This window comes from Helianthus annuus, chromosome 13 (assembly GCF_002127325.2).
Source record: "Helianthus annuus cultivar XRQ/B chromosome 13, HanXRQr2.0-SUNRISE, whole genome shotgun sequence".
In the NCBI taxonomy this organism is placed as follows: Eukaryota; Viridiplantae; Streptophyta; class Magnoliopsida; order Asterales; family Asteraceae; genus Helianthus; species Helianthus annuus.
The window spans coordinates 2,271,358-2,343,446 of NC_035445.2; the positions used below are offsets into that span (position 1 = coordinate 2,271,358).

The 72,089-nt window shown below is 38.5% G+C and overlaps 2 protein-coding genes across 4 annotated transcripts; both read left to right on the forward strand.

The window, feature by feature from the left end:
• Window positions 1-28,186: 28,186 nt before the first annotated feature.
• Window positions 28,187-31,581, forward strand: LOC110916829 (RNA polymerase II C-terminal domain phosphatase-like 1). 3 transcript variants are annotated; one of them, XM_022161483.2, is made up of 6 exons: window positions 28,192-29,149; window positions 29,477-29,532; window positions 29,846-29,932; window positions 30,022-30,087; window positions 30,363-30,436; window positions 30,507-31,581. In XM_022161483.2, exons 2-6 carry the CDS (start codon window positions 29,521-29,523, stop codon window positions 30,664-30,666), a joined length of 399 nt encoding a protein of 132 aa, XP_022017175.1. In that variant the 5' UTR covers window positions 28,192-29,149; window positions 29,477-29,520; the 3' UTR covers window positions 30,667-31,581. The 3 variants fall into 3 exon arrangements, with proteins under 3 accessions (XP_022017176.1, XP_022017175.1, XP_022017179.1); XM_022161484.2 differs by having other exon boundaries at window positions 28,187-29,532; XM_022161487.2 differs by lacking the exon at window positions 30,022-30,087 and having other exon boundaries at window positions 28,209-29,149.
• Window positions 30,896-31,420, forward strand: LOC110917339. Its single transcript, XM_022161914.1, has one exon. It carries the CDS (start codon window positions 30,896-30,898, stop codon window positions 31,418-31,420), a length of 525 nt encoding a protein of 174 aa, XP_022017606.1.
• Window positions 31,582-72,089: the final 40,508 nt, after the last annotated feature.

Consider the following 72,089-nt stretch of genomic DNA (forward strand, 5'->3'; position numbering starts at 1 on the left):
ATAACAGAATACCCCATTATTTTCTAAATATCCAGCCCTCTCTAATATCATACCATAATAGCAAAACACTCTAACCTTCATCTCTTAACAGTAAACTTAATAATCCCCTTATCATGCAAACCATCCCAACCCATACTCTACGACACACCCCTCCAGTTGTTACCACAGACCCTAACGGCCAACTTTCCTGAACAAAACCCCATATTCCATCCTTAAGTAACCCCAAAAAACTCCCCACATTCCCACTGATCCCCAATATCAAACCACACCCACTTTTCCCAAAGAGCTCCAACCCATAAACATCTGATAACCCCAGCCCAAACTGCAACCAGTATTCACCCACCCAAACACAAAAACACAACTGACTCCAAAGAAAACCACGAAACGGCTTAGAAAAAATCCAACATAACCATAATAACCGGGATTGGTTGCCACTGCAATGAACTAAAAATATCCAAAAAATATTAGGGGTGGAAAAAATTGTCCTATAACCAGTGGCAACCACCTTCCTTATACCTCCCAGGCAAGTGCATCCCCTCAGCACATTAAAACCTATTCTCCCATCAAAAAACGCAGATGTGGCCAGAATGGTTGATGTACCCTTTAGACTAGCCCAAAAAAAAAAAACGGGATCAAATTTCCTAAAAATAGTAGCTCAAATAAGAATGAAAAATAACAACAGATGTACATCGCAAGGTGTTTAGAAAGATGACTACCCACAAGGCTTTTAGACCCCTTAATTTCAGCTGATACCCACACAGAACCCACCCCCTGATCCCAAAGGATCTGATCCAAGTGGATCTAAAGGACACTACACACACAGTAAAGAGAGAAAAAAGTTCCTAAACACAAAGACTTGCTCCATCCTTATATCTCCCAGGTTAAGACTCATCCCAAGTCTCAAAAGACCTACAACCCAAACATCAAAAGCAGACTTAATCCTAAGTTCAAGAAAGAACTTACAGATTAAGGGAACCCACACACACAGAACCCAGCTCAAAGGAAAAAACAGAAAAATGAGAAGATAAGGAAACCAACCAGGCCAGAGTACTACCCACATTTTATAGAGTCTCCTTATTTCTACAATTCCCCAACCATCATTTCCCCAAACCCAACCCATAACCCATAGATAACCCCAAGACCAAACCCAACCCAGCTACAACCCCTGCTCCACATACTAATAACCTTCAAAATTCTATCCATTCCATACCTTAAACCCCCACAAATCAGCAGCTTCCTTTACATTTCTGTTTTCTCTAAACTTCAAACCCATAAGTCTCGTTCTAGCTTCTTCAAAGATCCTTTCCACTAACTGCTTTGGAGATCTGTTAGTATCTCTAAACAGCCTCCTATTCCTTTCTTGCCAAATGAAATACACCGAAGTAGCAACCACCAGCCTTTGGATTATTTCCCAAATCGACTTACCTTTCCTTTTCTGCTCCATATACATCACAATATCTTGCCAAGAGACTGGAGCATCAATCATTCTAGCTTGGACTCTAACTTTCTTCCATATGGCGTTAGTGTACTCACAATTAAAAAATAGATGATCATGACTATCCAGACACCTCTTACAAAAAGCACACTTTAATTCACCCACCCAACCCCACCTTAACAATTTGTCTTGGGTAAGTAATTTGCATCTGAAAGCCAGCCAAATAATAAATGCATGCTTAGGAAGTTAAATTGTAAAATGTTTCTTCAATACTATCTGCATACATATAAGATTTAGTATCAAGAAAGTAAAATAATACATGAGTTAAGATTATAGTATACAAGTAGAAAAGTATAAGACGATATACATATTCTTTTGGGAAACTTACCAAAATGGTCAAAGACCAAAATGACTTGCGAAAATGGCCAGCTCATGTCCTCTTGGAACGGGGTATCATGCATGAGATGAGTTTTTGGAAATCCCTTCCTTGATACTGTTAAAATACCAGTATAAATGTGCTTTTATTTATATTTCCTATATTATATCTTTTTCTAATTATTTCCTTTTTCCCTTTTTACGAGATGTTTCTGGGCTGCTTATTCCTTTTTGATCCTGGGCTTGTAGCTGCTTACAGGCTGGACTCCTTACAGCTGGGTCATAGCTGTCTAGGGTTTGCGGTGTATATCTAAGAGAAAGGTCCCGAGACAAAGCATCACTCGAACCTTCTCATTCTCCAGCAACCGAGTTCCCCTTTGTTCATCTCTCTCCTTCATCCTCACAAGTACATTCGTGAGAGTTGTAGGTCTTTGTTCTTGTTTAAATCTCTGTGTTGATAATCATCTAATTCAACAGTGATGACTGGTTCATCAGTCATTTTGTATTTGATCTAAGAATAAGCAATAAATCATCATTCTGTTTGTTTAATCTCTGAGTTTTGACAGATACCCAATAAAAAATGGACACGTGGTCATCTCATGAGTCCGTGGAGCGACTCATCATGCATGGGATGAGTCTTTGGTCCCTTCCTTGCAAGAGGGATCCCGGACGCATGAGGTCCCAGACGCATCAGGTCCCGGAAACTTTCTTAGTTGTGCGCCTTTCATCGCCTTTTGTTTCGGTTTCCATCCCGAATGAATCATCCCGCTCTGATACCACTTGTCACGGAGTAAACTTTTGACTCACGTGTAGTGACTTAGACTTGATCTAAGTTAAGCTATGTGCCCCAACTATGTAGTGTTTTGAGTGAATCGAGTGATGGTTGCAAGTATTGTTTACAAAGAAATAACTTACTACTGATCACAAGAAGGTTTACAAGAGCGTGTTTAAAAGTACAAGTATGCTAGCTTGTTATGATGTTGGTGATCTCCAAATGAGACCCCTTTCACCTATTTATACTAGCTAACTACTAGTCAATGTTTTAAATACCGGTATGAATCGGCCGGTTATACCGGTTAAACCGGATACCGGACACGTGTCCGGTACGATAAAGGCCGGTAAAACCCAAATACGGTATGCCTTATGTACCGCCGGTAAATCCGGTTCTACCGGTTCAAACCATTGATCCGGTTTGCATTATCTTAAAATTTGATTTTTTTTAATTATAAAAAATATGATATTAAGGTAATACCGACGTTTCATTGTTGGTAATTAACCTAGTGCCTTCCATTACAATATTTCATCGCTATTGAAACTATTACTCACATCATCCAATATAATATTGTTTATAAGTAATAAAAATGCTCTTAAAAATGTATAACATTTTACAAGAAAACAATTGTTTTTAGATAAAACCATAATCAGTTATATAAATCTTAATTGAGATTGGATTGCTTTTTTAGATTAATTTGTATTTTATGGAATTATAGTGTTAACTAGTGACCCGGTTGAACCGCCCGGTACAACCCGGTTGAACTATTTCAGAGCCTAACCCGGTATGAATAAAAAACCGGTTTTTAAAACATTGCTACTAGTTCTAGAAAATTCTGAAATTCTATACAAAATATCTTGGATTTTTTCAGCTGAATTTTAGAGTGTTCCTTCAAAATATACATGCTTTCCAAGTGATTTCATGGTCTTTCTAGAGGATTCTTGGCTGCAGAAATATCAACCCTTTCTAGGCACTTTCTAGATCTTTGATGGCTGATCTAGAACCTTCCGATGGTGCCAAATCATTCCAGCAACTTGTAGGTTGTTCCGGAGACTTCCAGGTAGCCCTAGGCGTTTCTTTAGCATTCCAGAATCTTCCGGAACTAGCGAAAATTTTTTTGTATTTAGACGGATCGTGACAATGAGTTGGCATTATAATATACAAGTAATGTATTGTCGTTTATACGAATCAAAATAAAGAGATAATTCAACACATAAATGAATGTTGAAACACCGGTTTAAAATTGTAGAATCTGATAAAATATTTTATTTGCATGGATATCAATTTCGAATGTATAACTTGCATTTTAATAAATCTTATTTTTTCGGGTTTATGTTGTAACTTGTTAAAGTCATCAAACTCTTGAAATATAATAATGTAATAATATATTTTTAAAAGTTTGGCGATTACAAATGTTTTGAGCATCGAGAAATCATTCTTGGATATGAAAACATTTAGAAATCACAATTTTGTGGTCCCTCAAGAAAATCTTTTAAAGATCTATTTCTAAACATAAGTTTTACCATTATCAGCACAAGTTTTCAATAAATCACTAAGGCTAAAGGGTATGGGGGTCATGGTTGGGACATGATTTGCCATGTAGGAACATAAATAGAATACTACACCACCCCCTTGCTTGATCCATCATGGTTCCCATGGATTAAACCATGGCAACCATGGTCCTAGTTTCCATTTTTCATGATTTCCTTTCCTTTTTCTTTAGATAAAAATTAACTAAAATAAATAAGGGGATAGTGCTTGAGTCATGACCACACCCTAGGATAGTGGTTTTAAATAGTGGATTAAAGATGGGTGACATGGTGATGATGTGGAGGGTCATGATGGTCATATGGGTCATGACCACACCCTATAGCCTAATCAGCCTAACCGTATAACCTCGATTTTATATAAATACCATAAAACATCAACTCCTTTTTGTTTTGTAATTGATCAGTTTAATTAAGGAATTCGATTCGGGTCAAAATAATATTATCATTGTCTGTAGTAAACTTTTTAGTGGGACGTTTGATGCACTCTTTTTTTATAAACGATTCATTTAGCATATCTTTTATACAAAAATACTTTAATCAAAATCAAGTTGGGTAAGGTTATTGTAAAAATGGTCTTAACATAGTATACAAGAAAAGTTAAACATATTATTTATTTATTTTATTATTATTAATTTTTTTAAAATTGATTTTCCATCTTTTAGTCCTATAAAATAAAAAAGTACACTAGTAAAATAATTATATAATAGCACGAGAGTAATTGCATATGATTACATCATTACACTATTATTATTAATTTTTATTTCAACTAACATCATGCTTAAGTGGCTAGAATTTTTTTTTAAATTTTTCTTTAGTTTTTACATTTAGCATGTTAAGAATGATCTTTATCCAAATCAAGTTATAACATAAATGCCTCCACCACAATCTAAAGTGTTTATAATCTATACTATATAATAAAAGAAACCACTTTTGGGACATTTGTTATCATATTAGACCATCTCTTATAGATAATTATAATTTTAATTTAATTTCTTCTAATTAATTATAGATAACCCTTCTACTAAATATTATTTAGTTTAATATCTTATATTATAGATAATCCTCCTATTAAATATTATTAGTTTAATATCTTATGGATAATTATTAGAGTTAATTGCCAAAATCGTCCATGAGGTTTGGGCATGTTTGCCATTTTCGTCCAAAATTACTTTTTTGTACCAAATAGCCCTTCATGTTTGTAACTTTTTGTCATTTTCATCCAAATGCCTAACTGGGTTAGAAACAATCGTTTGATGAGGGTTTTTTTTTTTTTTGAAATTTCACAAGTACAGTGCCTGAAATGTAATTTCTTTTTAAACCTAAAACCATCACCCTCTGCTTTCTCTGTCCACAACCTTCAAAACAAACCATCAACTACCACTCACACCGTTACTCACCTCCACCGTGTAATGCTCTACAACCTTCAAAACAAACCATCAACTACCACTCACACCGTTACTCACCTCCACCGTGTAATGCTCATAAATAGATATAAAACTAAGATGTATTGGCCAGTACCCATCACTATATGCCATTCAACGAAACCTTTTATGTATCGACCTATACGTAATGAAATAAATTAAACTGAACATATTAGCTGAACTCATATTACAGTTGGGTAGATCATAAACAAAAAAAAAGCTAAATAGGTTTAAACTGTCATCACACTACAGCTAAATAAAGTGGTTACCGGTTTCAGCCTTTCACGTTTTTGGGATACACGCATACCTCAGACAGAAAATAAACAAGGAAATTCGAAGTAACTAACAGAAACCATGAATCAAATGGAAGTTCCAATAATACTAAGACTACCTAGGACAAGATTATATTCGGTTTTATAAATTTGTAAAATTAGCACATGATGATATTTTGTTTACAAAATATAATGGAGAGGGATAAGAGGAAACAGAGGAAGTAAACATGAAACTAAGAACACTTGGAAGGTGATGTTCACATGTTTCTTATCAATAAGCAAAAAGGATAAATATGTTAAAAATAGGCATATGCCTGTAATACTCTAGAGCATATAACTATAATTCGTCAAAACGGAAGTTAAAGATACCATAATAGGCCTATATATAATTCTACAATTATTTAGTTTAATCTCCTTCAAATTTATAATATTATTTATTTGAATTATATATATTTGAACGTTTTGTTTAGTTTGGTATCAAATAGATTTTACGAAACTTTTTATTATTTAGTACAGATATAAAATTAGATTTACTCAATTCGTACAACACACGGGGTTTTTTAAGGATATATATTTTTTATTATTTAGTAAAGAAACTTGCATTTATTCAAACCGTGTAATGCGCATATTTTTAAAGATGTAATTTTTTATTATTTGGTAAATAAAATTACATTTATTCAACCCGTGTTATAAATGAGGTTTTTTAAAGATGTATTATCTTATTATTTGGTAAACAATTGTACATTTTTTCAACCCATGCAATACACGTGGTTTAAAGATATAACTTTTTTATTGGTATATACAATTACATTTATTCAACCCATACAATATAGTTCTTATAGATATAACTTTTTATTATTTAATATATAAAATTATATTTATTCAACCCGTATAATAAATGAGGTTTTTAAAGATATATTGTTTTATTATTTAGTATATAAATTTTATTTATTCAACCCCGTGTAATACACGGGGTTATAACCTAGTATTACGAATAAATCATTCATCCTATTTTGTTAAATAACATGCTAAATTGTAAACCAAAAATTATACTAAAACATAACTTTTGTGTTACATTTGTTTTTTTTTTTTTTTCTCATTTTCATCGTTAAAGTTTTAGTTTTTTTCTGTTTTTTGCCTACTCTAAAATGAATGAAAGAATGATGACGTTTGAGCATCTTTTAATATTTTAAACTTTTAATTTGTATTTTTTTACGTCAAATTATTTTATTATTATAATCACTTTAAAACTTTTAATTTAAATTATTTTATTATTATAATTGTTTTAAGCATCATTTGTTTTTTTATAACTTTTAAGATATAGCATTTTATAAAATTTTAAATATGTTGTTGCTACGTTTTTTTTTAAATTTTTTATGTACGTCTATATATAACTTTTAATTACAATCAAGATGTGAACACGTAATGAACAAGTGGTCGAAACACAAATGTGCATGTTTCAGAGCTACCTCAAGGTTTTGCTTTTTATATAATTTGAATTTACCTTTTTAGTTATTTTAATAAAAGAATTCCGCGTTCACCGTTGCGACATGTTTATTTTTATTTGTGATTTGATAAAAAATTTATTCGAACATATCAAATTTTGTTTTCTTTCAGTGAGGAACCAAACCACCGTCTAAACAAAGTACCCGTACTGTGGAGTAACAAATTGAACCAACACCAACCAAAACCCCATTACGAACCTCAACTAATTCCACTAGTTGTGTTTAAATAACAATATATAAACTGAATTATTATTTTACTAACACTTAGAATCGTAAGGGTGTGTTGTGAAAGCATGGAAAAAACCTCCATATGATTCGTATTCTCTGCCAACGACCTCTTAAAAAACTTTGTTTGACCAAGTTCAGATTTTTATAATTCCAATCGATATATGCTCAGTTAACCATTTAAAGAAATCGATTAGTATTTACATATTAAACAAAAAAAACTCATGTTTGGTTAACTATTTTAAAATTAGTTTTAATCAGTGGCAAAGTTTGATTAAAAATTCGGGAGGGAGGGTTGGGAGGGGGGGGGGGGGGTGCATTCCCCAGTTTCCACTAAACTCCTCCCCTGATTTTAATTATTTATATAATAGATAAGTTTATCTAGTTAGATTAGTTAATTATTTAAATAGAGTTCGGGTAAGTTTAGGATTAATTTATGTTTAGTATAAATATAAGGTTATGTATTCAGTTTTATTTATCGAGTTGAGTTTAATAATAAAGAGTATGAGACGTGTCAATCTCCAAATCGTTTGTGTAACACCCCGTGTTTCGAAAGTCAAAGTCAAAGTCAAGATTGAAGTCAAAGAAAGAAAAGATTGCTAATTGCGATCTGTCACTCCTTGCTCAATTGCTGTTTTGACTTCTTTGACTTGTAGATAGTCTTTTACGATTTTACGTTAGTTGCATTATGTGGAGTACTTGTTAATAATCGAGGTTTAATCGCTGTTTATCGCATGTTTATCGCTTATCGCATCTCAATCGCAGCTCGAAATATGTGTTCTGGACATTGTTTTACGTGTGTGTGTTACCTTATGTGTTACTTGTGCATGTTTATTTATGTTTATGTTGTGGTGATTAATCGAAACGCTATCGCAATCGAATCGCAAACGCTAAACGCAAGATAATTAGGATGATTGTATGTTAGATATAGTAGATGGGATTAAAAGTAGTTTGAATGAGAAACTCTATCGCATCGCAACGCTCAACACGCGAATTGAAATAGAGTGGGGGGGTGCATTCCCCGGTTTCCACTAAACTCCTCCCCTGGTTTTAATTATTTATATAATAGATAAGTTTATCTAGTTAGATTAGTTATTATTTAAATAGAGTTCGGGTAGGTTTAGGATTAATTTATGTTTAGTATAAATATAAGGTTATGTATTCAGTTTTATTTATCGAGTTGAGTTTAATAATAAAAGAGTATGAGACGTGTCAATCTCCAAATCGTTTGTGTAACACCCCGTGTTTCAAAGTCAAAGTCAAAGTCAAGATTGAAGTCAAAGGAAAAAAAGATTGCTAATTGCGATCTGTCACTCCTTGCTCAATTGCTGTTTTGACTTCTTTGACTTGTAGATAGTCTTTTACGATTTTACGTTAGTTGCATTATGTGGAGTACTTGTTAATAATCGAGCTTTAATCGCTATTTATCGCTTGTTTTATCGCTTATCGCATCGCAATCGCAATCGCAGCTCGAAATATTTGTTCTGGATATTGTTTTACGTGTGTGATGCGTGTGTAGTGTAATATATTTTAGATGTATATTTAAGCCCCTTTTTACACTTTTAGCCAAGTTTTAAATTTATAAAACACGATATTTACTAACACTAAACACACATACGGGCAAGTGCACCCATCGTGGACGTAGTATAGTGTTGGTAAGATACCGAGGTCGTCCAAGGACACAAGAGCTTTTAATACCGGTTTATCCTCAACGTCTAATCAAATCAAAAAGTGAGAAAAATGTTTTAAACTAAGAAAAATAAAAACTAACTAAATGCTGAAAAATAAAATAAAATAAAAACAGATAGACAAGATGAATCACTTGGATCCGACACGTGTGTTAGTATAACCTTTGATTATTTTCGCACTTTTGCACTTGTTTAAGAGATTATCTTAGTTATTGTAGTAGGCCCCTCTTTTGAAGGCGACGTTACCCTCAACCCAGTAGTTTGAGTCAGCAAGGATACAATCCTAAAGGGTCGGATTATTGAAAGATAATGAATTAAGTTATTAATGCAAATTGTGGTAGGCCCCGCTTTCGGCGGTGACGTTACCCTCGGCTAAGTAGTCTGAGTCAGCAGGGATACAGTCCTAAATAGCCGGGTTATAGTATTAATAGTAGTTAACTTATGAGGGGGTCAAAGAGTTTGGATCCCCGCCATCCAATACCTATGGGCATTGAAGGAGATCCTACTAAATTTGACCCAGGTCCCAAGCAGGACCTCTAAACGCTGAACAAGGGCAAGACCCTTACCAAACCGTTCCCTTAACCCCCGACCAGGTAGCCAACATACCTCCATATAGACCGTGGAGATATGAATGGTGAAAATCTTTTATTTTATATAGACAGTAAAATAATGCCAAGACACCACGGACAAACGATAAGGAAAGATCACCTTCAACATAAGTAACTAGTTATTAAAGTCATTAATACAAAACCAAATAAAAAGTGCAAAAGATTAAAAATAAAAAGTATTATACTAAACACTTGTCTTCACCAAGTGATGTAAGAGACTTAGGCAAACATGGCCTTGATTGTCAAGAACTCTTACGATCAATCTTGGATCCCGAGACGACTCACACACTCTATGATGGACAATGGATGATGGTGGTGGATGATGGTGTTATGGTGGTGGTGGGTGGTGGATGAAGTGTGAGAGAGGTGGTGTGCCAAGGGATGAGATGGAATGAAACCAAGCACCCCTATTTATAGGCTGAACAGAAGGCTGGGCACGGCCCCGTGTCCGCTGGACACGCCCCCGTGCCCGTCTGACATTCTCTCTCTTCATTAATTGTAATTCGCAATTACAATTAATGCGCCTGTTGTACTTTCACCACGCCCCCGTGCCCGCTGGACACGGCCCCGTGGTGGGCAATGGAAGCTTCTACTGGTTTGTCTTTTCTGCTGCTTCTTGGGCACGGCCCCGTGTTCACTGAACATGGGGCGTGTTCAGTCTTCTGTTTTCTCTTCTTTGCCTTGGGAGGTGCCGTTGAGGGTCCGGGCGGTCTACTTTTATTCCTTTTCTTGTATTTATGCTAGAATTAGTTGTCTTTTTGCTTCTTTTGTGATTTTGAGCTCATTTCATCCTGAAAATACAAAAGAAAGACAAAAACACTCTTTTTCCAACATTATTACTTAAAAAGGGTTAGTTTTATGCCTTAATTGATGTGATTTATATGTTGCATTTTACACACATCAAATACCCCCACACTTGAACTTTTGCTTGTCCTCAAGCAAAACTCTTTTAAATGTGGCTTACACTCCCAAATGGAATAGGTAGAAGAGAAAGTTTTTAGCTTGTCCTAGAGTGTCAGGAATCCAAGGTCTTTGTAAGTTTTATTTTTATTTATTTACAATCCTATTCGTTATGATTTATTTTGAACGTTTCATAAGATAAATTACTTATTTGGGCATAGCATGCCTTATTAAAATTCCATTTATATACAAGTTCACATACCTCGCGGGGGATCACTCAACACTCGGCCGAAGGTGTAATTTTTAGTAAATCACTCGAGAGCGGCATGGAACTTACGCCTTCCATAGGCTTGTCAAGCAATCAATCCTCCTCCTTTTTAACTTTTTACCTTTGTAAATATCAAGAGGACTTTTTTGGGGTGAAGGGTTAGGCTTTGGTTAAAGGTGATTGGTTGGGTTAGTTAGAAAAAAAAGAGCGAAAATCGTAAAAAGCGTCGGTTTTCGTGACATACCTTGTTTTTAGTGACTTTTTATTTTGAAGTATTTCTCCAAACAAGCTTTTATATAGCTTTTGTTTGTTTTTGACTTCATCATTGTTTGTTTGTTTTTTTTTTTTTTTTTTTTTTTGATCACATAAAAAAAAGGCGAGTTTACAAAAAACCGAGCTTGTTACTAAAATAAAGGGTGAAAAATAAAAGGTGTTTTTTGTGGGTAAAAAGGGTTTTGGGGTAATGAAATGAAAGGTTTAGGCTCAAAGGGGCTATCTAGGGGGATTTTGGGTAGGTGGTAAAAAAAATGAAAAATAATGGTTTAGAAAGAAAAATATGGTTAGTCCTAATGCCTCCATCACTTACTTACTTGGGTTTATGTTGGTAAGGACCGGGAATGTATTGTCGTGGCAAGTTCTAGAGTTGTAAGAACCAAGCGGCTATTCACACAAGAAACGAAAAATGAGCATTTAGTCTAAATATGTATATCTTTATGCTCAATAAAGGCTCAAAACTCACTTTTGTGGGAATGGGTTTTTAATGTGATCAAGTATATATAATCGAATTTTTAACTAGACTTATTATGCCGTTTCGTAATTTTCTTATGTTGGTTCTTTGTTATCACGACGCTATCGGTTGTAAATTTGTAAAAATATAACCTTTTTAGAACTTGTTATTCCCAACTTAATCTAAGACAAGTAAATGATAAAAAAAAAAAATGAAAAAGTTTTTGAAAAAATTTGGGGTGTTTAGCGGTTCCAATAGAGTTTTGTGTAAGGCTTGTATTTAGGATTTGCAAAATTCAAGGTTTTAGCATTCCCCCCATACTTAAATTACACATTGTCCTCAATGTGTCCAAAAATAAGGTTTTTGGTTGATTAGAATGTGTAAAAGTAGGTTAAAAAGCAAAGATTTATGTTACTGGCATCCTGGACACGGCCCCGTGTTGACCGGGCACGGCCCCGTGGTCAGGTGCCAGTAACGAAAATTAAAGAATTAAAACAGAAGCCTGGACACGGGGGCGTGTCCGCTGAACACGGCCCGTGTCCAGTTACCTGAACTGGGTGTTTTTCTGCAGGTGGCTCAGCACGGGGTCGTGTTGGTTGGGCACGACCCGTGTTGAGCCTTCTGTGATGGAGATTTGTGTCGGGTTGCTCTGTTCTTCGTGCATGGGTCCATTTTTCTCGTTCCCCTTTTCATCCATTACCACCATGAGTGTGTTTTATTCGCTAAACAACCATCAATCTTAAAAACCATCATAACATTGCAAACATAGAGAGATATTACATAAAGTTAAAGATGAAAGTACATAAATATTAAACCATGGAGTTCTAGCCCTATGTTTTATTCTAATATAGCAAAATTTCCAAGAAGCTACTAATCTTGGTTAGATAAGGCTTTTTAGAACTCCTTTTTCCGGGCGTGGTCCTCCTCATATATCGGCGAGCCACTCCTCTACCTCCCTTGGAAGGAGAAAAGAGGGCTCATTTGCATTAGTTTGAGGAGTTTCGACTTCCGCTGGAATTTCTTGTGGGTGTTCCATGGGAGGTTCTGCGGGAAAGTCGTCCCAACCGGTAGGGTTGTTAACCCCGAGTGCCAAGTTCCAGTCCTGTTGTGGAAGGACTGGCTCCATAGGAGGTGCTACAAGAATGTTTAACCTTTGGTGCAAAAGGTTAATTTCTTGGAAGCTACTTTCAAGTCCCATTGTAAGATCGTTAATACGGTCAATAAGGACCTCCTCTACTGACGTCATTTCGTCGAGAGCTTCCCTCAATGCTATCACATAGTGCACAAGTGTAACTTCAACGGAGGGCCTTCTTCCCCTTCTGCTGTTTGAGGAATGAACGGATGATGTTTCGCTGTTTTCACTCGCCATTCTACGAAAAATAAACCAAAAGTAGTTTATATGACGAAACAGTTTCTGGACACGGCCCCGTGCTCATTGAGCACGGCCCCGTGTTCATCTTTCTGCAGAATTTTGAAGCAAGGAATCTTGGGTTTCTAAGTTATTTTCTGAATTTATGTAGACTTTTTGGTCATAAATAACTTTAAACAATGTTACACAACATGTTTTCACCAAGATTCCATGATCAAAACTCCTTGTTTCCTACCACAAAGGTTGAAAAATTCAAACTTTTCATGGTAGTTCTTGAAGAAAGATGAAAAGAAGGAAATGTCTAGAAGAGGAAAGGACAAGATGGGTTGTTGGAACCATCTTTTAGACTTACCTAGGATTGTTTGAGAGAAGATTCCTTCAAATCTCTGTCCCAAGTTGGTCCAAATGTGCAGGATTTTTGGCTGCATTTATAGAAAACGACAGCCTCCTGGACACGGCCCCGTGTTCGCTGGACACGGCCCCGTGTGCAGATAAAATTCTGACACAGTTTGTCCGTATTCTGACGTTCTGATCAGAAGGGAATCTTTTGGTGGACACGGGGGCGTGTTGGCCGGGCACGGCCCCGTGTCGGGTAGCTGTTTTATGAAGTTTGTCGCTACTAAGGAGTTTATTTATATCGGGTGGTTCTTGATTTGTGGGAACAACCCCAAAGTGCCTAAGATACCTTAATTGTCCTATACTAAGGCGAGAACGCAAGAGGTTATCGGTGAGGGTAATTCCTATTTTCATTCTAGGTGGACAAGTCCAACCCTTTTCCGGGCTCTCGTTAAAGAAGGTGTATGCCGAATCGCTCAGGTCTATGTATGCACCGAACGAAGTCGATGGGGAGTCCTTCACGGCACAATCGACACAGGGACGACTATCGTCCAAGTCCTTTCTAGGTATGAAGGTATTTTCGGGAGCAACGAGGTTGTCGGAATGCGGTTCCAACATTTCCTTATGGTCATCATCTTGGGATGGATCTATAAAATCCTTCCTAAGTTCTTTTGACCAATTGAGAATTAGCTCTTCTAGTTGAAATAACTCGTCAAGGAGCATTTCTCCTAGAATATCTGGTTGGGCGCTTTCGAGGGAGAGATAGTGCTTATTTTTACTTTCGCCCCTCTTAAGGTTACAAGGAATCGGTGGGTCTATATAGTGGGGCCTATAATTGAGAAAATAACATTTTAATTCCTCATGTTCGCCTCCACATAATCGACACCACATACCATAAGAGTGCCGAAAGTAAAAAGAATTACTATCACTCATGTTTGTGTTAGAAATTACCAACCGCCGGGATCTAACGGTTCTGTTTTCAGTAAGAGAATCTTGGGCACGGGGACGTGTTGAGTGGACACGGCCCCGTGTTCAGCTTACTGTCTGACTTAAAACAGGATTGTCAGTTCCAATGATTGAGCACGGGGGGCGTGTTCAGCAGGCACGACCCTGTGTTGAGCTCTGCAGAAGCTGAAAATCTAAGAAAAATCCTAAAAATAAAAAAAAAATAATAAAAATATGATTAGGCCGTTGATTCCTAACTTTCTTAAAATCCTTGTGTCCCCGGCAACGGCGCCAAAAACTTGATGCGTGTGTAGTGTAATATATTTTAGATGTATATTTAAGCCCCTTTTTACACTTTTAGCCAAGTTTTAAATTTATAAAACACGATATTTACTAACACTAAACACACATATGGGCAAGTGCACCCATCGTGGACGTAGTATAGTGTTGGTAAGATACCGAGGTCGTCCAAGGACACAAGAGCTTTTAATACCGGTTTATCCTCAACGTCTAATCAAATCAAAAAGTGAGAAAAATGTTTTAAACTAAGAAAAATAAAAACTAACTAAATGCTGAAAAATAAAATAAAATAAAAACAGATAGACAAGATGAATCACTTGGATCCGACACGTGTGTTAGTATAACCTTTGATTATTTTCGCACTTTTGCACTTGTTTAAGAGATTATCTTAGTTATTGTAGTAGGCCCCTCTTTTGAAGGCGACGTTACCCTCAACCCAGTAGTTTGAGTCAGCAAGGATACAATCCTAAAGGGTCGGATTATTGAAAGATAATGAATTAAGTTATTAATGCAAATTGTGGTAGGCCCCGCTTTCGGCGGTGACGTTACCCTCGGCTAAGTAGTCTGAGTCAGCAGGGATACAGTCCTAAATAGCCGGGTTATAGTATTAATAGTAGTTAACTTATGAGGGGGTCAAAGAGTTTGGATCCCCGCCATCCAATACCTATGGGCATTGAAGGAGATCCTACTAAATTTGACCCAGGTCCCAAGCAGGACCTCTAAACGCTGAACAAGGGCAAGACCCTTACCAAACCGTTCCCTTAACCCCCGACCAGGTAGCCAACATACCTCCATATAGACCGTGGAGATATGAATGGTGAAAATCTTTTATTTTATATAGACAGTAAAATAATGCCAAGACACCACGGACAAACGATAAGGAAAGATCACCTTCAACATAAGTAACTAGTTATTAAAGTCATTAATACAAAACCAAATAAAAAGTGCAAAAGATTAAAAATAAAAAGTATTATACTAAACACTTGTCTTCACCAAGTGATGTAAGAGACTTAGGCAAACATGGCCTTGATTGTCAAGAACTCTTACGATCAATCTTGGATCCCGAGACGACTCACACACTCTATGATGGACAATGGATGATGGTGGTGGATGATGGTGTTATGGTGGTGGTGGGTGGTGGATGAAGTGTGAGAGAGGTGGTGTGCCAAGGGATGAGATGGAATGAAACCAAGCACCCCTATTTATAGGCTGAACAGAAGGCTGGGCACGGCCCCGTGTCCGCTGGACACGCCCCCGTGCCCGTCTGACATTCTCTCTCTTCATTAATTGTAATTCGCAATTACAATTAATGCGCCTGTTGTACTTTCACCACGCCCCCGTGCCCGCTGGACACGGCCCCGTGGTGGGCAATGGAAGCTTCTACTGGTTTGTCTTTTCTGCTGCTTCTTGGGCACGGCCCCGTGTTCACTGAACATGGGGCGTGTTCAGTCTTCTGTTTTCTCTTCTTTGCCTTGGGAGGTGCCGTTGAGGGTCCGGGCGGTCTACTTTTATTCCTTTTCTTGTATTTATGCTAGAATTAGTTGTCTTTTTGCTTCTTTTGTGATTTTGAGCTCATTTCATCCTGAAAATACAAAAGAAAGACAAAAACACTCTTTTTCCAACATTAGTACTTAAAAAAGGTTAGTTTCATGCCTTAATTGATGTGATTTATATGTTGCATTTTACACACATCAGTGTGTGTGTTACCTTATGTGTTACTTGTGCATGTTTATTTATGTTTATGTTGTGGTGATTAATCGAAACGCAATCGCAACGCTATCGCAATCGAATCATAAACGCTAAACGCAAGATAATTAGGATGATTGTATGTTAGATATAGTAGTTGGGATTAAAAGTAATTTGAATGAGAAACTCTATCGCATCGCAACGCTCAACACGCGAATCGAAACATCAAAACTAATCGCGCCGAACACTCGAATCGAGTGGCCAACCGACCGAGTTACCACCCGATCAGCCAGCCACTTCCCCACTTTCCTTTTATGGAAACCCTATAAATGCCCCTCATATGTCAACATCCCTTGAATCTTGTAAGTTTTCCACCTAAATCTTGTACTTTCTTGATCTACACGCACTCCTACACCTTTCTATCTTTTGAATCTTAACTTTTAACCGTGAAATCACTAGATTCAAGGTGTTCTAGGATGATGTCATCATGGTGTTCTTAGGAGCTTCATGTTTTGGCCTCAATCCACCAAGAACAACTTAGATCTGAACGATTTCCACATGAATAAACAGAGATCTTGCATAGATCTGAACATAATCATGGTGAAAAGGATTGAAAGATGGTTTTCTAACTTTCTTTCAACTCTTTTACACTCAATGCACTCAAAACCGATAAAATCGGAGCTTGTTTTAATCTTCTACTCATTCTTAGTGTTGTGTTGGCTCAAGATCTGAATCCTATCCACGAGAATACTGATTTTGGGTTAAACATGAAACACCGTCTCGAACGGTTAACTGGTCGGACTAGGGTGGTTCCAGCCCGATCGGGTCACTAAGTCTTGACGAGGTTTCTGTTGTTTGACACGTTATCATACAGTCTCAAGAAAACGCAAGAATAGCTAAGTATGAAGACGATCAGGTCATCTGGGACGGATTGCCGTCCGATCGGATTGCCACCTAACCGGACAGCCACCTGATCGGCTTGCACCTTGGGTTCCACACTTAACTATTATTTCAACTTTTGAGGTTAGAACATCGAACGGATTGCCGTCCGATCGGATTGCCACCCGATCGGATTACCACTCGACCATGTGATGTTTTGACTTCAACACTTAAACAATTTTCAACATGTTCAGTACGGATTGCCACCTGATCGGATTGCAATCCGATCGAGTGACAAACTGCTGTGAACTTGTTCTCACTAAGTGTCCAACCTATCGGATTGTTGCCTGATCGAACGGTCGTTCGATCGATCGACCTGAAGGGTAGAGATACTTCTTTTTTTTTTTTAAAATGTTACAACGAAAACTTCAAAAGCAAACCATCCTACACAAACACATCCATCCCAAACGAGATGACAATCCAATCGAGTGGCCACCCGATCGGGCGACCACCCGAACGGATTATCATCCGATCGACCAGCCACCCGATCGGATTACCGTCCGATCCATTGACACTTTTACTGTTTTTCGCGCCGCTTATAGTTATGCTATTGTTCTGATCAGGCTAATCTCGCTCTAAGCGCTCCCTTCAATCTATCATCGCTGTGAGTATACTCGAACCCTTTTTGTTTTACGCACTTTTGGGTGTTACATACGTTACTTATTCTAAATCACATCGAACACACTACGCAATACTTTAAAGCTAACCGTTACCGCATGTTATACGTGACTTAATGAATGCTTGTTTGTTATGTTTACACATGGATTGCTGTCTACCTGCCTTAGCAACGATAGTACTATAGTTTGGACTCAGCACCTGTTCACTCAGGGGTTGTTAAGGACAATTAATTACATGCTCACAGTGGTGAGTGTGTATTACGAACTGCCTCAGGCAGTGAACCCGCAGTCATTGGTATTGATAGGATCATGTCGATAACTTACGTGCTTCATTTCACACTGTGTACGTGCTGGTTATGTGTAAACGATTTCGAACTCTATTATATCTATTAAACTTGTATGCTCACCTTTACACTATGTGTATTGACTTTTACTTTAACGTATGTGGCAGGTGCTTAAGATGTTAAGATGCTATGCTTGCTGTGAAATCGAGGCTAGGAAAGAGTCTAGAAATAAAGACACTTTATTTTATTTATTTAAATCTGAGTTGTCGGAACATGTTTTTGTTTGAAGAATATCTATATCTGTAATAACTGTATTATCTTATGGGTCATGGAATGGGACATGATATTTTAAGTATTCGGTAATTTAGTCGTTATGGAATTTCTTTGAACAATCTGTTTCGCTCAGTGCCGCGCCCCGATGATTCCGCCATCGGTTGGGGTGTGACAGATTGGTATCAGAGCCATAACTATAGGGAATTAGGCAAGACTTGACCTAGTCCGGGTCGATGTCTTATAAACGACCTAGTCTATAGTTAGGTACCAACAAACCGACTTGTGCATACCCTTAGGGGTTTTGTGCGAGCTTACTTGCTATTTCTCGCTTACGCTACACTATCACTGCACTCTAATTTTTGAAAATGAACGATTTATTTGGTCGAGATTAGGTGTGAAAACCGCAAACTCTCGACTAAATTGCTTGTTCGACCCGCATTTTACTTATAAAAACGAGAATTGCATTGAACCAGGAGTGGAATCCATACTTTGACGCATGATTCTCCCATGTTTTTATTAAAACAGGAACGAAGTTGTTAAGTCAGGGGTGAAACCCGAACCTTGATGACTTGTTCCGATCTCCATTTTTTTCACAAAACTCTCACCAAAGTCTCGACGGACTCCAACGACTTGAAGTCACGCTGAAACTGGAAGGATGCGTGCCATTCGCCCAAATTCGAGGCGAGAGCACAGTCCCGAAGGTCAAAGTGTGTACTAAAAAGTCCTTGTGAATAGTCGAATCACTTTGGGTAGTCAATGTCTATCGAGCCTGAGATAATCTGTTTCTCGATTTTATGTGTTTCGATTCTGAGCTCGCTACTGCCGACTCTGATATTCCTCGATTTTATGTGAATTTTATGTGTTTTATGTGATTTTATATGTTTATGTGTTACGATTTTCGGTGATTTGTTCGCTCTTCGCTACCGCTTGATCAACACACACGACTCGCACTGCACATCTACCTCAAACCACTAACAAATCGCTACCACATGAGGAACAACTTTACACTATATTGCTCGCCATGTTGCTCGCCAATCGCAATCGCTATTCTCGAACGCTCGCGAACTTTGAATGATAGGTTTCTGTATTCTGACTGCCTCTTGTGCTTATATGCTTCTGTGTTTTGTGTTTCTGTGCCTTACGTGCTTATGTGCTTCTGTGCTTCTGTGCTTATGTGAATTTGTGATTATGTGCCTATGTGTTTGTGTGATATGTGGTTGTGTTTCTAAGCTTTAGTAAGTATTAGGCGTGTGAGGTGAGATTCGATTATATTGTGTCTGAGTCCTATGGCGATGTCTGTTGCAGACAGTGTCGTCATCTAGATCCCGTCACTCGCGCGCTGCTCGCCAGAGCCAGAAAGATAAACACCTTGCTGGTCTCGTCGCCAAGCAAATGGCAAAGGTGGTTCCTCAGATCGTGAGTGAACTATACAAGAATGTGAGTAAATCATCTGAAGAGTCCAGGACTGAAACCCCTAAAGCTGCCTTCAGCTTCATGTAGTTTAAAGCTTGCGGACCGAAAGAATTCACTAGCGAAGATGGCCCTACGGCCCTATTTCAATGGTTTGATTCGATCAAGGTCACCCTGCGCCAGAGTGGTTGTCCTGACAATCTCCGCACTCTGAATGCTACCGGAGTCTTCCAGTCCCGCGCTCTAGACTGGTGGACGGCCGAGAGGAACAAACGCGGAAACGATGCAGCTTATGGTTTGTCATGGGACGAGTTGAAGAACGTCATGTTGGAAGAGTTCTGCCCTCCCCATGAGTGCCAAAAGTTGGAGGACGAATTCTGGCATATCAAGCAGAAGGAAGGTGACAATGCTGCTCTAACTGCTCGCTTCAAGCAGCTCAGTATTATATGTCCTGATCAAGTCAAGACTGCTGATATGACGATCAAGAAGTATATCCGAGCTCTGCCAGATTGTGTTGCAGATTTTGTGCATGCTTCAAAGCCAGCAACAATCGAAGAAACTTACCTGCTTGCCGCTGAGATCAACGACAAGCGAGTCAAAGCTGGTTTTTGGGATAAAGCTTCGAAGAACCTGCACCAAGCTACCACCGCCGCATCTGCTAAAACCGCCACCGCCGCTCCGCAATCGTCAAAGTCCTCTCGTCGCAAGATGAAGAACAACAACATCAACTCCAGCAACAAGAACTGTGCTGTCACTACCGCTGCTCCACTCCAAGCGGTACCAGCTCAACAGCAACCTCAGCACCTATCAGCTCCAGCACCAGTTATCCAAGCGCCGCCTGCTAACCGCGCTTACACTGGTCCCCACCCTGCTTGCCCGACATGTACCTACCATCATCCAGTAGGTATCGCCTGCCGATTCTGTGTGCATTACGGCCACTTCACCGCCAACTGCCGTACATAGTGGTGCACAAAAAACCCGAACCTGGACCCGGACCCGAAAAAAAAACCCGGAACCGGGTACTATAAAACCCGGGTTTTTTATACCCGAACCCGACCCTACCCATAGGGTAGGGACCGGGTATGCATATTTGATCTAAAACCCGAACCCGGAACCGGTTTTTTTATACCCGGTTTATACCCGAAACCCGGTTTTATAAATACCCGAACCCGAACCCGGAACCGGTTTATACCCGAAACCCGGTTTATACCCGAAACCCGGTTTAAAAAAAAAACCCGATTTTGATGTAATCTTGTTTAATTATGTATGCGTTAAGACTTCTAGTTTTTATGATTTTACAAAATTATGTATGCACTTTGATGTAATGAATCTTGTTTAAGTATTAGGTTTCTAGTTCTTATGATAAACAAAATTATGTAATCCACATATTTCTTTTCAAAGCCCAAAAGAACTAAACCAAAACCCCACTAAATCTCGTGACAATGCATGGCTGGTCCTGGTTGTTCTCATTTGATTTTTTTCGGCTCAACATGCAATTGCTTGAGCCACCTGCATCACTCGTCTAGCCTTCTCCAGCCACCTGCATCACTCGTCTAGCCTTCTCCAGCCACAACCGCACTACCCGATGCGGTTTTTTTCCAACCCGATGCAGGTTTTTTAATACCCGGTGCGGGTTTTTTCCCAACCCGATGCATACCCGAACCCTACCCGATGAATACCCGAACCGGACCCGAACCCGGAAATAGGGTATTATAATACCCGGGTTTTATAAAACCCGACCCGAACCCTACCCGAACCCGGGTATATAGGGTATACATTTTTGGTAGAAAACCCGGACCCGGACCCGACCCGGTTTTTAAAAAAACCCGATTTTTTAAAACCCGATCCTACCCGAACCCTATCCTACCCGAAACCCGGTTTTTAAAAAAACCCGATTTGTGCACCACTAGCCGTACAGGTTCTCGACAAGCACCAGCTCAAGCTACTGCTCATCAAGCTCTACTTCCAGCTCCTCAAGGCCAACAAGCGGCTCAGGCACCCGCGATCAACGCCAGAGTCTGCTTTGCGTGTGGTGATCCCAACCACTTCGCAAACATGTGTCCGAACAGGGTTGTGAAACAAGAGCCCCAGCAGCAGCAGCAGCCTTAGCAACAGCAACAGCAGCAGCAGCAACAGCCTCAGCAGCAACAACAACAAGCCGCCCGCGCCAGAACTTTGAACATCAATGTGCGCCAAGCCCAGGCTGACAACAACGTGGTCAATGGTATGTTTCTCGTGAATGGTATTTGTGCTTCGTGTTTGTTTGATACTGGAGCCGATAACTGTTTTGTATCGTTTGAGTTCGAAAAGTTCCTTAATCGTAAGCGCTCCCATCTCCCCTCAACGTTCGAAAATAGTTGTTTAATAAATAATATATTTTATTTATTTTTATTTTTATTAATAAAGGCAAAATATACATTTTATACATACTTAACTAGAAAATTTAAAGGTTATCAATGATAAAGTAGCAGGTGGCATCTATGTAATTTTGAAATAACGAGGATCAATTGTTCAATATATACAAACCACAAGGACCAATTGAGCAATTAACTTAATTAATAAACTAAAGATTCTACCATGCATTTATCAATACGAATATAATATATTTCAAAGAAAAAGTCTTTGTATTTATTTCTTTTTTTTTTTTTTTGAACGGCAAATTTGGATCACTGACGGACCACTGGAGTATCATCGTGCCACCAGCAGAACCACCCGATCATATCCATCTCCACTAGGCAATAATGCCTATACACCAATTCAGGAGGAAACCCAATAAATCTGGGAAAACCCCCTTTTATGGGAATCGAACCCATGACCTAATGGTCATAAACCTTATCCCACCATCAAAATACCACTAGGCTATAATGCCATGGGTCTTTGTACTTATTTCTAGATTGCAAAAATGATAGTTGCTTTAAGAAAAAGAAATACAAGGATAGGCTTACATCATCATTAACATGTTACATTAAGACGTACGTAGAAGTTCTTGTTGACAAGTTGATAGCAAAACTTTCCATCATTAATATTCAAATCACAAGTCAAATTCATGACAAAACACTCCATTAAAAAACTTTGACAATATTGAGATTCCTTTAATAACATAATAAGTTTTTTAGGGTTAAGGATTTAAAAAGTAACTAGAGTTATGTTTTTTTAGATATTTAAAAAGTAACTGAATTCTCTTACGGAGATATTCGAGGTGCTGCAATTTAACATAGGATTCAAAAGATGGAAAAAGATTGTTCATACAGTGGCAATGGCGACTACATGGACGATTTGGCTTGCAGGAATGTGAAGGTCTTTGAAGGAAGGTTTGTTCTGGTTCTAAAGACTATGGAACTAATCAAGGAATGCGCTTTCATTTGATTTGGGTGTGCCATAGCCATAGGTCTAGGATCCCCTCCCCAGCATGGGAGAAGTGGATTAATTTTGATGTTCTAGAGATGTTGTAATTGTGTTTATTGTTGTTTTGTTGTTCAGATTGTTTCTCTTTCAGTTTCTTGTCGGACTCTGTACATGTATATATAGATGTTTTACCATTAAAAAGAGGAAATCTCATTTGTCAGATTTTTTTTAACGTTGTTGGATTAGTATGATTAGACTACCAATGAAGTCTCAAAACATGGGTTTGAGACAATTTAGCATGGTAAAACAATGATACAAAATACTAATAAAATTCTTTTAATTTAGTATTAGTTGGTAAAAGAAAAGTTGGAGTCGTTTTTAGGGGTTGTTTGACATTTAGTTCATTATATAAATGATTATTAATTTTTGGATGACCGGGCGATTGATTGATATAAAACCATTCATCTCCCTTGGTACACATCTTATTAATCTAATCTAGTATTTAAATTATAATCACGATTAATATAATTCTTGATTGGAACATTTTAACTTGGATGATTTGGAAAACTACAAATTCAAATCTATCTACTATAATAAAAGAAATCAAGTTTTGGACACGTGTCATTCATTGAAGCCATCTATTTTTATAGATAATTAATATCAATTAAAAGATAATTATACAATTAAATTTAATATAAATTTAAACAATTCATATAGTAGATAATATATATAATATTTTATAAAATAGAGTAAATTACAAAAATCGTCCTTTATGTATGTCACTTATTGCAAACTGTGTCCTTTGTCTTCAATAATTACAGAAAATGTACTCGATGTTTGCAAACCCTTGCAAGTTATGTCCTTTAGCCCTAACTCAGTTAATTTAAATGATTTATTTATTTTATTAAACTAAAATAGTTAAGGGTAGAACCTATTTCAAAAATGTTTAAAAGGTGTTTATTGGTTCTATACTTAACATTTTTATTTTTTACTATACAAAATTACATTTATGCAACCCGTGTAATACTCGGGGTTTTAAAAATATAACTTTTTTTATTATGTAGTATATAAAATTATATTTATTCAATACATATAATACACAGGATTTACAAAGATATAACTTTTTATTGTTTGTTATATAAAATTACATGTGTTCAACCCGTATAACACAACCTCCCGCTTTAGTCTCCCTAACGGTCGAACTTAGTCTCGCTTCTCAGCTCGACTAGGTTCTTAAAAATGTAACTTTTTTATTATTTAATATATAAAATAAAATTACTCAACCCGTACAATATACGGGGTTCTTAAAGATATAACTTTTTTTATTATTTAATATATAAAATTACATTTATTCAACCAATGTAATAAACGAGATTTTTAAATATATATTTTTTTATTATTTAGTATATAAAATTGCATTTATTCAACCCGTGTAATAAACGAGATCTTTTAAGATATATTTTTTTATTATTTGATATATAAAATTGTATTTATTCAACCCGTGTAATACACGGGGTTCTAACCTAGTAATAAATTGATTGGAACATTTTAACTTGGATGAATTAGAAAACTAAAAATTATAATAATAAAGTTTGTACTAATTAAACAAGACTATAATAATGATGAAAATAGCAAGCTGGCGATTACGTGAATATACACAATTACATCTCCCATTTGAAAGTGAAAGGGATTATATATTATACTAGGTTAAAACCCGCGTGTACACTCAAGATTGGTTGAGTAGAATCTGTATAACTGCCACGAATGGCACTCAAGATTATTAGTCCTGTCTAAACCACACACTGTATTCATGGTTAGGCTTACCTTTAATCTGCTATACAACATAGGAAAAGGAGAATACACTGGCTATGAATTAGGAAGGTACAACATGTTTCTAAAAAAATACATATAAATTCAATTTAATGCTTCAATTAAATTTCCTTGGGTGGAGATAATGCATTAACCGTATTAGAGATGATGGGTGTCAGCGACGACGATGACAAAGAGGTGGTGTCGGTGGTTGCAAAGGAGACGATATGTGTTTGTGTTGTAGGCAGTGGTGGTGAATGATGAGGTGATGATGATGAAAAAGGCAGCCGTGAAAGTGGTAGCAGTGGTGACGTTTGTGGTTGCTAGCATTGGTGGTGACAACAAAAAGAAGTACGTGTTAGAGACAAACAATGGTCACGGTTGGTGTAAACCCAGTTTGTTTTAAACTAATAATTTTTTTAAAGTAATTTTTTACCCATTATATAATTTGAGCAGATAAAAAATTATAAGTTGACCCAAATATATTTTTTACACACAACCAATATATATTATAAAGAGTCACTGACATCACTGAGGTGCAGGTTCAGTTAAAAAAAATCACTATGGTGCAGGTGACTTTGTATTTATTACCTTCCATTCCATTGAATAATACTCTTGAATTTATTTGGATAAAAATGTGATAAGTGAAGGACTCTGTTTGATTTTTCTCCACCTCGTTTGGAGGAACAAGGTCTGAGAGTTTCAGGTCTGGTATGGTCTGGTCTGGTCAGATGTCATGTTTTGTAAATTGGGCCTAAACAACTCATGTCCTGAACGGGCTTCCATCCGCACCTGTGACTTTTAAAACAGATCATTAAATGACTTTTATTATGTTTAATGTGTACACCAATGGGCCGGCACCCTTCACTGTTAAACTATCTGCTGCTACAAAAACACTGCTTTGTTACTTATGAATATATTTAATTCATATACTTATTATGTTATGGTAAAGTTTGATTATAACTTTTTTTCTTCAAAGTATACCATATATTGATTAAAAATGGTATTGATTGATAATGTAATTAGCTTAAATAGTTTTAACATATACCACCATAAGGGAAGGTTCATTGGAGAACACTAAAAAAATGGAGAACCGGGAAACTATGCATTTAGGCTAGAGGGTATGGTGACATCCCATCTTTGGAGGACCATCCGCCACGTAGGTGCCACGTCATAGTCCTCCCAAGGATGCTCCATCCCCCAAAAGTAGAGGGTATGGGAGGATGGTTCTAGTCATAGTCCTCCCCACCATTTTTATATATATATTTTTTTATATAATCTTATACTTTTTTTTAACATTTAAAAATAAACTAACAAAATATTTTCATTAATATTAAAACCACATTACATAAATTTAAAACAAAACATAAACTTAAAAAAAATCATAGACTTAAAAGGGCTACGTCGGGAACAACCTCCACATCGTCGTCGGGTTCGGATTGTTCAAATGGTTGCGTCGGAATCGGTTGGGGTTGAGCGGGTGGTGTCGGGTTCGGTGCGAAATTATAAGCACCCCGCAACATCATTTGTTGAAGGGCTTGATTTTGAGAGAATTGAACGAATTGGTTTGGCGATTGTTGGAATGATGCAAACGCATTTGATGAATATTGCGAGAATTGGTTCGGTTCTAGCATCGGATAATATCCCGGAACCGAGAAAACATTAGGTTGGGTCGGGTTGTTGGGATTGTTCGGGTTCTTCGGATTATTTGGGTTGTTGAAGAGTTCCATGATAGAGTATAAGGTTTATAAAAGCGGGAAGAAGATTTATAAAAAATAAGTGAGAGAGATGAAATTTTGGGGTTAAATTTGTGAATGGAGGTGAAAATGGAAAGGAAATATATATATTTGAATGTTATGACCGTTTGTTTTTTTATGGGAAAAAGGAAATTTAATTTTTTTTTAAACGGTAACTTTTTGAAACCGGGGCCCACTTTTTGGTTCCGTCGCCAACGTCCAAGAACCGACGGAAAGGACGGGGACCGGGGGGGGGGCAGGATGGTGTTGCTGGCGTCGCCGGGTGGGAACGGGAGGGGGGACGGACCCATACCGCATAGCCTTAATACATAAAAAAATCAACTTAACATGTTAAATACACTGCTCACACTAATGATCTTCAGATCCCACTTTTTAGTGTTCTCTAATGATCCTCACACTACCACTATATTATAAAGTATTTAACGACTAATCATCATCTAATCTAATTACATTAGTATAATTTTAAATATGCTCACATATAGCGAATATGTTATGTGTGTGTATCTTTCTATACTAATAAATAAAAAAATTTGACATGTGTCAATCTCTGGTGCCTCCGTATCTTATGTTTCAATTTTTTTCTTATTAAACAATAGTTTAACTAAATATAATTTAGATAAGGATAATAACTTTTTTTTATCAAACTTTGAATTAATAATCTCCTTATCTTATTTTTCAATTTATTTAAGTTTTCTATTTTTTTCTTTGTAAACTTAGGCAAATATATAAAGTTTTATTCTCATTCAAATTAGATTTAGTTAAATTAATTTTAATTACTATTATTATTTAATATTTAATAGGATACATAAGTAAGAAAATTTTATTTAAATCACAAACTTCATGGATCTCTCTTATTTATTTACTATTTATATTATTTTTTCCGCTTATTAATAATCATCTAATATTTCATTATTTTTACCACGTGTAATTCACATGTTTCTAACCTAATAATAAATAAAAAAAATTAAAATTTTAATAATAAATAGTACATCGAATTTATCATTTAAATATATATTTTGACAACTGTATGTGTTAATCGATTACATTATATTTATTTAACTCGTGCAATATACAAAATTTAAATTTATGCAACCCGTGTATAACACAGGGTTCTAAGCTAGTATATAACAAAAAAAAATCATTTAACATGTTTACTAATTCAAAAGATATAAAAAAAATCATTTAACATGTTAAATAATTGAAAAGATATGTATTCATCTATATATCTATATCTATATAATCTATATAACTATATAATACATTTCCAATGGACACAAAAGTAATTTAACCCCTAATTTTTAAGATGGCAGACTAAAAGACTTAAATAAAACCTATATTTTTTCAATTTTCTTCCCATTTTATCCTCCTCTCCTTACAATCGACACCCACCATCATCAGGGTGTAAGGGGTGCTCACCTCTTAGGTGAGTCCCCCCTCTTACACGTAACCAACCAGAATAAGCCACGTCAACTCCCCTCTAACACTCCCCTAATACCCCTTTTTGATGGCGGCACTCCCCTATTAGGGGAGTTGGTTTCGAAAGTTGTGCCATCTTCGAAAGATGGTTTCGAAAGTTGGTTTCGAAAGTTTGTCAACGGTCTCCCTCGAAAGTTGTGCCATCTTCACGCGGTAAACCCACACCCAATTCACACCCCGAATCGGGACCCCGCTTTGATGGCGGCGGTGTTCCCGATCGGGGAAACCTATCACCGAACCACCTCACCGAAGACGCCCCGTACACCCTCAGTTTCTTCATTTCTTCACTGATTCTTCAACTCAATCGTCTCAAATTTAAGGCCAATTGAATGTCCATTGAATTATCATCAGTTGTGAATGTCGATTGAATTTCCATTGAGGTCATGCATTTATCGATTCATGTATGCGATTAATGGTACCACTCCTTCGATGTATTACTTAAAGAGGGAGAGAGAGTGAAGACTGGAGAATACGGAGAGAGGGGACTTCGTCTCATCGGCTCCTATTTGTAATTATTTCAGTTCTTTCCCCCAACAGAGAATGGGTTGAAGGTGATTGTAATTGTGACGGTGGAGGTGGTGGGTTGAAGGTGATTGATTGGAAATTCCCGGTTTCAAGCTTCAACTTTCAACGTTTAACAAGTCTCACCTGCCGTGCTGTGTGTGAAACCACTGTGATTGATTGATTGGAATATTCTACGATCCGACAGACGCCAAATCTTCCTGGCGGTAAACTGCACTCTCAATTGATCGATTGTTTGTTCGTTTGTGTACTCATCAGTGCCAAACGCCCAAACTTAGTGCTTGATTGATGTAGCTTCTTTGGCTAGGAAGAACCCATTGGCACTTTCACATCCGGTAAGTGTTTGATGAAATGTCTCAGTCAGTAAGTGTTTTAAAGGGCTCTTGTATCTGTCTTTTTAGCCACTTGTTTAATGATTCTTGTTGAGATTAGTCATTCTGAAGTGATATTCTTGATGGGTATGAAAGAAATCCTGGAGATACGTTCCTATTTTCAAATATTGTTGGAAAATTAACCCACATTCAGATCTTTATTTGTTGTGAATCGTTAGGTGATGGAAGGAACCTTCGTGCTTTCTTGTTATGGTGATATATTGAAGGAACACATATAAATTGTTTGTAATGTTATTGGTTTGTTTACGAGTTGATTGGTGTTATATGCAGTTGGGGAATCATTGCATCTGTTTGAGGAATAAAACTACTAGGCAATGCAAAAGATGGTAAATTGAAGTCTCTTCTTTATTTCTTTATTTGTTTTTCTTTCTTTTTTGAATTATTTAGTTGATAGTTGTTTATATTTAGTTGTCAGATTGTTACTTGTTTAATTTGAATATGGAGTTTATATGTATAGCACTATTGTATCTTTCATTTTCTATAGCATTACAAAACAATTTTTTTTGTAGATAGGGTGTGCTAAATTTGACTATTAAAGTTATATAGCTTGAAAAATATCAGTCACATTGTTCTATAATTCTATTGTTCACAATTGTAAAGGGTATTCAGTTATTGATTGATCATATTTTACATTTTCAGTGCTCGATTGAGGGTTTGCGCATGACTTTTCAACCTCAGCCTCAAGTTTCAATTGGTATGGGTGTGAACAATGAACTATATACACAGGTACTTATTTGATATATTGTTGATATGCTCACTTATGTTTTTTTCCCTTTCTCATTTGCAATGCTTATGTCTTTTTGTCATGTTTTTAGGTTGAAATAGATGGGGATTTGTGGGGTAAGGGAGTTGGGATGAAATGGGATGAAGCTAAGATGCATGTACATATCTGTTCTATATTATCATAATAACGTTTTTTTTTTTTGGCTTAAATGATTTAGGAGGTCTTATTCAATTAATCCTAGGGGTGTTATAAACTGTTAAACCGACTGTACTAACCAAACCGAAGCAAGTCTGCCGGTTTGAGATCCACATGGTTCGGTCCGCAATAGAACTTGGAACAAGCTGTTTAATAAAACCGGACGTTTACCCTTTATTATTAGTATTTTCCCATTTTTGGAATATGCAAATTTAATGTTTTTACTTTACTCTTCAGGCTGCGGAAGCTGCTTTTCAAAATCTGAAAGCAAAGATTGGCCAATTCTCTCAAAAACGTCAACTTTCTTCTAGGTCCGTTCTTATAGAAATGTAAACCCAAAATATTTGAAAAGGTTGGCATCTTGAAGAATCATATTAACAGATGCAGATATGGGTGGAACTTCCTTTATTACTGGTCGCATAATGGAATTAAAGATTGGCTGGATGGCATAGATAAAAAGAGCTGTTATAATGCTGGTCTGGGCGGCTACAGTTGGTATTTTTATTATGGGCATATTCTGCTGTGGTTGCAAATTGTATAGGCTGTGGTCTTAAGCGGAAAATAATAGCCCATATTGGAGTGTTCCGCTTGTTTGTGAAGGCCATGCTAAGGGTGTGTAATCTGCTGATTAAGTCCCAGCTGCACCGCTTGGGCTTAGGTACTCGTATACAATTGACAGCCCACTACGTGGTCACCTAATATAATTGCTTCTACTCATTTTAACATGTTTTGTTTTTGTATAAATTATTCTAATTCTTTCCGCGTTGATCATGTCGGATGTTGACGAAATACCTAGCGCTCACACGATCGATCTTTTGAGATGGTGTGATGGCCCACCACCGATTCTTCATCTAAATTTGAATAATTATTTGCACTCTTTTGAGTTCAGTGTTGATCACAGCAGTTGGAGGGCTTCAGTACATCAGTACCAAAAGGGTAAAACACGATACGCTCATTACCAACAAACAGATTATCTATTAGCAGAGTCAGGGTGGCATTGCAGCTTCTGTATCCGAACAATTACAGATTTTGTATTCAAGATGAAAGCTTACAGCCACACGGATCGAGTCAGGTTCTCACACTTTCTTGACCCGAAAAGGATTCAGAATGTAATATGCAACGGTGATGACTTGTACGATATGCTTCCTGAAGAGCACACGTTTAAGGATATCATAGCGAAAATAGGTCCAATTTCTCATTCTTATTCAGCAGTCCATCTTCCATCATATCTATTAAAAAATACAGATGAATACAGGTATCTTTTGCCCGGTAATTGCATCCGTGAAGCGGGTTGAATTCGGGTTGAATTTTGGTTTAATGTAACTTTTCATGATATTAACATAGTTTAAGTACTTATTTACCAAAAGATTATAGGTTGTATTTTTTTTAATTAAGGAGTGGTTAAGTTGTACATTTTTTTCCTCCTATAATATACATATGGAGAGTTTTGAAATCTTGTTGAGTTGTTTCAAATGTTTCTTTACCTGCTGCTCTGACTTGTACTGTACAAGCTTGGTGAGTGGCTGAGTGGACAATATCTATGGATGAACATTTAGTGGTAAGCATGTTTTCCTGGTCAACTGGTGTATGGTGTTGATTGAAAGGTAAGTGCACAAACAAAGAAAGGTGGGTGCCTTTGGGATTTTTCCATTGAATTTTAATATTTTTTTTGTGTGATGATGGGTGATGGACTTAGGAAAGACTTGTGTACAACTATACAAGTGTGTTTTTGAATTTTCACCACAAAATAAACTTTTTGTCTGGTTTGTGTATTCATTAGATAGATTTCGATAATTCGATGTAGATAGTCTTTTATAGGCTCTAAGAAATGGTCTTAAATTGATGATCGTCGGTTTCATTTCGTACCAAACACCTCCCATTTGACTATTTGAGTGATATAATTTTCCCTCGACAACTTTTAAATGCCATATGATTGAGTGATATATTCCCTCAACACCTTTTAAATGCCATATGATATGGAAGATGATTGGTTACTAACCTCATGCTGGTTAAGTCCATTTTAAAGACTTAAGATTATTAGTTTTCCTATCCAAAAAGTAATCAAGTCTTCAGAGTGTTTCACTAAAGTCGATCAAATTATTGGGATTCTATCGTCTCTTCAAGCTGGCATTGAAGCCATTAACCTTATCAAAACCCCTTGACTCCCTGCGCCGTCCTTGTATTCCAAACACTTTGTACGCCAGAATGTATATAGAATGTAGCATCCTATCGTTTAACTAACATTTTAACGCTTGAATTATGTTCTCACTCCTTATTGGCGAATCCGCAGCAACGCGCGGGTTTCCCACTAGTATCTTTTTAATGAACCCATTGTTGACAAATTATTGATACTTATAGTTATAACATTTTTATTTATTCATTTAACATTAATATTTATCATTAAAAGTTAAACTTCTTATGTGGGTATATTCATATCGTAAAATTAAATATATTTTTGTAAGAGTAAATTACAACCGGTGTCCTTTACGTTTGCATCAAATTACAATCGGTATCCTTTAACTAAAGAAATTACAGGCTCTGTCCTTTATGTTACCAGTTTTAGCATGTTATGTTCTTTAGCCCTTACCTAGTTAAGTTTTTTGGTTAAGTCTTACGATGTGCCTCTCACATGAGGACAACATGGTCTTTTCATCTCAAATTAACATAAATTTCGATTTCCCCCTTGCATCTGATAACATCTGCTTGTTCATATTCATCTCAAAGACCACAGCTATTGTCTATGTCTCTCAAATCTTCGATAAAAAAGCCCTACAGAAAAAAGGAACGTGAATCAAACCTTGCAATTGGTGCTTTCTACATTCTACAAGCACTAGAACAAAACGACGTCGATGAAATTTATGGTAAGCTTCCAACATCATCGTAATCTGTTCTTTTGATTGATTTGATAAAAAAACAAAGATTAATTCCAAAATATTGGTTATTTATTTATTTATTAGTTTGAAAAAATGGAGGGGATAAAATAGATTTATTTATTTCGTTTTTTTAATATAAAATTGGGATGAAAAGACCATGTTGCCCTCATACGAGAGGCACATAGTAAAGCTTAACAAAAAAAAACTTAACTAGGTTAGGTCTAAAGGACAGAACGTGTTAAAAACCGGTAATATAAAGGACAAAGCCTGTAATTTCTTTAATAAAGGACACCGGTTGTAATTTGATGCAAACGTAAAGGACACCAGTTGTAATTTACTTTTTTGTAACCGTATTATTTTGTATCTATATTAAGTCAAATTTCTTATATGGATACATTATAGTATAGTAAAACTCATACATTATTTTTATTTTTTACTGAAAAATATATTGTAGTACGGAAACTAAACTAGTAGATTACAATGACAAAACAACTTATCGGCTAAAGCAATAGAGTTACGAATCTCTGAAAATGAAAAAATGACCCTCAACTAAATCCATGTGTAAATAACTTGCATTCATTGACCCGTTTAGTGATTTATAATCTTTTATATTTTTTATTGGGAGTATCAAGCATGAAAAATAGGTTAAGAGTCAATTACTGTTTAGTACATGTTGAAAAGGGGTTTATGATTTAGGTTTTGGGCTTTTGAAAATAAACGTATGGACCAAATCTTTAGGGCTTTACAAAATTGGCTAATGACCCATTACGAACCTAAAAACACAGCCAGCAAGGCCCATGATGTGTCTATGATTACATTTGGGCTTTACTCCACAAGATTAGTTTAAATATAGGATGATTTGTGGATCAGAGAAACTTATTTATACGATTTTCAAACAAATCCATTGTTGTTTCAATCAACCACATTAAGAGAAACTTTTTTTTGAACGGAAAAGAATCTTATGTGAAAACCCATCTTGTTCGGGGCTTTGTCCAAGGTCGACTTCTTGACCGTCATGAGATCGTGTCCTCCTGATGCATGAGAACCGAATGGAATCCGTAAACCCTCGCCCCCCGTCAGGTTCGAACCAGGGATTAACCGATTCGTCCCTTCACCCAGATGTCAATCGAAAATGGCCCAAACGGAAATCAAACCTACATCTCCACTAGAGAGGGCATGACAATTAACCACTAGACCAAATTCTTAGGATACATTTGCAGTGTTTTGAATCAACCACATTAAGTAAGTATTATATTCTTCCACCTTAGTATAACAATTTCATATGTAATATGATTTTCACAGTGTCTTGATTCCCGATTTCCACATTCGTCTAATAAAAACATTGATCCGCAATCTCAACATTAGTTATAGTATTAAGTTGTGATAAGTAACAATTTATTTAAACATGAATAGACTAACGACGCATACAAACGTAAGTTATAGCATGCGTGAACACCCTTGACTTCAAACAATGCTGACAATAAACAGGGGTGGACCTCGTAAGGGGCTTGGGTGAGCGGGCCTCCTAGGCGGACTTTTTCCGACTACGTCCGACTAGGCGCCGACTAGGCCGACTAGGCGCCGAGTTTGACCGAGGCCAACTAATTGAGTCCGCCTAGGAGGAAGTCGCCTCGGAGGGGTTCCGAGGACCGAGTACTCGCCGAGTACTCGGCCTTGGAATCCGACTTTTACAACACTGTTCATAAGACAAAAGCCTGTCCACACCTCTTGAAAATTTGGTTAAATCTCTCATCTGCACGCCTAAAAAATATTTCTTGGGTCCGCCACTGACAATAAACATTTGTAGAGTTACTTCATCTAGGGGCTGTTTGTTTAGCTCTTAATGAGTCTCTTAATGGTTCAGATCTCTTATTGGTTCAGCACTTAATGGTTCAGACTGTTTGTTTCGCGAGCAAATGTCTGAAGAGCAAATGTCTGAATGGTTCAGACATTTGCTTTTGAATGGTTAAACATTATACTGAGTCTGAATGGTTAAGACCTTTAATCTAAATTGGTCAGACATTTGCCTCTGAACGGTTAATTATTATACTAGCTCTTAATAGTTCAGACCTCTTACTGGTTTAGCACTTACCACTTTAAAACTTTTACTGATTCAACCCTTAACCATTCAAAAATTACAAAAAAGCCCGCCCCTAGACACAAAAGCACTTGGTATAAAGTCAGAACAATAATAACGACAACAATAAATCAGTTGTAGCAACAATAGAAATGATTGATTATACTATAAAGCATTTAAATCAAACAAAAAATTTAAGAGATGAAAGCTGCTTAACCTTACAGTTATTATCTTATGAGTACCACCAGATAAGAACTCTTTGATTTGATTTGATTTGAAGAGAGTGATGTTTGGTTTTGTTGGGAATTTGGTACCGAAAGTACCATGATTGAGGAATAATCTTTTTAAATTGTTTTTTTTTTCTCTAGTACAAAAACATATATGATAATTTCTTTCTCACTCATTTTGACACAAAATTCCTAGAAACAATTTGTGGCCATTTTGACACCAAAATTCCTAGAAACAATTTGTGACCATTAATAGTGTTGAGCCTTTCTTAATTTTCTTGATCACAAGTCTCTTTCAAGTCTTGTTGGTATATACATCCTTCACATGGAGTCCTGGTTTTTTTCAGAGCTGTGGTAGACATTGACACATGAAATTCAATTAGAGAATACTTTCCTTCTTTTTAAATTTACTTTTTATTAATAAACATTATGTGTGAAGTATGAATTTTAACCTATTGCTAGGATTACTTAGGCCATGGGGTGTACTCTAACATCTAGAGTGTTAACAATGACATGGCATGTTAACTAATATTGCAAACCACTCTCTCCTTGTGTTAAAGTGCATTAAATGAATTATGTGTTAACATGTTAACCCAATATTAAGAGACTAAATTAATTATTGTTTTCTTTTTTAGACAAAACCCAATGTTAAAGTGCATTAAATGAGTTATGTGTTAACATGTTAAACCATTTCCTTAGAGTGAGACAAAGTGAAATGAGGAAAAAAAGTTGATGTGTCACTTAGGTGGAGTTAAGTTAGGTTAAAGTATACCCAAAGGCCTTATAAATATATATTTATATGTATTGATGAATTTAAATGTTAACCACAAAAAATTAATTAAAAAAATGTGAGATCTTTTTTTTTTTGAGATCCATTTTAATGAATTTTTTTTAAGCATATGACATTTTCATAAATTACGTGAAACATGTTATAGTCACCGGTTAATACAAGTAAACACTAGCGCATTTATGGGTAAAGACATACCGATGAATACATTATGTGTATGCACATAGTGTATTTACTTGTGACCAATTTAAGTTTCTAAATGAAGAGGTTTTTTTTTTTACTTTAATTACCAAATGATATAGGGTAAAAGAAGTTACATCAAGCAGAACCTAGGATAGGACGATAATGTGGTTCTCAAGTTATAGACCCTTGGAGACCAAGCCTTTAGAGGCCCTTGGATGCCCTTATCATTGGAACACATCCATCCTTAGAGGTTCTTACGTGAGATGCCTTACACAAGGACATGTGTTTGTCTTGGTTTGTGTGATGAGGTGAGCCCAAAGTAAAAAAAAAAAGTTTTATTGAAATGTTGTGTGTAATGGGTAGTTAATGAGGTGGAAATTAAAGAATGTAAGGATATTTGTAGGGTTGGAGATGAAATAGGGGTTTTTAAGGATTTGTAAGGATATTATGTGACAGATGACGTGGCAGCTAAAGGCGCCTAAGGACGCCTTTAGCATTGGAGATAGTCTAAGGGGATGTTTGACAACTTCTGAATAAGTAAGTGTTGAACCAATAAGATGTCTGAACAATTAAGTGTTGAACTAGTAAGAGGTCTGAATCATTAAAAATCACTTATAATGCTTAACCATTAAAAGGCAAATGTTCGACCAATTCAGATAAGAAGTCTTAACCATTCAGACTCAATATAATGGTTACCCATTCAAAGACAAATGTCTGAACTATTCAAACATCTACTCACAAAACAAATAGCCTGAACCATTAAGAGCTGAAACAAACAACCTTTAAATGTTACTCGTATAGTCACTGGTTGAAACCATCTATGTGCCGTGTATGTATGTAATTAGTTAATTTTATAAGAGTTACCAAAAAGATGCTAAAGATGCAAAATTAAGATTACTGATATTATTGACATCAACAAATATGCAAATATTAAGCAAAGAGTTTTTGGTGTTGTCTAGCTTCTTGCTAGCATAATGGAATAAAACGTTTGTTGGCCGTTCAAAAAAAAATTAAGCAAAGAGTTAATATATACACAAAAACCATAGAAAATAATAAATATAATAAACTATATTAAGCAAAGAGTTTAATATATACACAAAAACCATAGAAAAAAATAAATATAATAAAGTATAGATTAATACTTCGCATTTGGTATGCCGCGATAGACCGAAACCGCATCAAACTTCTTGGGCATTGACCAGGGGTTTATGGTATTAGGTTTTACAGTAAATATGAGCTGTTTTTAATTATAAAATCCACGTTTTGAATGATAATATTAATAAATTAGCTTTTCTTTTTTGATTGAATGAGCATATATTAGTTGATATATATGTGCAGCCTCACTGTCATATGAACTAATCATGTACGAAGGAGGTCAACTATTATGAACATATCTGGAAATAATAATAATAATACCTTCTATTTTCCACCATCCTCGGTCTATATTGATGTGTACGTTGTGGCTGACCAATAAATTATTTTGTGGGCTCGGAAATTTTAGAGGGTTATTGGTATGTTGCTAAATGTTTTATCTTTTGTTGGTCCGGCTTGGATTGCATCACATGAAAAAAGATATACATAATATATATTTGGATTGCATCACTTTGGAAAAAAATAAAACCAAGTTAATATATATAGGATTCGTTTCAAATGAAAACCACTATGAGCTGTGAGAACCGTGAGAACTTTTTGATCTCACGCGAGTTAGGCCTTTTTTTGCACAAACGTAGATGAAAACATTATAAACACATCTGTAAAAAAAGTAAAAAAAATTGTCGAGGCGTTAGTTTTGACCAATGCACGTTTTTTTTACGCGCTGTTGTAAAATTTCACAGTTGAAAACTATTTTTTTTATCAGGGCAAAATGGTCTTTTAACGTTTTATTATATCAAATTAAAAAAACCTGACCATTTTACCTTTCATTAAAAGGGAGGAAAAAGACATAAAAGCCGGATGTTAACTGAAAAATTTGATGAGATTTTGATTTTTGGATGAAAATGACAACAAAATTGAAACCACATGGACCCAGATTCAAAAGGTTTGAGTTTTGAACTAAAGTGACAAAAATAACCAAACCTCAGGACCATTTAGACAGTTTACTCTTTAAAAATTGTTAATTTAATAAGGTGTTTATAGTAACAACTGGAAACTAGGCAAATAACTTATATTAACTGTACAACAAACTCATCTATACTTTCAATAAAAGGAGAAACCTCAGTAACATAAGAAAAGCTTATGTGGCAGCCATAGAGGCTGTCCAACAATGCTTTTCTTATGTCATCAACGATAAGGTGGCAGCCATTGAGTGAGCATAGTGACATTATAAAGTTTGGTTTAAAATACATTTAAAATTCAAATATCTGCCATCAAACCACTAGCCCACATAAGAAAAGGGCAAACCACTGCCCATCAAAACCACTGCCACGATCGATAATGCATAAGTTTTGGCTCCATTTTCAAAATTCAAACGTATCTCTCTCTCTCTCTCTCAAATAAATAAGTTTTGGCTTCACATTCAAAAATTCTATCCACTTTCTCTCTCTACAAACCCTCATTCTCACATTCAAAAGTTCAATCCACTTCACATTCAAAAATTCAATCCGGAATATTATCAAGAAACAGGGTTTAAGAATGAGAGAGGGCAGATCTCTTCTTTTCAGTTAAGAATACTCGAATCAAAATTCAAAATCTCATCGATTGGAAAATCTAACCCTAATCACCATCTTCCTTCTATTGCCGATTTATTAATTCAAAATCTCATCGATTGAAAAACAATCGCACAAAGGGGAAGCAGCAATGGAGTATGTGATCCCTGAAGGACTTCGTCTGGATGGACGCCGTCCCATGGAGGTACCCATATAGTGGTTAGGATAAACATAGGTTATGAGAACAGAGGATACATTTCAGCAGTGGATGAATTTTTACCCAAGCAGAGGTTTTAAAAACAGTGGTTTAAAAACAGAGGTTTCAACAGAGGTTGCTGCTAACTAAATTATAATCGTATTGTGTTTAATGAAGGTTGATTTATATGCTCTGGAACTTGAAGAAGAAGATGATGAAGATTCAATATCTCGATCCACTTCAATAAAGAAGGTGTTGATCCTCAAGGTCAGCGACTTGATCCAATCAAAAGATTCTTGCATAATTTGATGGGGAAAGTTTTATATGTCACACCCCCAAAATCCACCCGCGGAGTACCACCGCTTGGAGGCGTGACGTGACCAGGATCAAGCCACCAATCATATTGAACATAAGTGTAAATAGTAAATGTTATTCATCAATACGAAAGGTGTTTTCAAAACCAAACATAGTCAATAGTGTAGCAGAAGCATTAATGTAAAAACCCAACATAAGTATCAAGTTCTCATAAGTAAGTGTTTATCATGGAACTCAACAGTCCATGTGCCCACAACGATCGCGCCTCCCGTGCAAGCTCCAAGTACCTATGGTCCTGCAAGGCATGTAACAGAGAGTCAACAACTAGTTGAGCGAGTTCACAGTAAGTAAGTTCGTGTCATAACAGGTGGCTCTACTGGGCCGGTAGCATGTTCTATTGGTGGGGGCTTCCCACATTTGTATATAGTATATTCTATTGGTGGGGCTTCCCACATTCTATTGGTGGGGGCTTCCCACATTTGTATATACACTAGACTATTCGTAACCATGAGTGTTCTTCTTAACCCGAGAACAGTAGTACGTACAAGGTATACGTAGGTTTTACGTAAGTGCCCATCTTTACCCGAGGACAGTGGTACGCGGGGGTTTACGTAGGTTTTACGTAAGTGTCCTTCCTAACTCCGGAAGACAGTAGCATGTGTGAGTATACGTAGGTTTTACGTAAGTGTCCCTTGAAACCTGAGGACAGTGGTAAGTACTTGTTTACGTAGGTTTTACGTAAGGGTCCTTCGCAACCGAGGACGATGGTAGATAGTCTAGTAACAGTGTAAATCCAACTAACTCGTCATTCCTTTTTCCTTTAATCCCATTCCCTACCCACCGGGAATCCCATGCCTTGGTAAGGGTGTGAACTCACCTTGGTTTGCTCGACAGATACACAGCAAAGTTCAATTAAGCTATATGGTGGTCAACCACGTCCTACCATGGTTACCATACAAGTCAGGTTCGTATTCAAGTAGTGCACGTATGTTCTACACGTATTGTACACAAGTAACGATCATAGCATACACGTATAATTAAGGCAGTTCATCAACTGAACAGTCACGTAAACAAAGTCCAAGTATGCGGCCCAAATGGTTGGGCTCGTAACAGTGTGCAAAGTCCAAAACAGTGTGCATGAGTTTATGGTCTCGAGTCGAGACTAGAGATCTCGAGTCGAGACAGTGTGGTCTCGAGTTGTGCCGGCCTCAAGGTCTCGAGTCGCAACAAGGAGGTCTCGGGTCATCATGTACTTGTTGAGACTACACGGTCTCGAGTCGCAACCGGACCCGCAACCGTGGTCTCGAGTTGTGCTGCTTGTGTCGGCGTTGTGGTTTCGAGTCGAGACTAGGAGTTCTCGACTCGCAATCTGTGTCGAGATCAGTAATGTAACAAACTTCCTAATTTACAGCATCAATCAACAGTTTCTATCATGATTTCAAACGAATCAAAACGACAATCATAATCATTTATCAACCCTAATCATGATCTAAGCAAGAACAATCAATCCATTATCATAAGGAACATACAATCGGATCTTTAAACCAGCCGATTCTAAACTAGCATGCACCCTAGTTTATGTGCACCTCAAATCTGTTAACGTGTTTTCAATCCGTTCGAGTTATATAAACATCAACCAATACACATGAGCCGATTTCGAGCATATCAACCTTAACAGTTTATAACATCATTAACCATATTCACCACATAAAGCATGCATATCACAACATCAATAAACATGAAATCGGTAAACACACACTAACCGGTTAGAGAAAGGAATGATCCGAAACAAAGCTTCGAGGAAGATGGGGTGTTCGCCGTCGCACAAGGGAGAGGAGAAGAGAGAGCCCTTAGGGTTTGTGTGTGTTTGTATTTTTGCAAGTTATGAGAAACTAATCCCATAATGGGTATGTGTTGTGCACACAAGGGAAGTGGGCCGAACCCCTTTTCACGGGTCGCCCTTGGTCTCGAGTCAAGCATAGTGGGCCGAATGGGTTTGTGCAATCGGATCAAGGTTCAAACATTCACAAAACATAGCATTCACTTAATCAACAGAATTCACGTAATCACATAGAGTTCATACAGGTTAACACGTAATACAAGAGACGGTTCTAAAATACGAGTTGTCACATTATAGAAAGTTTATTAAATTTGGGCTTATGTCTTTGAGCTAATCTGATTGAGTTCTTGGTTAATCTGGTACTTAACTTGAAGCCAACAATTTCAACAACTATTCAAATCCGTTTAGGGTTAATGAAGAAGAAGATGAGGTTAGGTTTTTTCCTGGATGTTTGTTGTTGATAGATCGTTTTGTTGATTTGAATTGTAGGTTGCTTTGTTAGATCATGTAGACGTCCCAGAGGTCTTCTTGTGACTCAGGAGAGGACGAAAGAGATATATTTGGTATACTGTTTATTTTCACTTATTGCTTGATTACAAACATAAACGAGAACGGTTAACTTGTGTCGCAACCCATGTCCCCTAAGTACCCGGGAACGGGCGGCCACGACCAGTTTCGGTGGTATATGTGTTTTATCCTTTTTGGCAGCGGAATTTACATCAGGACCGTAGCTAGGAAATATTTTATCAGAGTAAAATACCACGCTTTTATAATATTAAACACATGGGAAAATCTCAAGTTTCAAGTACACACATTTTCATAGGGATAATCCCAATTTTATTTAATTAAAACATCTCTTTATTTTAGGTAACTGTATAGCCACTTTTCCAAGCCTTCAGTGCTGTCCAGTTGGCTTCTATTTGGCTTTCACATATTGTTACCTGAAACACGCTTAAAAACATTTTGTCAGTGGGAACTACTGGTGAGTGAATCCCAGTTTAATCAAGTTAAGTAAAAACCATTGTACAGTATTGAGGGCGGTCGCGCAATTACATTTGTTTCCATCTACTTAATTACCACCCACGGTACTGTCAACCCGACTTGTGGTCATGTTACTCCTCGCAAGATAGTAACAAATTTTGTATACAAAACCCTAACATACCGACGATAATTGTAGAATACAAATACTCAATCACTGTTTAATGTAATTTAATTAAGTGAGGTTTTGTAAAAACAGTTTGCAAAAAGGAGATTACTCACATTGCTGTCTTAGGGTTTCCTTTAAGGATTTCCTGGTGATTATCTATAATTTACACAAATGCACACACGTTAGTATAATAACCCAATATTTACATTAGTAATACCCTCCCTGAGACGACATTCCAACGACTACGTCGGGCTGAACCACGACAGCCGTTACGGAACCCTGGATCAATCGGGCAGCGTATCTAGTACGTAACCGGGGTTATGATACTTACAACGAGGCAGAACTTCGTTATTTAGGGGGTGTTATTCCCGAGTATAAGGTACACTACATAGAAATTGAGAGAGAAAGTGAAAGATTGAACGAATTGAAAGTGAAACTGATCGGCCTTATTTATAGTTGTGATCCGGCCATCTCTCGCGCCCCGCGTAGACTTAGAGGGAGTCTTACGCGACCCGCGACATAGGGGTTATAGGCTTTAGCCTTGACCGGTCATTGAACTAGACTCGACACTTTACACGACACGTGGCAGCGCCGGGTGCAGCCTTGGTGACTGGCTGTCGCGCCCCGCGTAGCCCGAAGGCAAAGCCTTCGCGGCCCACAAGCGCACTTAAAAATTGATTTTTATTTTATTCTTAATTATATAAGGTACTTTGGGCTCGGTTTTCGCATACGGTGTATTTTAGGACATATAGGGATTATTTTAAATATGTTAGGGATGTCGAAAATTATTTAGGAGGGTTGTTATATCCTTCCCACCTTGTTTTAGAACTCGTCCTCGAGGTCTACTGGAATAAGTGTGGATATTTCCTTTGCATTTCTGATTCAAGCTTCCATGTGTATTCTGGTCCTCTTTTGGAGTCCCATCTTACCTTGACTAAAACCAATCTTTTGTGCTTGAGGTTCTTCACTTTTCTATCTTCAATCTGTAGAGGTCTTTCTACAAATTTAAGTTGTTCATTTACCTTTATGTCCTTAAGAGGTATTACCAGTGATTCATCGGCTAAGCATTTCTTGAGATTAGATACATGAAATACATCATGTATTCCTGCCATTTCCTCTGGCAGTTGTAGCTGATAGGCTACAGTTCCTATTTTTCTAATAATCTCAAAAGGTCCAACATACCTGGGGCTTAACTTCCCTCTTTTGATGAATCTTACTACTCTTTTCCAAGGAGAGACTTTCAATAACACTTTGTCTCTTACCTGAAATTCCAACGGCTTTCGCCTGTTATCAGCATAACTCTTTTGTCGATCACGTGCTGCTTTCAGTCGTTCCTTGACTTGAATAATTTTGTCGGTTGTTTCTTGTACTATCTCAGGTCCGGATAGTCGCTTTTCTCCAATTTCTGCCCAACAGACTGGGGTTCGGCACTTTCGTCCATAAAGTGCTTCGAAGGGTGCAGCCTTGATACTTGTGTGATAACTGTTATTGTAAGAAAATTCTATTAATGGTAAGTGGTCATCCCAATTACCTCCGAAATCAATTACACAAGCTCTAAGCATGTCCTCCATTGTCTGAATTGTCCTCTCGTTTTGTCCATCCGTTTGAGGATGGTAGGCTGTGCTTAGATTCAACTTGGTTCCCGTTGCTTTTTGGAAACTTGCCCAAAAATGAGAGGTAAAACGGTTATCCCTGTCAGAAACAATTGATAAAGGAATTCCATGTAATGAAACTATTTCATTAACATATAACTTAGCTAATTGTTCCATACTGAAAGTTTCCTTCATTGGTAGGAAATGAGCTGACTTAGTTTGCCTATCTACAATCACCCAGATTGTATCATTACCTTTCCTTGTTTTGGGTAATTTGGTAACAAAATCCATTGTTATCAATTCCCATTTCCATACTGGCATTTCTAATTGCTGCAACAAACCTGAGGGCTTCTGATGCTCAGTTTTAACTTGTGAACATGTTAGACACTTAGAAACATAAGCTGCTATATCCTTTTTCATTCCTATCCACCAAAAATTCTTTCTTAAATCCTGATACATCTTATCACTTCCAGGATGCATCGTATACTTAGACTTATGGGCTTCTTCTAGTATACAGTGACGTAGGTTTCCGAATTTGGGTATCCACATTCTTTTCTTATGGAATCTCCAAATTCCATCTGTTTCTTGTTCTAATTCCTTAATCATTCCTTTCAATTTTTCAATATCATCCTTGATTACTGATTCTTGTGCTTTTCTAATCTGCTCATTTAAGTCTACATGTAGATTTAATTTAAAAGAACATATTCTTTTTGGCTTTTTGTGATTCTTTCGACTTAAAGCATCGGCCACTACATTTGCCTTTCCTGCATAATACTGGATATTACAATCATAATCACTAAGTATCTCCATCCAACGTCTTTGCCTCATATTCAACTCTTTTTGTCCGAAAACATACCTTAAACTCATATGATCTGTGAAAATGGTAAACTTACTGCCGTAAAGGTAATGTCTCCAAATCTTTAGGGCAAAAGTTATGGCTCCTAATTCCAAGTCATGGGTTGACTAATTCTCTTCATGGTTCTTAAGTTGTCTAGACGCATAGGCTATAACCTTTTGACGTTGCATCAATACACATCCATAACCTAACTTAGAAGCGTCACAATATACTATAAATCTTCAGTTCCTTCTGGTAACGCTAGTATGGGTGCATTGGTTAATCTTTGCTTAAGTATTCTAAAGGCTTCTTCTTGTTTTGGTCCCCATTCAAACTTAACAGATTTACAGGTTAGCTTAGTTAAGGGAATGGCTATTCTAGAAAAATCTCGAATAAATCTTCTATAATAACCGGCCAATCCTAAGAAACTTCTAACCTCGGTTGGTGACTCAGGGGTTTTCCATTTGGTAATCGCCTCGATCTTGGTGGGATCCACATGAATTCCTTCATGATTAACTAGATGTCCAAGAAACTATACCTGTTCTGACCAAAACTCGCATTTTGAAAACTTTGCATAAAGCTTTTCTTTTCTCAATAAACTTAGAAGTACATGCAATTGCTTTGCATGTTCCTCTTTACTCTTAGAGTAAATGAGAATATCATCTATAAAGACAATTATGAATTTATCCAAATATGGCTTACATACTCGGTTCATCATGTCCATAAAAGCGGCTGGGGTATTGGTTAAACCAAATGGCATGATAGTAAATTCATAATGGTCGTACCTTGTTCTAAATGCGGTTTTAGGAATGTCCTCTTCCTGTACCTTTAATTGATGATCTCCTGATCATAAATCAATTTTTGAGAAAAATCGAGCTCCTTGCAATTGATCAAACAGATCATCGATTCTCGGTAATGGATACCGATTTTTAATTGTGACCTTGTTCAATTCGCGGTAGTCAATGCACATACGCAGAGATCCGTCTTTCTTTTTAACGAATAAGATTGGTGCTCCCCATGGCGAGGAACTTGGCTGTATGAATCCTTTCTCCAACAATTCCTCTAACTGTTTCTTTAGTTCCTGCATTTCTGCGGGTGCCAAACGGTAGGGTGCTTTGGCAATTGGCGTTGTTCCTGGTAGCAGGTGGATTCTGAATTCAACTTCCCTGTCCGGAGGTAGTCCTGGTAATTCTTCTGGAAATACATCTGAAAACTAAGATACTACTGGAATATCTTTTAGTTTTTTTCCTTTAGTGTTAGTGATTATAGAAATCAAATACACTAATGATCCTTTTCTTATATAACTTGCTGTTTTCATCACGGAGATGAATTTCGTGGATCTAGATGGCTTATCTCCTTTAATTGTGATCTTTTCACCCCTTGGTGAATTTACTTGGATTGATTTTTTATCACATAAAATACTGGCTTTATTGGCTATTAACCAATCCATTCCTAATACAACATCAAATCTTGCCAGATTAATTGGATAAAGGTTTGCAATAAATTTTTTATTTAGAAATTCTATTCTTGCTCCCTGCAAGATTTCAGAAATCTTAATGGTTTCTCCATTTGTTGTCTCTACTAGACATTCTTGTGGGAGTTTAGCCAATGGTTGATTGATAAGTTTGCAAAATGAAGTATTAATAAAACTTTTGTTCGCACCAGAGTCAAATAATACTTTAGCAAAAACATCATTAACTAAAAACATACCGGCTATCACGTCCGGAATCATCTTGGCTTCCTCTACCGTCAGCAAGAATGCTCTAGCATTCTTAGTAGTCTTATTGCCCATGGCTGGAACTAGTTTCGGACAGTTCGGCTTGATATGACATTTTTCTCCACAGTTGAAGCACATCCCATTATTAGGTTTTCTCATACAATCTTCTTCCTTGTGGCCTGGTATCTTGCAGAAATTGCAGTAAGTGGAGCATTTTCCTGAATGCTTTTTCTTGCAAGCCTTGCAGTAGGGTGTAGAGGTAGAACCTACATTTTTGCCACGGTTGGAATTACCGTAGCGAAATTCCTGGGTAAGCCTTTAGGCTAGGTTCCTCCCCTGGTATTCCTCTCGTGTACGCACTAATTCATCAGTCAAGGTGTTTGCTAGTTCTACAGCTTCTTCTATGGTTTGAGGTCTAGGCGCCTTGACTACATGCCTAATCTCACTGATTAATCCCCAGATGTAGCGGGAGATTAATACTGGTTCTGGTGATGCAAGGGTTGACACTATTCTAGCATATTCAAAGAATAACGTAGTGTAACCCTTACTATCTACTCCAGTCATCCTAAGGTTTAGGAAATTATTTGCTATCTGTTCTTTTTCATTGGGAGGGCATAATTTCCTTTCCATCATGTTCTTAAATTCCTCCCATTCCATATTGTAAACCCCGTCACTTCCCCTAGACTAGAGGATAGTGTTCCACCATTCTAACGCTGAGTTCTTGAACACATTGGAAGCAAACATTATTTTATCCTCTTCCACGCACTTGCTTATTTTTAAGACAGCCTCAGACTTTTCTATCCAGCGTAGAGCTGCAACGGCCCCTTCATTGCCCGAGAATTCCATGGTTTACAAGACTAGAACTTTTTATAAGAACAACCATAAGATATGGTTCTTCTTCTTTTGGGAATGGGCACTTGAAGTATGGGTCCATTGTTTACGTTGTGTTCAGGTTCAGTTGGTCGTTTACTGCTATGGTTACTTTTATTATCGGCTTCCCTAACTGTTTTGATAATATATGACATTGCATCTATTATCCCTTGTGCCACTATGTGTTGGAAGGCACTGTTATCCACTTCGTTTCCATTTTTATTATTATTCGGGTTATTGTCATTCTGGTTATTATCATTCTAGTTTTCCTGGTTCACTTCATTGTCCATCTGAATTTTTAACATTTACCACGTATTAATATCACAAGATAATATTTAATACAACCAATCATATGGCACGCATATTAAACAAAAACGTCGAAGATTGCGACTTACTCTTTCTTATATAGTATGTACCTACTACAAACTGATACTGTAATTTAAAATTACAATACGATTATGCATCCATAACTATTGTCTAGATTTTTGTTTCAAACATACACACATATTATATATATATATATATATATATATATATATATATTACTGCTACTACTACTACTACTACCCCCATCACTGATATGGGTTCATCCAGAACTCCATATTGCGCTCGTCATACTTCCAAACGAGTCGCTCTCCGACCTGCCTCATCCTCTCGCTACTTTCTAAAATTTCCTCACCGAAGGTTCGGAGCTCTTGCACATTTTCTGCACTCATTGGGGGTGCAGGTGCTGGGATTGGGTTTGGGAACTGGGGCATGGGCTCCTGGTACAGGTATGGATTCTCTAAAATTTCCCTGATGTATTGATCGCTATCATAGTAGGGATCTAGAGGGTCCAAACCTGGGTAGGCTGCTAAATTTGGCATGGGTTCATCTTCTGGTATTGGGTAGCGTTGCTGGTAATCCCTATGTTCGTCTAACCACGGGTCGTAGTCTGGGTCTAAGGGTTGTGTGCTGGTATCCTAGGTATCTCTTCTGGGTTAAAATCATGCATTTGGATTTGATTTTCTGGGTTGTTTTCTATTTCCATTGGCTGTGTGGGAAACAGTGGTAGTGGTTGGGGTGCTATTAGTTGCTCCAGGTTAGGGTCGGCAGCTGTGGTTACTAGGATATGGAAGTTTGCTAAACTCCTATTGAGCAAATCCTGTGTATGGGCATCTGTTTCTCTTTTAGCGGCTGCTAGGGCTCGCTGCTGTTGTAACTTTTTCATTCTTTTCCTACGTTCATATGCTCCTCTACTGAACCATCTTCTCTTTTTAGGATGGAATGACTCTTAAGACTGAGCCTTAAACACGAATATCCCATCTTCATTGTCAGTTGAATACCCTGAGAGGGCAAGCTGTGAAGAGGTGCATTCGCTCCTAGGTAAGCTGGACAACTGACGGTAGGCATCAGAAGGTCCTTGGTCGCTCATACTGTAAACTAACAAATAGTCAAATAACACACAACAATAATATGCAACTATGCACGTAGTTCCGTAGAAAATTTCCTAACATATTGAATAATATCTTGGTGTCAGCAGAACACTTCTGTGGGTGAATCAGTGGCTTAGTTCTAATACCACCTTCTGTCGCAACCCCCGTCCCCTAAGTACCCGGGAACGGGCGGCCGCGGCCAGTTTCGGTGGTATCTGTGTTTTATCCTTTTTGGCAGCGGAATTTACATCAGGACCGTAGTTAGGAAATATTTTATCAAAGTAAAATACCACGCTTTTATAATATTAAACACATGGAAAAATCCCAAGTTTCAAGTACACATATTTTCGTAGGGATAATCCCTATTTTTTTTAATTAAAACATCTCTTTATTTTAGGTAACTGTATAGCCACTTTTCCAAGCCTTCAGTGCTGTCCAGCTGGCTTCTATTTGGATTTCACATTTTGTTACCTGAAACGCGTTTAAAAACATTTTGTCAGTGGGAAATACTGGTGAATGAATCCCAGTTTAATCAAGTTAAGTAAAAACCATTGTACAGTATTGAGGGCGGTCGCACAATTACATTTGTTTCCATCTACTTAATTACCACCCAGGTACTGTCAACCCGACTTGTGGTCATGTTACTCCTTGCAAAGTAGTAACAAGCTTTGTATACAAAACCCCAGCATACCGACGATAATTATAGAATACAAATACTCAATCACTATTTAATGTAATTTAATTAAGTGAGGTTTTGTAAAAACAGTTTGCAAAAAGGAGATTACTCACATTTGTGTCTTAGGGTTTCCTTTAAGGATTTCCTGGTGATTTTCTATAATTTACACAAATGCACACACGTTAGTATAATAACCCAATATTTACATTAGTAATACCCTCCCCGAGACGGCATTCCAACGACTACGTCGGGCAGAACCACGACAGCCGTTACGGAACCCTGGATCAATCGGGCAGCGTATCTAATACGTAACCGGAGTTATGATACTTATAACGAGGCAGAACTTCGTTATTTAGGGGGTATTATGCCCGAGTATAAGGTACACTACGTAGAAATTGAGAGAGAAAGTGAAAGATTGAACGAATTGAAAGTGAAAGTGATCGGCCTTATTTATAGTTGTGACCCGACCATCTCTCGCGCCCCGCGTAGACTTAGAGGGAGTCTTACGCGGCCCGGGACATAGGGGTTATAGGCTTTAGCCTTGACCGGTCATTGAACTAGACTTGACACTTTGCACGACACGTGGCAGCGCCGGGTGCTGCTGTTGATGCATGGAATGTCTGTTGACTACGTCTACATCAAGTCTTAGGTCAAGATTGGTCAAATTAGGAGCTAGAAAGTCAAAATTGCATTTTATGATTTAGTTTCGCTTGTATGAACATGTTAGTAGAGGTTCCGCTTATTTGTCAAGAAAAGGTTTCGCTTATTAGGTTAAATTAGGTTTCGCTTATTTGGCTTGTCATTCAAGCGAAACCATAGGGACTATATATAGGACTTAGAAGGGAACCTGACGAGTAGTTGATGTACGTTGGAGCGAAATTGTTGTGTGCTTTAGGTGTGAAACTCTGTCAAATTTACATCAGAAAGCAATAAAAGGAAAGGAATTGAATAGGAAAGTTGTTGTTACTTCATTTACGTTGATTCCGCCTTCGTACGTGAAGATGAACGTTCTCTACTGACTATTCAGGGTCGGAACACGGTCCAACAAGTGGTATCAGAGCTCAGGACGAGGAGTTAATACTACTACAGCTTGATTCTACCGATTTCTCTTATTTCTACTCATTCTCTCTCATACTTTTTCAGTTTGAACTGGTTTCTACGGTTGAAATGGCTTGAATTTTGACTATATTGTGTGATATACAGTAATAACAAACCCTAGAAAGTTTCAAGTTAAAATTCGGACTAAAACATGGTGAAAACTGGTTAGAACTAGGTTCCGCTTATACGGACATCGAAGGTTCCACTTCAAAGACCTAGTTTCGCTTATAGGTTCCGCTTGTAATACATAGTTCCGCTTGAAATAACTAGTTAGTTCCGCTTATTTGGAAGTGTTGCTTGAAGGTTTCGCTTGAAAGAACAAATAGTTTCGCTTTGTTAGACCTTTCGCTCATAGGTTTCGCTTGAACGATCAAGTTTGGGTTCGCTTATAAAGACAACTTGATTGTTTCACTTATACAGACACTTGTTACTTTCGCTTATACGGTCATTGGAGTTCCGCTTATCTGATACTTATCAGTTTCGCTTGGTTGTCATCATTGCTGATAGTTTCGCTTATCAGTCATCACTTTCTGAAATTTCGAAAATTTGTCTAAGTGTTTACTGATTTTGCAGGTACATTCAAAATGGATGATATTTTCTTGAATCCATTCAGCGATATGTACGCATTTGCAGGAAATACCGGAAACGATGATACTTCGTCAAGTAATACAAATGAAAATTCGACGGTTGTGAAGAAAAAGGAAGCTTGGGAATCGGAAAGTGCGTTTGGAACGTTCAACAAACCCCCTAAGCTAATGGCTATCGAAGATTACAGTAGATGGTCGAGAAAGTTTGAAGACTGGTTGATGGCGTTTGCTTTTGCTAGTTGGAAGAGTTTGAAGAACGGTTATGAACATGGAGATAAATCCGGTGAAATGTTAACTTCATCTGATGAGATTGATTCATTTGTAGCCGAATATAAGTGTATAGCGTTGTTATTTCAGTCTGTTCGTGAAGATATAATTTCACTAATAGATTATAAGAATGCAAAAGATCTTTGGAAGAAGTTAGAAAAGAAATGTATAGGCAGTGAAGAAATCAAGAAAAACAAAATGAAACTGCTTAGGAAAGAGTTTGACATGTTTGGGTGTCTAAAGAACGAATCAGTTTGTAAAATGATAGAAAGGTTTGGTCATCTGAAGCTGGAATTAGCAAGACATGATATCAGATATTCTGATGAAGAACTTGTTGACAAACTGTTCGATTCATTACCAGACGAGTTGGATTGGAGATATTATGCGTTGATGTTGAAGAACACTATTGCTCCTGAGAAGTTGAAACCAGATTTGGTGATTGAGAGACTTGAAAGTCACGAACTGGAACTGAAGAAGACGTACAAAGTCAATCACTCATCTTATCAACAGAATTTGGATCTATATTATCCGAAGAGCATGATGCCGAAAGCTACTTCTCCCAAGACTGCATTTTCTGCTGAAAATGTGTCGACAGCAAGCAAAGAGAGTCAAAGCAGTCAAAGCAGTGGAAATCACAGTGGTTATCATAGTGGATCTTCCTCATCTGCAAGTCATTCTGATGCTAAGTTTCAGTGCAACATTGCAATAGATTTGAAGAATGCACAGAATTTTGACGAGGAGTCGGCTAAGCAGCAAATGGTCTTTTTGGCGTCGGTGTTGGAATCATACGAAGGGTTAGTAGCTGGGAAGATCGGCAATACAAACCTAACGAAAGAGGACTATGATCAAATAGATCCTGAAGAAATGGAGCTAATCGATATTCGTTGGGCTATGGCTAGTGCTGTTCGTCGTGCTCAGCGTTTTATGGAAGACAATTGGTGGTCCATCTACCAAGCTGGGCTTCGATAAATCCAAAGTGACATGTTTCAAGTGTAAGCAGAAAGGTCACTTTAAACGAGAATGTAGAAATGCGTATGCTGATGAGTCGGAGAATCCTTTCAGAGACGATTACTACAAGAAGGCAATATACCATCAGAATAAATCTGAGCCGCCTAGATTGAAGCAGGCTGAAGATAACAGAGACAAATCTAGATCTCTTGCGGTGATCTACGATGATGAGGGGTATGATTGGAGCAAAGAAGATCTACCGGAGGAAGACGCGGTTGGTTATGTGTTTATGGCAAAAAATGAACCTATTCCGTGGAAAGATAATCGTACTGAAGAACAAAAGTATAGATACAGAAAAATGATTGCTGAAAACAAAATCATTAGACTTTCTGGTATCTATTCGGAAGCGAGAAGAGCGAGAAGATGGGATCCGGACAGAGAGTGTTACCTTGATCCGTATGGAAACATTGCGATCGACGACAAAACACTGGATATTGAAGCCATCATCAAGGAATACAAAGAAGAAGATGAGTATTGGCAAAACAAATGGTGGGGAACTCCAACCGATAAAATGAAAGAAGAAGAGAAAGAGAAAGAAGAGAAAGAGAAAAAGGAGAAAGAAGAGATCGAGAAAGCAAAGAAGATTGATACTGGCATTATCGATACAACGCAGGAGTTGACTGCAGAGAACCTGGGAAAAATGGCTGACAAAGTGCTGGCTGCTAAAGCACTTGAGGTAGACTCTAACTCCGTGTCTGAGTCAAAAGGCCAGGTCAGTCCAAATTCGTCAACGAATGCGTCAGGTAAAAAGATCGAAGGAAATGCTGATTGCAAAAATTGCAACAAAGAGTGCAAATTTTGTAACACTGTCACGTATCTCAATGATGAGAAAGTTAAAAATCTGACAGCAAAGGTCAGAAGCGTTGAGGATCAAATTCTTGGTCGTGACAAAACAGTTAAAGCTTCAACTGAACGGATAAGAGAATTAACTGCTCAAATTGAAACTGATAAAATTGAACATGAAAAAGTTAAACGTGAAAATGGAAAGTTAATTCTTGAAAACCGTCAGATTTCTGAAAAATTTGAAAAACTCAAAAGCACAGTAAAAGATAGTGATGATCGAAATGGTAAAACTTTTAAAGAAAACGAACATCTAAAAGCAGTGCTGAGAGTAAAAGAAGAATCAATTAACAAACAACTGGATGAAATCGCTAATTTGAAACTTAAGGTTCAAGAGGCTGAAATTGAAAACGAGCGAATCCAGTTGAAGCTTAACAGCTATAGCTCTGCAAGCTTTATTTTGCAACATATTGTGCCAAAACCCATTGGCAAAAACAAAGCTGGCGAAGACGTGTATTCTGATGGAACTGGGGTGGGTTTTCACAAAGTTTCACCGCCGATTTTGCATAATTACACGAAAAAGGAATCTGGGTTGGTTGAACTTGAGGAAGAAAGTGAAGTTAAACTTCCGGAGAACATTGATGTCACGTTCACATCTTCCGATGACGATACTGTCCAAAATGATGTGGTAAAAGGTGTTGTTGAAAACGTGTTAAAACCGGATGGTGACACCACTGAGGAAGATGGGTGTTTCTTGGATAATTACATTCTGAAACAAAAGTCCAAGAACAACTTAAATGAAGAATCAAATCTTGTCATGTACAAGATGTTGGGTTCAGATAAGTTGTTTTCGGATTCAGAGTTTCCGATCGAGAATGTAAACATGAACAAATTGACAAATGTTTTCAAGTTGGTCGAAGTCGAATTGTCAGCAGTGAATAATCTGAGTCAAAAGAAAAGTAAAATGAGGTTTGAGAAAGAAAAAGTTTACAACAAGAAATCTGTTAATCCACCGAGTTTGTACAATAACAACAGAAACAACTGGTTGGGTGGTTATCAGGAGGGTAAATCGTATCAGAAAAGAAATGTTTCAAACAAGAGGTTTGTTGAGAAGAAAAAATTTGTGAACAGTTCGAGTTCACTTGCTGATGAAGAAAAAGAAATTTTTTCAAAATCAAACAAAGAGTTCTTTGAGAAAAGAGCTTCTCAGTCTCAGTCTGAAGGCTCAAGTCGAGTGGCTGATACTCGAAGTTGTTTTAGATGTAATCAAGTTGGTCACATTGCACGAAAGTGTACCAATGTGAAGCCTAAGACTGAAACTGTGAAGACTCAACAAAAGAAAGTTCAAGTGAAGGGTAAAACACCAATCGTTGTTGAGACAAAGAGTGTGAAAAATGAACCCGTAAAGAAGTTGGTAACTAAAAACGACAAATTTTACAAAAGGGTTGCATTATCTCAACAAGTTTGGAAGCCAAAAATTAAAAAGAAAATTTCAACTTCTGAGGTGAAGAAGGCTGAAGAATCAATTACGGTTGATTATGATGCAAATTTCCCACCTCTGAAGGCTGAAAATTTCAAAATTCAAATTGCGAGAGTCAAGGTTACACCTAAGGCTGATGAGGCCTGGGTCGACTCCATGTTTGACTAAGCAGTTTGAATTGCCAGAGCTTCCTGGATAGCGAAGCATGAATCGGCATCTTTCTTGAAGTTGTTTAAGTCATAGTTTGTTATGTGCAGGATCTTCCAAAACTTGTATCCAGATGGATCATGGATCATGGATAGTGGAGCTTCAAGACATATGACAGGTGTTTTGGTCAAAAATTACCGAAGCAATTAAGTGATCAAATTAGTTAAGTGAGGTAGTGTGCTAAAAAATGTGTTGAAAATACGTTGGTTATGTTCTTTGGAAAAACAGTGTTCAGGATACGGCTCAGGATATTGAGCTGTATCTACGATCAAACAATGAGCAAAAAGGTAAAGTAAATGACACGAGATGTACGAGGAAAGCCCTTGATCAATCTAGATCGCCGGCACAAAACCTCGGGAGCTGACAATCGCAGATGCCTTGTTCTTCTTATTGCTTTAAACTTCAGGATACAGTGCAGGATATAGATCAGATCGCTAAGTGTTACAATGGATTTGTGTGAGAGTTGCGAGAGAGCAAGTGTTAGAGTGTAGAGAGTGTGATTGTGATTGTGATGTCCTAGTTGATCTGATATACCCACCTATTTATAGTAACGAATTACAAACAATAATCCCTACAAATATGGGCTACTCCGAATATTCCATTATGAACGTTATAAACCGAGTAATACGGCTCCAACGTCTTCCCTTGAACGAATTGGACCGAGTCTTCCGTGGAATAGGTCTTGTTAACGTTGCTAGCTTCTAACCCACGTGCCTGCACATAATCCATTAGTAATCCCGAGGATACCATTCAGGATGTTACCGATATCCTGAACTAGCATCCCGGATGTAAACAGATATAATATAAACAAGATATATATCAAGATATTTTTCAGGATATGGGCTCAGAATTTCACCCATAACAATTGTCCCCAAAAATGTTACCGTTTGATATCCTAACGGTTACATTTTTCACAATGGCCGAGGCAATTAAGAGATAAGAGCATTGATGTGACAGCTTTCAACCACCCGGCCTATATTTACTCATCATACCCTATATCTTCTCATCCTCATCTTCATTTAACCTTTACCGGAGAAAAAAGGTAAACATTTCTCTCTCAACTCCATTTTTCATTCTCCCCAATATTCCGGTGATAATATGGCAAGGCAGACAAGATCTAGCTCCGGCGACTCTGTTCCCACGTTCATCCACCAGAACATTCTCCAGGATCCGGAGAAAGAAATATGCACCTTTGATGGTGCACACTTGTCAGCCCTTAAAACCTCCGGCATCTTCCCAAAAGGGACGGTGTTCCGGCCGTTTGATCGGGAAATCCGATCAGACATGGTTTCCGACGAGTGGTTGTGTTTTAATGCCTTTCCTTTTACCTTAGGGTTGCAATTTCCTTTCTCGGATTTCATCACTGAGTTCTTTAATGTCACCAAAATCTGCTTCAGTCAGACAATGCCAATGCTTTGGCGAGTCTTGTCTGTTCTTGATCAAATCAAGAACAACCATATCCCTGATCTTTCTGTTCATGACCTTCCTTTAGCATACCGACTTAGGTGCCACGGCTCTTGTCGATTCTTGTTTTATTCTACCTCCAGTGACCCATTAATCCTCCGAGCTACCAGGAATGAAGAGGAATGGAAATCCAAATTCTTTTTTGTAAAAAGAGATTCAATCCCTGGTGGAGCGGATTATCCGGTGAATTGGTTGAAGAAGGGTAGGATTTAGGGTTTAAAGATGATCCTGCCTGTTATCCTGCTTTATATCCTGAATTGACTTTGTCGTTTTCTTGTACAGCTGATTTTAGGAAGCTAGCACCTCCCCTCGCAGATTCTCAAAAAAGAATAGACGCCATCAGACTCCTTCCAGAGGCAGAGAGAAGTTTCAACCCATCTCCACCAACTCCAAGCCCTCTTTCAAGTGCAAACATGTCTGGTAAGGATCCTGCAAGATATCCTGTACATACATGTTTTTATTTGATATTTTTAGGAGAGGTTTAGAATTTTACTCCCTGTGTGCAGATTCCAGCAAAGTTCCAGTCTATCTAGACCTTGACGAACTCGACAGCTATCCAACTCCAACCATAGTCAAGAAGGAGGCTCCCGCTGCCACTAGCTCCAAGCCACTCCCAGCTCCCAAGGCCAACCCAAGGACTCGTGCTTCCACAGCGAAAAAGAGGAAGGGCCTTGAAGTCAGTGCTCCAAGCTCAGAAGGGTTCTCCTATGACGATCTCAGCTTCACTGATTCCTTAGAGCCAATGACATCCTTCCTTAACAAGGTAATATCCTGACGCATATCCTGTATATATATCCTGCACATATATCCTGCATGGATATCCTAACAGGATATCCTGATAGGATATCTTAGTCATTATAGATACATATATTCTAACTTGTACCTGTTATTGATGCGCAGGGCCTCCAGCATTTGCTCCACTTGTACAATGATGCATGTGGTACTGTTGCGCTCCATGAAGCCAGGATCAAACAGCTTGAGAGCACCGTCGCTGACCAAGGTGCCATTGCTGAAGCGAAGAGCCGGCACTACGAAAGCCTGCTGAAGAAGGTCACCCAAGAAGCTGAGGTCAAACTTGCCACCGTTCAAATGGATCATGATCAGGCCATGATCAATTTCCGGGAGGGAATCAAGACTTCTGCTATTGTCTCCCTGTTACAAGCACGCATCAAGATGGCCTATGAGGCCAAGGAGACAGGCCTCGTGTGCCCAGCTTGGCCGGTTGACACTTGGGTGGCCAAGCTAAAGGAGCTTGGAGGAAAAGCTGTGCCACTCTCTGTAGAAGCCGGTGAGTCCTCTAAGTCAGCAGAGGTGGTGGATCAGGCTGGAGATAAGAAGGATGCTGGAGCGGATGCTGGTGAGGATGCTGGTGAGGATGCTGGTGCTGAGAAGCCGGGGAAAGCAGGAGAGGATGCCGCTGTGTGAGGGCAGCTGAGTGGGCAATGATGGATATTGATGCTTAGGCCGGAGCCCACTTTTTTAGGTTTAATGGTTGATGTCTTGAATAATTTACTTTTCCTGTTTGTTGAACAATTTCAATTTCCTGCACGTAGACAATATGATGGCCAAAGGTGGAGGGATCCTGAGTTTCAGGACGAAGCCCTTGGTCATCAGTTAGTATGGTTTATTTTGAACGTTTTTTACAAGTGAAGGTGGAGGTATCTTGGGTTCCAAGACGAAGCCTTCATTTGTTAAGTAAATATGTTAGAAAACCAACTATGCTTTTGGTGGATGGGTCTCGGTTTGAGACGAAGCCAAGAGCATAATCTTTTGCTATGTTAATAATATAACCCCTTTTTTGGCTTTATTATTGTTGTCGTTGATATATAAATTTTATTTGTGAAAATTGTTTTATTTGAACATTTTTGAGAATATATTACAAACGTATCTCGGTAGATATCCTGAAAGATATTCTGATAAGGATATTAAAACACAACCTATTAGTTGTCTAAAAAGGAGAGATCATACCAGAGATTCTTAGTGAATCAATTTCAATTCTCCATTATAAGCTTGTCCCTAGTGCATACTTATAAACTTGAATCCATTCTTTGAATAATATAACGTATGTCCCCTGTGCTTAACATAGAAACACAAATGTATTCATATTTTGACTCGAATGAATTCCAAATACCCCAGGGCAAAACCCTTGATATCTTGAAACGAACCCTTAGTATACTGGGGACAAACCCCGAATTTCATGCGCTACAGGCGGGAGTGTATAAACTCCAAGACTTAGAAAGGTGAAAACCTTTAAACCTTAGAGAGTATGAAAATACCCTTTCGTGAGAGAGGGTGATCAATCCTCATATACCTTTAGAATTCAGGATATAGCCAACAGTAACGAAATTGTCAGCCACTTTTACATGGACTGGTCCCGCCACCTTGAACTATCCCTGAATAACTTGCGCTCCAGGCGGGGTGTTTAAACCCAATTCGGGAGAAAGGTGAATACCTTTAAACCTGTGAAGGGATCAGTATCCCTTAAACGTGAGAGAGGGGGCCAATCCTCTAATCTTCCGAGTTATCCTGAGTACACATCCTGGAGCTATATCCTGGAGCATATGCTGCAAAACAATTGTAAACTAAGGTGGGTGTTAGCTTGGCTAACACCCCTCCGATGCCTAAGTCAGTATTGGGTTCAAGATAATAAACAAATATATAATCCTCCGAGCCACCAGGAATGAAGAGGAATGGAAATCCAAATTCTTTTTTGTAAAAAGAGATTCAATCCCTGGTGGAGCGGATTATCCGGTGAATTGGTTGAAGAAGGGTAGGATTTAGGGTTTAAAGATGATCCTGCCTGTTATCCTGCTTTATATCCTGAACTGACTTTGTCGTTTTCTTGTACAGCTGATTTTAGGAAGCTAGCACCTCCCCTCGCAGATTCTCAAAAAAAGAATAGACGCCATCAGACTCCTTCCAGAGGTAGAGAGAAGTTTCAACCCATCTCCACCAACTCCAAGCCCTCTTTCAAGTGCAAACATGTCTGGTAAGGATCCTGCAAGATATCCTGTACATACATGTTTTTATTTGATATTTTTAGGAGAGGTTTAGAATTTTACTCCCTGTGTGCAGATTCCAGCAAAGTTCCAGTCTATCTAGACCTTGACGAACTCGACAGCTATCCAACTCCAACCATAGTCAAGAAGGAGGCTCCCGCTGCCACTAGCTCCAAGCCACTCCCAGCTCCCAAGGCCAACCCAAGGACTCGTGCTTCCACAGCGAAAAAGAGGAAGGGCCTTGAAGTCAGTGCTCCAAGCTCAGAAGGGTTCTCCTATGACGATCTCAGCTTCACTGATTCCTTAGAGCCAATGACATCCTTCCTTAACAAGGTAATATCCTGACGCATATCCTGCATATATATCCTGCACATATATCCTGCCTGGATATCCTAACAGGATATCCTGATAGGATATCTTAGTCATTATAGATACATATATTCTAACTTGTACCTGTTATTGATGCGTAGGGCCTCCAGCATTTGCTCCACTTGTACAATGATGCATGTGGTACTGTTGCGCTCCATGAAGCCAGGATCAAACAGCTTGAGAGCACCGTCGCTGACCAAGGTGCCATTGCTGAAGCAAAGAGCCGGCACTACGAAATCCTGCTGAAGAAGGTCACCCAAGAAGCTGAGGTCAAACTTGCCACCGTTCAAATGGATCATGATCAGGCCATGATCAATTTCTGGGAGGGAATCAAGACTTCTGCTATTGTCTCCCTGTTACAAGCACGCATCAAGATGGCCTATGAGGCCAAGGAGACAGGCCTCGTGTGCCCAGCTTGGCCGGTTGACTCTTGGGTGGCCAAGCTAAAGGAGCTTGGAGGAAAAGCTGTGCCACTCTCTGTAGAAGCCGGTGAGTCCTCTAAGTCAGCAGAGGTGGTGGATCAGGCTGGAGATAAGAAGGATGCTGGAGCGGATGCTGGTGAGGATGCTGGTGAGGATGCTGGTGCTGAGAAGCCGGGGAAAGCAGGAGAGGATGCCGCTGTGTGAGGGCAGCTGAGTGGGCAATGATGGATATTGATGCTTAGGCCGGAGCCCACTTTTTTAGGTTTAATGGTTGATGTCTTGAACAATTTACTTTTCCTGTTTGTTGAACAATTTCAATTTCCTGCACGTAGACAATATGATGGCCAAAGGTGGAGGGATCCTGAGTTTCAGGACGAAGCCCTTGGTCATCAGTTAGTATGGTTTATTTTGAACGTTTTTAACAAGTGAAGGTGGAGGTATCTTGGGTTCCAAGACGAAGCCTTCATTTGTTAAGTAAATATGTTAGAAAACCAACTATGCTTTTGGTGGATGGGTCTCGGTTTGAGACGAAGCCAAGAGCATAATCTTTTGCTATGTTAATAATATAACCCCTTTTTTGGCTTTATTATTGTTGTCGTTGATATATAAATTTTATTTGTGAAAATTGTTTTATTTGAACATTTTTAAGAATATATTACAAACGTATCTCGGTAGATATCCTGAAAGATATTCTGATAAGGATATTAAAACACAACCTATTAGTTGTCTAAAAAGGAGAGATCATACCAGAGATTCTTAGTGAATCAATTTCAATTCTCCATTATAAGCTTGTCCCCAGTGCATACTTATAAACTTGAATCCATTCTTTGAATAATATAACGTATGTCCCCTGTGCTTAACATAGAAACACAAATGTATTCATATTTTGACTCGAATGAATTCCAAATACCCCAGGGCAAAACCCTTGATATCTTGAAACGAACCCTTAGTATACTGGGGACAAACCCCGAATTTCATGCGCTACAGGCGGGAGTGTATAAACTCCAAGACTTAGAAAGGTGAAAACCTTTAAACCTTAGAGAGTATGAAAATACCCTTTCGTGAGAGAGGGTGATCAATCCTCATATACCTTTAGAATTCAGGATATAGCCAACAGTAACGAAATTGTCAGCCACTTTTACATGGACTGGTCCGCCACCTTGAACTATCCCTGAATAACTTGCGCTCCAGGCGGGGTGTTTAAACCCAATTCGGGAGAAAGGTGAATACCTTTAAACCTGTGAAGGGATCAGTATCCCTTAAACGTGAGAGAGGGGGCCAATCCTCTAATCTTCCGAGTTATCCTGAGTACACATCCTGGAGCTATATCCTGGAGCATATGCTGCAAAACAATTGTAAACTAAGGTGGGTGTTAGCTTGGCTAACACCCCTTCGATGCCTAAGTCAGTATTGGGTTCAAGATAATAAACAAATATATAATCCTCCGAGCCACCAGGAATGAAGAGGAATGGAAATCCAAATTCTTTTTTGTAAAAAGAGATTCAATCCCTGGTGGAGCGGATTATCCGGTGAATTGGTTGAAGAAGGGTAGGATTTAGGGTTTAAAGATGATCCTGCCTGTTATCCTGCTTTATATCCTGAACTGACTTTGTCGTTTTCTTGTACAGCTGATTTTAGGAAGCTAGCACCTCCCCTCGCAGATTCTCAAAAAAGAATAGACGCCATCAGACTCCTTCCAGAGGCAGAGAGAAGTTTCAACCCATCTCCACCAACTCCAAGCCCTCTTTCAAGTGCAAACATGTCTGGTAAGGATCCTGCAAGATATCCTGTACATACATGTTTTTATTTGATATTTTTAGGAGAGGTTTAGAATTTTACTCCCTGTGTGCAGATTCCAGCAAAGTTCCAGTCTATCTAGACCTTGACGAACTCGACAGCTATCCAACTCCAACCATAGTCAAGAAGGAGGCTCCCGCTGCCACTAGCTCCAAGCCACTCCCAGCTCCCAAGGCCAACCCAAGGACTCGTGCTTCCACAGCGAAAAAGAGGAAGGGCCTTGAAGTCAGTGCTCCAAGCTCAGAAGGGTTCTCCTATGACGATCTCAGCTTCACTGATTCCTTAGAGCCAATGACATCCTTCCTTAACAAGGTAATATCCTGACGCATATCCTGCATATATATCCTGCACATATATCCTGCCTGGATATCCTAACAGGATATCCTGATAGGATATCTTAGTCATTATAGATACATATATTCTAACTTGTACCTGTTATTGATGCGTAGGGCCTCCAGCATTTGCTCCACTTGTACAATGATGCATGTGGTACTGTTGCGCTCCATGAAGCCAGGATCAAACAGCTTGAGAGCACCGTCGCTGACCAAGGTGCCATTGCTGAAGCGAAGAGCCGGCACTACGAAATCCTGCTGAAGAAGGTCACCCAAGAAGCTGAGGTCAAACTTGCCACCGTTCAAATGGATCATGATCAGGCCATGATCAATTTCTGGGAGGGAATCAAGACTTCTGCTATTGTCTCCCTGTTACAAGCACGCATCAAGATGGCCTATGAGGCCAAGGAGACAGGCCTCGTGTGCCCAGCTTGGCCGGTTGACTCTTGGGTGGCCAAGCTAAAGGAGCTTGGAGGAAAAGCTGTGCCACTCTCTGTAGAAGCCGGTGAGTCCTCTAAGTCAGCAGAGGTGGTGGATCAGGCTGGAGATAAGAAGGATGCTGGAGCGGATGCTGGTGAGGATGCTGGTGAGGATGCTGGTGCTGAGAAGCCGGGGAAAGCAGGAGAGGATGCCGCTGTGTGAGGGCAGCTGAGTGGGCAATGATGGATATTGATGCTTAGGCCGGAGCCCACTTTTTTAGGTTTAATGGTTGATGTCTTGAACAATTTACTTTTCCTGTTTGTTGAACAATTTCAATTTCCTGCACGTAGACAATATGATGGCCAAAGGTGGAGGGATCCTGAGTTTCAGGACGAAGCCCTTGGTCATCAGTTAGTATGGTTTATTTTGAACGTTTTTAACAAGTGAAGGTGGAGGTATCTTGGGTTCCAAGACGAAGCCTTCATTTGTTAAGTAAATATGTTAGAAAACCAACTATGCTTTTGGTGGATGGGTCTCGGTTTGAGACGAAGCCAAGAGCATAATCTTTTGCTATGTTAATAATATAACCCCTTTTTTGGCTTTATTATTGTTGTCGTTGATATATAAATTTTATTTGTGAAAATTGTTTTATTTGAACATTTTTGAGAATATATTACAAACGTATCTCGGTAGATATCCTGAAAGATATTCTGATAAGGATATTAAAACACAACCTATTAGTTGTCTAAAAAGGAGAGATCATACCAGAGATTCTTAGTGAATCAATTTCAATTCTCCATTATAAGCTTGTCCCCAGTGCATACTTATAAACTTGAATCCATTCTTTGAATAATATAACGTATGTCCCCTGTGCTTAACATAGAAACACAAATGTATTCATATTTTGACTCGAATGAATTCCAAATACCCCAGGGCAAAACCCTTGATATCTTGAAACGAACCCTTAGTATACTGGGGACAAACCCCGAATTTCATGCGCTACAGGCGGGAGTGTATAAACTCCAAGACTTAGAAAGGTGAAAACCTTTAAACCTTAGAGAGTATGAAAATACCCTTTCGTGAGAGAGGGTGATCAATCCTCATATACCTTTAGAATTCAGGATATAGCCAACAGTAACGAAATTGTCAGCCACTTTTACATGGACTGGTCCGCCACCTTGAACTATCCCTGAATAACTTGCGCTCCAGGCGGGGTGTTTAAACCCAATTCGGGAGAAAGGTGAATACCTTTAAACCTGTGAAGGGATCAGTATCCCTTAAACGTGAGAGAGGGGGCCAATCCTCTAATCTTCCGAGTTATCCTGAGTACACATCCTGGAGCTATATCCTGGAGCATATGCTGCAAAACAATTGTAAACTAAGGTGGGTGTTAGCTTGGCTAACACCCCTTCGATGCCTAAGTCAGTATTGGGTTCAAGATAATAAACAAATATATAATCCTCCGAGCCACCAGGAATGAAGAGGAATGGAAATCCAAATTCTTTTTTGTAAAAAGAGATTCAATCCCTGGTGGAGCGGATTATCCGGTGAATTGGTTGAAGAAGGGTAGGATTTAGGGTTTAAAGATGATCCTGCCTGTTATCCTGCTTTATATCCTGAACTGACTTTGTCGTTTTCTTGTACAGCTGATTTTAGGAAGCTAGCACCTCCCCTCGCAGATTCTCAAAAAAGAATAGACGCCATCAGACTCCTTCCAGAGGCAGAGAGAAGTTTCAACCCATCTCCACCAACTCCAAGCCCTCTTTCAAGTGCAAACATGTCTGGTAAGGATCCTGCAAGATATCCTGTACATACATGTTTTTATTTGATATTTTTAGGAGAGGTTTAGAATTTTACTCCCTGTGTGCAGATTCCAGCAAAGTTCCAGTCTATCTAGACCTTGACGAACTCGACAGCTATCCAACTCCAACCATAGTCAAGAAGGAGGCTCCCGCTGCCACTAGCTCCAAGCCACTCCCAGCTCCCAAGGCCAACCCAAGGACTCGTGCTTCCACAGCGAAAAAGAGGAAGGGCCTTGAAGTCAGTGCTCCAAGCTCAGAAGGGTTCTCCTATGACGATCTCAGCTTCACTGATTCCTTAGAGCCAATGACATCCTTCCTTAACAAGGTAATATCCTGACGCATATCCTGCATATATATCCTGCACATATATCCTGCCTGGATATCCTAACAGGATATCCTGATAGGATATCTTAGTCATTATAGATACATATATTCTAACTTGTACCTGTTATTGATGCGCAGGGCCTCCAGCATTTGCTCCACTTGTACAATGATGCATGTGGTACTGTTGCGCTCCATGAAGCCAGGATCAAACAGCTTGAGAGCACCGTCGCTGACCAAGGTGCCATTGCTGAAGCGAAGAGCCGGCACTACGAAAGCCTGCTGAAGAAGGTCACCCAAGAAGCTGAGGTCAAACTTGCCACCGTTCAAATGGATCATGATCAGGCCATGATCAATTTCCGGGAGGGAATCAAGACTTCTGCTATTGTCTCCCTGTTACAAGCACGCATCAAGATGGCCTATGAGGCCAAGGAGACAGGCCTCGTGTGCCCAGCTTGGCCGGTTGACTCTTGGGTGGCCAAGCTAAAGGAGCTTGGAGGAAAAGTTGTGCCACTCTCTGTAGAAGCCGGTGAGTCCTCTAAGTCAGCAGAGGTGGTGGATCAGGCTGGAGATAAGAAGGATGCTGGAGCGGATGCTGGTGAGGATGCTGGTGCTGAGAAGCCGAGGAAAGCAGGAGAGGATGCCGCTGTGTGAGGGCAGCTGAGTGGGCAATGATGGATATTGATGCTTAGGCCGGAGCCCATTTTTTTAGGTTTAATGGTTGATGTCTTGAACAATTTACTTTTCCTGTTTGTTGAACAATTTCAATTTCCTGCACGTAGACAATATGATGGCCAAAGGTGGAGGGATCCTGAGTTTCAGGACGAAGCCCTTGGTCATCAGTTAGTATGGTTTATTTTGAACGTTTTTTACAAGTGAAGGTGGAGGTATCTTGGGTTCCAAGACGAAGCCTTCATTTGTTAAGTAAATATGTTAGAAAACCAACTATGCTTTTGGTGGATGGGTCTCGGTTTGAGACGAAGCCAAGAGCATAATCTTTTGCTATGTTAATAATATAACCCCTTTTTTGGCTTTATTATTGTTGTCGTTGATATATAAATTTTATTTGTGAAAATTGTTTTATTTGAACATTTTTGAGAATATATTACAAACGTATCTCGGTAGATATCCTGAAAGATATTCTGATAAGGATATTAAAACACAACCTATTAGTTGTCTAAAAAGGAGAGATCATACCAGAGATTCTTAGTGAATCAATTTCAATTCTCCATTATAAGCTTGTCCCTAGTGCATACTTATAAACTTGAATCCATTCTTTGAATAATATAACGTATGTCCCCTGTGCTTAACATAGAAACACAAATGTATTCATATTTTGACTCGAATGAATTCCAAATACCCCAGGGCAAAACCCTTGATATCTTGAAACGAACCCTTAGTATACTGGGGACAAACCCCGAATTTCATGCGCTACAGGCGGGAGTGTATAAACTCCAAGACTTAGAAAGGTGAAACAGCTTGAGAGCACCGTCGCTGACCAAGGTGCCATTGCTGAAGCGAAGAGCCGGCACTACGAAAGCCTGCTGAAGAAGGTCACCCAAGAAGCTGAGGTCAAACTTGCCACCGTTCAAATGGATCATGATCAGGCCATGATCAATTTCCGGGAGGGAATCAAGACTTCTGCTATTGTCTCCCTATTACAAGCACGCATCAAGATGGCCTATGAGGCCAAGGAGACAGGCCTCGTGTGCCCAGCTTGGCCGGTTGACTCTTGGGTGGCCAAGCTAAAGGAGCTTGGAGGAAAAGCTGTGCCACTCTCTGTAGAAGCCGGTGAGTCCTCTAAGTCAGCAGAGGTGGTGGATCAGGCTGGAGATAAGAAGGATGCTGGAGCGGATGCTGGTGAGGATGCTGGTGAGGATGCTGGTGCTGAGAAGCCGGGGAAAGCAGGAGAGGATGCCGCTGTGTGAGGGCAGCTGAGTGGGCAATGATGGATATTGATGCTTAGGCCGGAGCCCACTTTTTTAGGTTTAATGGTTGATGTCTTGAACAATTTACTTTTCCTGTTTGTTGAACAATTTCAATTTCCTGCACGTAGACAATATGATGGCCAAAGGTGGAGGGATCCTGAGTTTCAGGACGAAGCCCTTGGTCATCAGTTAGTATGGTTTATTTTGAACGTTTTTAATAAGTGAAGGTGGAGGTATCTTGGGTTCCAAGACGAAGCCTTCATTTGTTAAGTAAATATGTTAGAAAACCAACTACGCTTTTGGTGGATGGGTCTCGGTTTGAGACGAAGCCAAGAGCATAATCTTTTGCTATGTGTCACACCCCGATTTCCACGTGTCTCACCGGTGGGCCCGGTGGGGGATTACCGTGACGATGTTGGCAACAATATAGTCAAACCACACAATTATATAATGCACAGCGGAAGCATAAGATAAATATATATATTTCAACCTCGGGTGATAATATCAACGTATTACAGAAGTTGAATATCCACAGTGGATCGTAAATAATCATAAATTATTGTTCCATCATATACTGCAATCAAGCTTGCGAGGCTTATCCCGACGCTAGGGAGCTAATACCAGCCAATTACGTTTAGGTACCTGCACTTAATCTTTTTGGGGAAAATACGTCAGTTTACACTGGTAAATACATTCAACTGACACATTTGAAAATGTTTAGTAAAAATTGATTTGAATGCACAAGGCACAAACTCTTTTATAACTTGGGAAAATTCATAATGATCTTGTGAACGTTTTACATGTTCTTTTATGCGTTCAGTAGCCCGGGTCGTGCCGGGTTAAAGATTTATAGACACACCACGTTTGCGTAAAACCGTAGTATAAAAACCAACGGCTACGTCTTTTAATTTTAATGTCGACACTTTATACCGGGTGTACGCCTACACCGGGATGTCGATGGTCGTGGCCATTTCGTAAAATGATGCCAAGGATATCCGGGACAACGGTCATTAAACCCCCCAAAGGCTTATAAGCAACAAAACTGTTTAAATGAGCCGATCATATTAAATCAATTAACCACCTAAGCGATGGAATCATATAATGCTCAATCAAGCGGTATTAATATACCGTAACCCAAGCCCATATAGGGGAAATAAGTCAAAGTATTTACCTTTGCAAGTATTAATCCTTAATTTAGATCAAGTCACCGATAGCTTTTACTGGGGCTCCTAATCTGGAACGAAGGTTTTAATTAACCTCTTAGAATCCTAACGGTCCTTGTATTAGCCGTAGCTTAAACCGGTTGATTCTGATATATAGATATGGTTAATTCGCACGGAAAGGCGAAAACCGAGAATGGAGTATGATTTGGACCCAACAAGTTCAGCGACTCGTTTTATTTGGGTTTATAGTTCATACTCTGGATTTTGGGGTTCAAATAATATAATTTGACCCATATCGGCTATTGCACGAAAACTAGTTCCATGAGCCGTACCGTGTGCGCAAATAGGCGAAACGGTTAACTATGAGAGTCGTACGCTTATTTCCTAAGTCAATATGCCTTAAAAGTATTTTGGTATCAGTAGGATACCTTCCGTAATGCCCGTAACGAGTTTAAGTTTATATTATGCCCCGTAGGGGCTTTTCGGTCATTTTAAAGATTTTAAAAAGGGCTTTTCGAGTTCTACAGGAAATCTGAGTTTCCGAACAGCTTATAAAGCTTAAAATACTTTATTTATTATTTAAAGCCAGTAGCAACTGGAATCGGGTCAAAAGACCTCGTAGAACTCCCGTTTTGGCCAAAAAGGGCATATTCGGTATTTACCGAACCGTAGCCATAACCGCAGGTTATGAGCAAGGTAAAAATTATTAAAAATCTTTAAAATTCCCAAAATATTATTTTACCACAGTGGGTAAAAGTTTTGGTGATGAAAACTTGGGTTAGATGGGCGTTATGCTAATTGCGCCGTTAATTACAAAACTTTCTTAAAAGTGCGCCTTTTAGCATAACTCTCATTCTAGACCTCGGATTGACGTGAAACTTTAAGGACATGCTTATAATTTAACAAGCAAGGTTTTGGTCCGTTCACGTTTCCGAAATACTCGTTTTAATTTTAAAAGGCCGTTACGGTCAACTTTTAGGCGAATGACGGAAATACGTAAAAGACTCGGATAACTCATGAACCGACCACAGAGGCGTATACCAACATGTGACCTGGTCCTAAGAGAGTCCTAAGGTATATTTATACCTCACTAAAACGGGTCAGAACCGAAGTCAAAGCAAAAGTCAAACTTATGCGACTTTCGGCTCCGAACCGGTTCAATATAGTAAATGATCGATTCAAACGAGCGCAAACAAGTTTATATACTTAATATCATGTTTTATGATTATCAAAACAGGTTCCATAACATATACATTACAGATTATGCATAAATCGCTAAAATAGCTTTCTGTTGACTTTTTAACCGCACGTTTGACTCGACATTTGACATAGTTAGAGTGGTGATCAGGGGGAACCATTTTAGAGGTTTATTACCCACGTAAATACCAACTCATAACCACTTTTGATTCGTCATAAGACTGAACCATTACTGATTTATTGTAAAGTCAAACCGTAGTTACGACGGTTTGGTTTTTAGCTAAAAACTAAGCATAAACTGAACAATGGATGATCAAGGTAACTTACAGAAGTTAGAACTTGAATATGGAGCAGAGAAAAAGGACTTGAGAGCTCTTGAAATGATCAGAGGTGTGTGTTTTGATGTTGTGAATGATATGTTGCATAAGGTGGCTATTTATAGCAAATGCCAAGCCTCTATGATCATTACAACCACCACAATAGTCCAGAGGTGATGGGTAGGTGTCCCAGAGGTGTATGGGTCGAGTAGGGGGCACCCATGCCTCATTTATTGGAGGTTGATCGTTCACAATGCTCAAAAGTCAAGAAAACACAAAGTTTCTGCATCTGGGCGTCCAATGCGGCCCGCATGGAGGTTCCATGCGTTTATAATGCGGGCCGCCTGGGATTAGAAGATCAGACGCGTAGTTGAGGAGGCTCGCGGCCCGCCTCAACTTAACCCATTATGCAATGCGGGCCGCGTAGGGTTAAGATTTCAGAAATTTTAAATCTTTTTGCAATGATTGCAGAATCCGGCCATTAATAACGAAATCTTTCGTAATGATTTACCTGACCTTTCGGGTTTGAAGGGGTAACTTTGCGGTTTGGCCCTCGGTTATTTACCGATAGGGGCCTCGTGTTATTTACCCGCATTATAAAGTCCCCGGTTTATTTATTAATTATATTGGAAAGCCTTAACTTTCACTATTGACGCTTGTAACCCTTCTACTACGAATTCGATCGTAACTTTCTCGTTTCATATCGAAACTTCGCGAAATTCATATATATTATTTTAGTGAGGGTATAATACCGTTACAAAGTCTTTGGAACGTTAAAGGGTCACTCAGAGGTATTATTAAACATGTTGACACAGTTAACCCTTGTAGTTTGTAATCTCTCACTTTCTTCCGCGTTTTGTTTTTGTACGATCTATAATTTATTCGTTTGAAGGTTTAAGCATTATTTAGGGATACTATACAGTATATTTACCCTTGTTGACATTTATAACCCTCGAATTTACATACTTTCAAGGTTTGTCAAAATTAGTCCTTTATTTATTATGGATGCCACGTGTAATCAAATGACACGTGTTAACACATCATTGGACACAAAATTTCGAGGTGTTACATCCTCACCCCCTTAAAATAAATCTCGACCCGAGATTTACTCAAATAAATCGGGGTATTTTTCTTTCATTGTAGCTTCGACTTCCCACGTATATTCAGGACCTCTACGAGCATCCCATTTGACTTTTACAATTCGTACGTGCTTTCTGCGAAGCTTCTTCACCTGTCGATCTTCAATCGACAAAGGTTTTTCTATAAATTTTAAGCTCTCATCTATATGCACATCTGTGTGTGGAATCACCAACGACTCGTCGGCGAAGCACTTTTTGAGATTGCAGATGTGGAACACATTGTGAATTCCATTGAGCTCTTCAGGCAAGTTTAGTTTATAGGCAACTGATCCGACTCGTTCAATGACCTCAAAAGGCCCTATGTATCTCGGACTCAGCTTGCCCTTCTTGCCGAAACGCATCACCCCCTTCCAGGGTGACACCTTAAGTAATACCTTTTCACCCACTTCGAAGTGAAAATCCTTACGCTTTGGATCAGCGTAGCTCTTCTGCCTATCGCGGGCAGCCTTGAGACGTTCCCGGATCTGGACAATCTTGTCCGTCGTCTGGAAAACAATCTCTGGTCCCGATAGTTGGACCTCTCCTACTTCCGCCCAACAAACAGGCGATCTGCATTTCCTACCATATAATGCCTCAAAAGGCGCAGCCTTTATGCTGGTGTGGTAGCTATTATTGTAGGAGAACTCGATCAGGGGTAGGTTTTTATCCCAGTTACCACCTAAATCGATCGCACATGCATGAAGCATGTCTTCTAGCGTTTGGATAGTACGCTCACTTTGACCGTCCGTCTGTGGATGGTAAGCCGTACTAAAATTTAAACGCGTGCCCAAAGATTGCTGGAAACTTTTCCAGAAGTGAGATGTGTATCTAGTATCCCTGTCGGAGATAATAGACACAGGTATGCCGTGTAAGGCTACAATCTTATCAACATAAAGTTGGGCTAACATATCGGAGCTATACGTCTCCTTGATGGGTAGAAAATGAGCTGATTTAGTCAGCCTATCAACTATGACCCATATTGTATCGTTTCCTTTCCTGGTTTTGGGTAACTTGGTTATGAAGTCCATAGTTACACATTCCCACTTCCACTCGGGAAGTTCAGGCTGTTGTAGCAAGCCAGACGGCTTTTGGTGCTCGGCTTTGACTTGAGCACAAGTCAAGCACTTTGCTACATGGGCGGCTACAGACTTTTTCAAGCCTATCCACCAATAATTTGCCTTTAAGTCTTGGTACATCTTATCAGCACCAGGATGGACTGAGTATTTGGAACTATGGGCTTCCTGGAGAACAACATCTCGTAGTCCCCCATAAATCGGAACCCATATACGTCCATTCAGCCTAAGAATTCCATCCTTCCTAAGAGTCAACTGCTCCTCAGTTACTCCCAGCTTTTCATTAGGATAATTAGCTTCCAACACAGCTTCTCGCTGTGCAGCCAAAATCCTTTCAATCAAATTATTTTTAATCTCAATGCTCTTGGCATTGATTCGAATGGGTTTTACCCTTTCCTTCCTGCTCAAGGCATCGGCGAC

Excerpts from the sequence above, each read along its gene's own strand:
- LOC110916829 (XM_022161484.2), top strand. Across the intron at positions 29,933-30,021 it reads ACAATGAACTATATACACAG|GTTGAAATAGATGGGGATTT; the intron begins GTACTTATTTGA and ends TCATGTTTTTAG. Across the intron at positions 30,437-30,506 it reads AAACGTCAACTTTCTTCTAG|ATGCAGATATGGGTGGAACT; the intron begins GTCCGTTCTTAT and ends TCATATTAACAG.
- LOC110917339 (XM_022161914.1), top strand. The coding sequence starts at position 30,896 with ATGTCGGATGTTGACGAAATACCTAGCGCTCACACGATCGATCTTTTG.